General features: G+C 32.6%; 2 protein-coding genes across 2 annotated transcripts; both read left to right on the top strand.

Moving 5' to 3' along the window:
• Positions 1-44,134: 44,134 nt before the first annotated feature.
• LOC120070575 (plasma membrane fusion protein) lies at positions 44,135-48,101 on the top strand. Its single transcript, XM_039022368.2, has 9 exons — positions 44,135-44,439; positions 44,531-44,715; positions 45,284-45,465; positions 45,573-45,857; positions 45,947-46,005; positions 46,108-46,144; positions 46,261-46,332; positions 46,481-46,808; positions 47,471-48,101. Exons 1-9 carry the CDS (start codon positions 44,253-44,255, stop codon positions 47,822-47,824), a joined length of 1,689 nt encoding a protein of 562 aa, XP_038878296.1. The 5' UTR covers positions 44,135-44,252; the 3' UTR covers positions 47,825-48,101.
• A 3,324-nt stretch (positions 48,102-51,425) lies between these two features.
• LOC150037724 (uncharacterized) lies at positions 51,426-52,162 on the top strand. Its single transcript, XM_090310756.1, has one exon. It carries the CDS (start codon positions 51,540-51,542, stop codon positions 51,876-51,878), a length of 339 nt encoding a protein of 112 aa, XP_090166882.1. The 5' UTR covers positions 51,426-51,539; the 3' UTR covers positions 51,879-52,162.
• The last annotated feature ends 12,432 nt before the right edge of the window (positions 52,163-64,594 follow it).

Genomic DNA, 64,594 nt, shown 5'->3' on the forward strand with positions numbered 1-64,594 from the left:
TACAAGAGCCTTCTCGACTATACTCTTGCCTTAAAACGGGATGATGGGATCTGGTGAATGACTAATTTGGAGAGGAATAGGTTAAGATTTGAGAGCGAATTAGGCTCAAGAATTTTCTCAAAAAATCTCATAAATGTCCACTTTGTCAAGAAGAAAAATATATCATAGAACTCTTCTATTTATAGGTCATTTCATGCATGACATGCAATTTTGAGTTTAATGAGAATTTGACACTCAATAAACCACTAACTCAAAGTGAGATTAAGTGGGGCAAGTGTCTTCAAATTGAAGGCAACACTTAATATAATAGTTGGAACTTCTCACTCAAAATTGTTGGAACTTTCCACTAACTTGGTCAAAGGTCAAAATTTTGACTTAAAAAGTCCAAAGTCAACAATTTCACTTGTTAACTCTCAAGGTCTAAAATCAACATTTTGACTTCTTATTGCATATTTGACTTAGTCAACAATTTAGACTTTAGATGCAATTTTGACCAATTTTTTTTAATTTCAAAATTAATTCTAATAAATAATTTTAAAATTAAATTAATATTAATTAGTTAATTAATTATTTTAATTTAATATTAAATCCAACACTAATCCCATTCAATGCAAATGATATTTAAATCTTATTTAAAAACTCCTATTCTCTCTCTCTCTTTATATTTAATTCACAAATAAACATTAGGCTAAAATATATCGAATATATTTAACGCTTTGCTCCAAAAACTGAATTTGAACACTTCAAATTCATTTGTCACACTGTTCTAAACTTTAGTCCGATATAAGTTAGTAGGGGGATCTCATGAACCTACAGATCATGGGCTCCAACGATCCGAGATTAACCAGCTAAACTCTTTAACCCAATTAACCAACATTCTTTAACTACTGGGTCATTCCACTAAGGCCTAGTAGTTGCACTCCCCTCACTATAAATATATTTCTGTCCATTTTAACCATAATTAGTAAGTCGATCCTTTACAAGTTGTTTGTATTTAAAGCTAGGTCAAAATTACCATTTTACCCTTATAAACACATCTTACTCCTTAAGCTCCCACTGATCCTCCATTTGAACAATTGGTTTATAGTCCAACTTATAAACTATGACCCTCTCAATCATGGGAGGGCGGGACCCATTTTTCAAGGCCAGGAATCAGTGCTTAAGATAACAACCTATCTGCTAACCCTAAGTCGGGTAGGAGTGAATTCCATCTTGCATAACTATGTCCCCAACTATCTATTCGGTCTTAACCCTAAAATGGGATGCTTATTGAGCAGTGTTGTTGATTACTCTCATCTATGTAGATCAAAGGATAATCCCTAATAAATATGAGTTTATAGTTAGCTCAGGATTAAGATCGAGTTACCCCAGGTCATTCAATTTGAAATAGTCAGTTTTAACAGTAAATGGTCATTATAAAGAAAAAGGACTATTTCGAGGTCTTGTCTTATGCAAACTCATTGCATAGGATGCCCCCACTCACATGTCTCAACATGATTGATTTTGGGATCACATCATTTATATCAGTATACAAAATGGGCTGCATCCACTAGTATCACCAGGATGAGGTACCCAATCTCATCCATATACTTATAGACCATTTTGACGATATATTAAAACTTGATCCTCTTTTATGTCACCATATAAAGTTAAAGTATTCATATTATAGCCATGGGTTCGTTTATTGGATTTTTATAACAGAATGCAATATCAATAATAATTTATTGAATAAAATACTCAAAAATACTTTTATTGATAAATAGAAAATGTTAACAATATTTACAAATTGCGAGTTTTGGACATTCCCAACGGTTTACACGTGCTTTCAAACATTGGTGAAAACCTTTTCGTCTAAACCCGTTTTCTAAAACCTTTTCTGAAGAACGGGGGTGGAGGTTGTTTAAAACGCCCATTGTGCCATCGGCTATTTGGATTTGGATTGACTGCCTTGTTCGAAGGCGAGAACAAGTGTCGCACAATTGCCTCGAGACCCTTACGAAGGTACAATTATGACAATTGGTATCAGAGCCAAGTCGGCTCATGGAATTGAGAAGTTGTGATCATGTCTGCTACAAAGAAGTTGGGCAATAACCATGTTGACCGATTGGTCGAGATAGAAGAGTAAATGTTCTATCTAATAGAAGTCCTAGAGCATATTTGGTTCCTAGAAACTCGGTTACAAGAAATCGCTAACAAGGCCGATGAAATTAACGTAGTGGCTGGCCGTTTAGACGAGATGCTCGTCAGGGAATTGTTGATAAGGGTGTAGACCTTAAAGGTAAAAGCTACAAGAAGTGGGCCTCTTGAGCATGGGATGGTTCATCGGGCTCTGTTGTCCCTGTAGAAGAACGTGTCAAAGAACTAGACAACTCGTAGAGAGTGATAATTCAGATGGTGATTGAATTTTTCGAGGACTTTCGAGCCACCATTGATGTCATCCGAGCAGAGATTATGGACATTAGTGCAAGATTTAACCTCACCATGAGAGCGGTGGGAAATCCAGCCCCAGTCGAGGGTGCAGTCCAATTCAACAGGGTAAAAGTACCCTAGCCTAAGCCCTTCTTTGGGGCTCGTAATGCGAAAGCGTTAGAAAATTTTATCTTTGACATGGAGCAGTATTTCAGAGCTACGAACACAGCGACCGAAGAGTCGAAGATCATCCTCGTGACAGTGCATCTAGCAAAGGATGCCAAGTTATGGTGGAGGTCTCATTTCATGGACTTCCAAGAGGGTCGGTGCACCATCGACACGTGGCAAAGATTGAAACAAGAGTTGCATTCTCAGTTCTTCCCCGAGAATGTTGAGATTTTGGCAAGATGTAAATTACGAGAATTGAAATATACTGGCAACATTAGGGACTATGTGAAACAATTTGCGGGTTGATGTTGGATATAAGAGATATGTCCAAAAAAGACAAAGTTTTCTGTTTTATTGAAGGTCTAAAACCGTGGGCAGGTCGAATGGTTGTTTAACTTAATTGATGAATTTTAAGATAGGAGGAAACACTTGAGATCCTCTAACAAAGGGAGAAAGAGCAACGGTTCGAACGCATCGAGGAATAGTGGGGGAGATAGAGACAATAGTGGGGATGGGAAACCACTTTAGTAGATGACAGAAAATACGTGGCGGGGGCAAAATTAGCAGAATTTCTACCTATCCCTATCCTGTTATATATGGAAGGGCTAGCACAAGGCGAGCGAATGATGAAACGAGTAGCCTTTAACGCCTTCCAAGACTCATTAGCCTCGGACTGGAAAGGAAAACTTGTTAAGGTAAAGAACGAGAATGTGCAAGCTGAAGAAGATGGAACCCCACTAGTTAAGGCCCTAAGATTTTTAGCTGCCCTCCAGAAAAATGTGGGAGCAACAAAGGAACCCTAAAAGGGCGGACTGATGTATGTTGATGCTTAGGTCAATCATAGTACCATGGTCGACTTAGAACCCACCCATAAATTTATGTCCGAAACAGAAGCCAGATAGTTGAATCTTCGTTGGGAAAGAGACACAGGTAAAATGAAATCAATGAACTCTGCGGCCTTACTTATTACAGGAATGGTAAAGAGAGCAATCGTAAAGCTGGGGGATTGGAGTGGCCCTGCCTATTTCGTGATCGTCAAAATGGATGACTTTGACGTAGTGTTGGGGATGGAATTCTTGCTTAATCACCAGGTAATACCGATACCCCTCGCCAAGTGTCTAGTGATTACAGGGTCTATATCCACTGTGTTGGGAATGTCCTAAACTCGCAGTTCGTAAATAATTTTAACATATTTTATTTATCAATAAAAGTATTATTGAGTATTTTATTCAATAAATTGTTGTAGATATTGATATAAATGATGTGATCCAGAAATCATTCATGTGGAGACATGTGAGTGGAGGCATCCTGTACAATGACTTTGCATAAGACCGAACCTCGAAATAGTCACTTTTCTTTATAACAATCATTTACTGTTAAAACTGACTATTTCAAATTCAATGACCTAAGGTAACTCGATCTTAATCCTGAGCTAACTATGAACTCCTATTTATTTGAGATTGTCCTTTGATCTGCATAGATGAGAGTAGTCCTACAGTATTGCTCAATAAGCCTCCCATTTTTAGGATAAGACTAGATAGATAGTTGGGGACATAGCTTTGTAAGAAGAAATTCACTCTTACCCGACTTAGGGTTAGCAGATAGGTTGTTCTTTTAAGCACTAATGCCTAGTATTGGATAACAGGGCTCTGCCCACTCATGATTGAGAGCATTATGATTTATAAGTTGGACTATAAATCAATTGTTCAATGGATGATCAGTGGGAGTGTAACATCCCGAGTTTTTCATTATTCAAATTCTGTATTTTCGTAAAATTCGAGGACAATTTTGTTAATTTCAAAGTTCAGTTTTGTTTAAAGGGGAAATTTTGATTTATGTCACATTAATTTAATTTTAAGTTAAGGTCGAGAATTTAAATTTATATTGGGGAAATTAATTTGATTTTGATTTTGAAATTTGAAGAGAAAAGGGGGAAGAGTTTTAAGAATATATATATATATTAGATATATTTGTGTAATGAGCGAAAGGTTAAAATAAAAGTGAAATAGAATATAATGGAATAAAATAAAAGAAAATTTTATTATATTATATTTCTTTTATTAAAATAACATTTTTCCTTTAAAAAAAATTTTTTAAAAAAAACTCTATTTTCTCTCCCTTCTTCTTCTTCTTCTCCCCTCCCCCCCCCCCCCCCCCCCCCCCCCCCCCCGAGCGTGAAGAAATTCTTTGTGTGCCCTAGCAGCCACCGACCATCTTCTCTCCAGTCGACATCGTGCGTCCGATCGAGTCGCCACCAGTTCGTCGATCATTCGTTCATGGGTCGTCGTTCGCGTAAGCCAGCTCGATCTCGTCAGCAAGCAGCGACCGTCCAGATCTCCTCCGTCGCGCACCTCTCCGCACGTCGATCCCGCTCTCCGGATCCATGCATCTGTCGCCCCTCTGTCCGAAACCCAGCCTCGTTCGCCGCTTCAGTCGCCGTTTCACGTTCTCTCCAGCTGCAGACTCGCACGACTAGAAACCCAGCTTCATTCGCCACTCGTCCAGCCCACTGTCTGAGCCCAGCCGCCGATCTCCACTGGTCACTGCCTTCCTTCACTGTCGTTCGTCGGATTTCGGCGAATGTTGGTAAGTTTTTGGTGAGATCAGTTGAGTTTTGAAGGTTTTGGGTTGCCCATTAAATTGTGGATTTTCCTTTTTGTTGATACCTATTATATTTGGGATTTAGATCCAAGACTGGAGTACTTCAGAGTGCACAACGTGTTGCCCAGTGGATTCAAGTTCGTTCGGCAAGTAGTTTGGTAAGCGTTATGATCCTTGTTGTTGGTTGTTGGGCACCCATTGATTATTGGACTAAAGAATGGTTTAATTTTAAGTATTCTTGAAGGTTCCAAGTCGTCATCCATTTAGTTTTAAAATCTACTAAGAGGAGATTTTGGAGTCGAAATCTTGCGAGTGTTTGTTGATCAAGTTTCGTTTGGGTAAGTTAATTGGTGATCATTGGATTCAATTTGTATGTTTGGGTCCTGGTTCCAAGACTAAAATTTAGTATTATGTATGTATTAAGGGACTCAATTCAGGACTTATTTGGTTGGAGATCATTAGCTTGGATTAATATCTAAATTTGACTTCGAGGTAAGTAATCTTACCACTGGAACTGCCTACGAGCCAGGCTTTAGTTGTATGCTAGCATGGTGAGTGTATGTTATGGTAAATTATTAGCATGTTGATTGATAGTATGACCTGAATCAAAGTATGTTTTGGTACGAGTTCTGAATTGTTTAAATACACACCCAAGCACTTGATCGTTAGTATGTGATGGTATGTGTTTTCATATGTCGACGTCTGATCTGCTGGTGTTGAGGCATACTTGTATGTTGTAGAATTATGATGTAAGGTTTACATGAATGTTGTATAATATGTTGTTGAGGATTATGCGTATGTGATTGAGCCATGGTACCAAGGATTTCATGTATGTTTTAGAATTGTACGGTGTTGATTCTTTGAACATTGAGACTATGTAAATATCCTCATTGATTAGTTAGATGCTCACCAGTTTTGTGTTTCCTTCGGGATTCACCAGTTTGTGTTTCCTTCGGGATTCACCAGTTTTGTGTTTCCTTTGGGATTCACCAGTTTGTGTTTCCTTCGGGATTTACCAGATTTTGTGTTTCCTCTCGGGATTCACCAGTTTTGTGGGCATACTTAACTACAATAGGATAGGACTCAGTCTCTTGTCTGTTTCATATGTTTATGTGCCATATGCGGGTATCTAGAGGACATAGATGCCTTGCCTGACCCCAGTGGTGGGGCTACTTACTGAGTATTTCATACTCATTCTTTCTTATGTTGATGTTTCAAGAAAAGAAAGATGTACCGACGATGGCGCAGCGGAATTCGTGATCGTGTCACTGGGATTAGACCTTTTTGCTTCCGCGTCTTGAAATCTGTTATTTGGTTTTACTGTTTAAAATTTATTACTAAGGATTATTTCTTTTATATGCCTTTGATTAGCCTTGAAGAATTTTGGGTACCCTATTAACTGTTTTAACAATTGCATTTAATAAATGTCTTTTGAACTTCTCTTATTTAATTAACATTTATTTCAAATAATTGAGCGTCGTTTTAAATTATGTGCATGCATTTATTTTAGTAACGGCCTTACCTAAGTCCTAGGGGGTCGGGTCATTACAGGGAGCTTAAGGAGCAAGTATTTACAGAGGTAAAACGTTAATTTTGACCTAGCTGTAAGTACGAACGACCTGTGAAGGATCGACTTACCGATTATGATTAGAATGGACAAAAATATATCTACAGTAAAGAGACTGCAACTATTGAGCTATAGTGGAATGTCTTGGTAGTTAACGAACAATGATTAATTCGATTTAAAGAGTTTAACCAATTAATTGCAAATCGTTGGAGTTCATGATCTGTAGGTCCATAAGGTCCCTCTACTAGTTCGTAAATTGGATTAGTAAATTAAGTAAATTTGATAAGATTCGGAATTTTCGTTTAGAATTTAAATGTTCAAATTCGATTAGGGTTTCTATTAATTGTATTTGATACAATTGAAACGTTTAATTTTATCAAAATTAAACAAAATTGAAGAGTTCAGAATATTTAAATATTGATTCAAATATTAGATGAGGTGTAATATTATATTTAATATTTGACATTAAATTTAATTAATTGAATGAGTTTAATTAATTATTCAATTTTAAATTTAAATTTTGAAATTGTTCAAAATTAGAATTTTGATTAATTAAATTTGAATTTATTGAAATTCAAAATTACAAATTAAAATTAAAATTGATTTTTTTAAAAATCATATTTTAATTAAATTAAAGTAATCAAAATGCATAAAATTAAAATTGGTTTTAAATTTGAAAGACTAGATTTTCCCACTCAAATTTCCACTTTATGCCACTTCAATTTCAATCAAAATTGAAGTGGCATCAGGCATGTTAAGTTAATTGCAAGAAATTTATATATATATATATATATTGAAGTTTTGAATTTCAATTCATTTCTTCATGCAAACTTATCAGCTCCAGAAATTCTGCAGAAAATCTTCCATTCAAACCTTCTTCAATCTTATAAAAAACCAGTTCAATTCAATGTTTCCACCACACAATCCTTGTAAGAGAATAGTATAAAAGATATTTCTGGTCTACTTGAAGATTGAAGCATCAATCCATGGAATTCAATTGGAATTAAAGAGTGTTCATCAAAGCTATTGTGTTCAACAAACCCTCTTGTGAAATTGTTTTTCAAAAGCATGTTTTAAACTTAAATTAAGTGTAATTAGAGTGCTTATTGATTCTGATTTTTTCTATTGCATGTTAGTTTACTCTATCAATTGGTATCAGAGCATGATTTAATCACTCAATTATCGTTAATTTGAGTTTGGTGGGTGTTTTTCTTAAGTTGTATGAAAATGGTGAACTTATATCGTTTTTCTGAGTTTTGGCATTGAAATCTCCTGAATTATGTTGTAATTCTTGTAATTGGCTCTTGATTGATGGGTCTTAATGTATGGTTAAGTGTCTGTAATTTGATTGGAGTCGTTAGAGTTGAAATTAGGATGTAATTGAAGAAAGGAGTGAAGAAGGTCGAGCTACAGAAATTGGATCCTCAGCCACTGCCAAATACTCGAAGCTCGATGGCATATTCGATGGCTTACTCAATGGTATTTTGTGAAATATTCGATGTTCGATGGCATACTCGATGCCTTACTCGATGGTATTTTGTGAAATACTCGATGCACGATGCCTTAACTCGATGGTCGATGGAGTTTACTCGATGGTATTTTGTGAAATACTCAATGGTTGATGATGCTTGATGTCATACTCGATGCATAATGCCATACTCAATGGTAATCGATTACTCGAATACTCAATGCATGATGCCTTACTTGATGGTCAATGGCATTTACTCGATGTTCGATAATGTTTGATGTCATACTTGAAGCACGTTGGCATACTTGATGCTCATACTCGATGCACATTGGCATACTCAATGTTTGATGGTACTCGATGGTTTTTTGCTCGGTTCAGCCCATTTTTTACCATTGGAGGTCCGATTCGAGAGGTTCGGGTCTGGTTCAAGGTAGTTTGAGCAATCCAGAAGTGTTATGGAGCCAATTTTGGTTATTATTTTAATAATTAGTTTTTTATTTTGTTTGCTTGAGAATGCCAAAACTAAAACCATATCAGTTTGTGTTTAATTATTTATGCATGTGATATATGTTATAATCAAATAAATCTTGTATGTGCATATAGTATGTCATGTAGATTTAAAATCCCACCATAGGAAGCATATTACATGCATTGAAAGTGTGTTATAAGATGTTATAATATATAGTATGCATGTTTAGGGTTTCATTGTTTTAATATAAGTATTATATTAAATCATGAGATATCTGATGTACTTTATGGATGCAAAAGCATGTCTAACGTTTTATAAGTTGTTATAAAATTGAATTAAACATTAAGATCCATAACAAAGATAAACAGCATGCTCATTTAGGTTAATAACCTGTTTTAATAGCTAAAATATGTCGTTATCTTATAAAATTTGGTTACAAACTCAATCGGTTCATAAACCTGTCTAAGGCTGGGGGTATTTGAGTTGACGATTTACATAACACCTCCTACCTGGGGATTATGACTGAAATGATGAGCATTGTTAACCGATTTTATGAGCTTGCGTGAGTGGTGTGAGGTTTAAAATTAGTTTAAACACCTAGACATCATAGGTTGAAGTCCAAATATAAACATTATACTTGGATAAATTTATATAGACTTAGGTTGTTTAAAATTAGCCGTAATAAACCTATGTAAAAGAATACCCAAACATTTAGAACATATCGGTGGGAGATTAACAATATATTCGATATATTGTTTTTAGTTCTCACGTCATCAAGAGTTCACACCGTGAGATTCACGCTCAGTTTCATGTCGTTTTTACTGCGACTGCTCTATTCAGAAAGTGTTTGCATGGGTCAATAACAAGGTGAATGAGAGAAGTAGTTCATAGTAAGTGGGTGAAGGAAATGTGTCAATATATCCTACGGTCTCCTCCATTAGTTTAAATCGTGAGATTCCTATGTTGCGCTTACTCTCATTTTTAGGCGACACTAGCTAGTCGTTAACCGCGACGATCCCTTCATAGGATTCGAAACAACCCAAGCTTCAGAAATGAATAGGGTCTTATAGTTCCGTCTTGAACATTATCTTCTAACTTGGGGTCATGATCATACTGTTCTATAAGATCTGAAAATGGCGGGCCACACTTATAAAATTATTAAGTGTTAGTAAGTTCTTGACCGAAAACGGTAGCTAAATGACTGTCGGAATATGAGTTATTCTAGAGATAGTATTTAGTCAAGAATGACTTGCTTTAGTGAAGGAATAGTTGACTGTCTTAGGTAACACTTATTCTGACTCACTATAGTATCGTTGCAAATAAATAAAGAAATATGGGTATTTTATTATTTCTTTTTTTTACTAAAATTGGATTTAGATGCATAAGTTTAATAGAATTTGTTTAAATTTTTCAGCAATGTAATTCGATAATACAACTTCTTGCTTCTAATAAATTTAATGGAGAGGGTTACTCTAACTGGAAGTCAAACATAAGCACAATATTAGTAGTTGATGACCTGAGGTTTGTTTTAATGGAGGAATGTCCTCCTATTCCTAGTTCAAACGCTAACCGAAACGTTCAGGATTCCTATAATAGGTGGGTAAGGGCTAATGAAAAGGCAAAGGTCTATATCTTGGCGAGCATATCTAATGTGTTCAGCAAGAAACATGAAGCCATGCCCACAGCTCGTGAGATCATGGCGTCGTTACAGGAAATGTTCAAGAAACTATTATCTTCCGTACGACACGAGGCTATTGTTGCGAATTTCCTAGAACTCGCAATTCGTGTTAAACATTCTATTTTATCAATAACAATGACTTGTTGATTTTGCATCTTATTATGAAAATCCAATAAACGCATCCTTGGTTATAGTCTGAATGCTATAACTTTATGTAGTGACATAAACAGGATTAAGTTGACAGTATATAGCTTAAATGGTCTAATAAGTATATGGATGAAATTGGATATCTCATCCTAGAAACACTATTGGATGTGGCCCACTCTGTAATTGTTACAAGAAGTTGTAAGGTGCTACAAATGATGTAATCCACAAATCGTTAATGTTGAGACATGAGAGTGGGGACATCCTATGCAATGAGTTTGCATATAGACTGGACCACGAAAAATAGTCATTTTTTTTATAACGACCGTTTACGGTTAAAACTGACTATTTCATTTACTATATAACCTAGGTTAATCAATGTTAATCCTGAGCTAGCTATAAACTTCTGTTTGTTTAGGATTATCCTTTGATCTGCAAACGGTGAGAGTAGTCCAATAACACTGCTCAATAAGTTTACCATTTTGGGAATAAAACCGGATGAATAGCTGAGGACGTAGCCTTGTAAGATGGAATTCACTCCTACCCTATTTAAGGTTAGAAGATAGGTTGTTCTCTTAAGTACTGACTCCAGGTCTTGAACAAACGGGACCCCGCCTTCTCATGATAGAGAAAGGATTTGATTCATAGAGATTATGAATCAGAATTGTTCATTAGAGGATCAATAGAACTTAAGGAACAAGATGTAGTCACAAGGGTAAAATGGTATTTTTGACCTAGCTATAATTACGAACAACCTATGAAGGATCAACTTACTGATTATGGTTATTAAGTGGACATAATATATCTACAGTGAGGGGATTTCAATTATGGGTTATAGTGGAATGTCCCATTAGTTAACGAATGGGGGTTAGATCGGACTAATGAGTTTAGCCGATCAATCTCGAGTCGTTGGAGCCCATGATCTGTAGGTCCGCGAGGTCCCCCTACTAGCTCGTAAATGGATGAGCTTTAGGTTAGCTTGAGAAATTAATTTAAAACGTTCAAATTAAACAGAACAAGAGAATATATATTTAAATATGATTTAAATATATGAAGATGATTATTGTACAAAAATTAATTTAATATTTGATATTAAATCAATTAATATTTTAAATTAATTTATGAAATTAATTTAAGAAAATCATTTTTATGTTTTAAAAAGAAAAAATGGAAAATCGTTTTGCATGGTTGCACAAAATGGAAAATGAATTTTCTCCATTACTTTCATTTTCATGCTCACCAAAAGCCATTATCCTCTCTACTTTGATTCTCCAAACATGAGCTGCAAGTCATACACTCCATCTCTTTGCATGTTCATCTACTATATATAAAGAAGATTGGAGTCATTGGAGATGGATGGAATGTAGAATTTTGAGAAAAAATTTTATGTGAAGAAGAAACTGTCTTCTTCAATCGGCTGTTGTGAGCTCCTCTTGCTTCTTCACATCTTTAAGTTGTTCTTGAGTCCCACAACTCTTCCTAAAGCTCCAAGAGCATAGTAGGGAAGTCTTTGAAGTGGTTCTCGGTGATATCAAGTGAAGACAGCAGCTGTACAAATGTTTTCTTGGATAGTTAATCAAAGGTATGTTCTGAAAACCCACTTTTTAGAAGAGCATGCTTTAGTTTTTGCCAAAATTAGTGAATTAGAATGCTTATGGATCCTTGATAATTCCACTGCATGTTATTTAACTCTTTCAGTTGGTATCAGAGCATCTTTTAAGCTTTCAATTCGGTCTAATTTTGGCAAGGTGGGTGTTTTTTCATGAGATATATGAAACTGATGCATTGCTATGGTTTTCTGAGATTTGGCTTCTTAATTCTCTTTAATTTCTCAATTAAGTTTATAATTGGCTCTTGTTTGATGAGAATTTATGTGTTAGCAAGAGTCTGTAATTTATTTGGAGTCATTAGAGTTGAAATTAAGATGTAATTGAAGAAACAAGCGAATGAGGTCGAGCTCCTGTTCCAGATCTTTCAGCTTCTGCTTAAATTTGTTGTTGAGGTCCAGTTGCTAAACGATCATTTAGCTCCATACATTACACGATGAGAAGAAAAGCTAGACGATCGTTTAGTAATATGCGCTGGTCGTTGTGATGTTGAACACTAAATGATCGTGTACCTGCGGGAGCTAAGCGATGCATTCATTTGCTATACGATATCATTACGCGATCGTTTAGTTTTGTTGTGGGAACTAGACGATACGTTGTTTTTGCTAAACGATGGCGCTATATGATTGTTTAGCAACGATGCATGCTAAACGATGCGATGAAGTGCTACGCGATAGCATTGAACGATCGTTTGGTCGTGGAGCTAAGCTATCGTGTATATAAATGCTATGCAACGTGATGATGTTCTATATGATAGAGCTATACAATCGTTTAGCTGCGCTGGATACTAAACGATGACTTGAATGCGCTAGGCGATGGTGTTATGCAATCGCTTAGTACTAAGCGATTGCACTGTGATGGAACTCAACGATCGTTTAGTCCTATGCGATAGAGCTAAACGATCGTTTAACTTTCAGTAAACACTTTGCGATCGTGTACTTCCTCTCAACCCAAGGCGATGACACTAGACGATTACCTTCAGGCATTACACGATTGGCCTTAGTAGCACATTGAGGTTGGACTGAGAGCAACCAGTTTGACCCGTTTACTCAAGGTCCAGTTCAGCCTCAAATGGTTTTGGTTGGTCCAGTTCAAGTTGTTTTGGGTTCGATTTAGAGCGGTTCGAGCAGTTTAAAGACGGTTATGAAGTTATTTGTAATAGTTAGCTATTTGTTTGCTTGTTTATACCAAAACAAAAAACCATAACAGTTAGTATTTAATTGTTTATGCATAAGATGTATATAATAATTAAATAAATTCATGTATATGCATACAATATGTCATGTAGATTTAAAAGCCCACCGTAGAAAGCATGTTACATGTATTGACAGTATGTTATCATCGTTATAATATATAGTATGCATGTTAGGATTATGTTTAATATAATAGTTATATTAGATACCTTTGTTGAATGTTGTGGATGTTAAGCATGTCTAAATTTTGTACGTTGTTATAAAATTGGTTAGACGTTTAAAATCCATAACAAAGAACAGTTGCATGCTCACTTAGGTTAACAACTAATTTTAAATGTTAAAATAGATTGTTGCCTTATAAAATACGGTTACAAACTGATAACGGTTCATAAACCTGTCTAAGGCTGGGGGTACTTAAGTTGACGGTTTACGGAACACCTCCTACCTGGGGATTATGACCGAACTATTGAGAGTTGTTAACTAATTTTATGAGCTTGCATGAGCGATGTGAGGTAATAAAATGGTTTACACCTAGACATTGTAGGTTAAATCCAAGTAGAAGAGTTATATTTAGATAAACCACTTAGATTTAGGTTGTATGAAATTAGTCGTCATGCCTAAGTAAATTACCCAAACATATAGAATACTTCAGTGGGAGATTAACAATATATATGGTATATAGTTATTAGCTCTCAGTTCTCAAGAGTTTACACCATGAGATCCATGCTTGGCTTCTTGTCAATTTTACCTCGATTGCTCCATACGGAAAGTGTTTGCATGGGTCAATAATAAGGTGAATAAAGGAAGTGGTTCATAGTAAGTGGGTGAAGGAAATGTGTCAACATTGTCCTACGGTCTCCTCCATTAGTTTGAACCGTGAGATTTCTATGTTGCGCCTACATTCGTTTTTATGCGGCACTAGCTAGTCGTTGACCGCGGCGATCTCTACGGAGGGTTGTAACATAGGATTCGGAACAACCCAGGCTTCAGTAAAATGAATAGGGTCTTACAGTTTCGTCTTGGATATTGTCTTCTCTCTCGAAGGCATATTCATATTGTCCTATAAGATTTGAAAATGGCGGGTCACACTTACAAGAATTACTAAGTGTTAGTAAAGATCTTGACCGAAAATGATAACAAAAAAAACTATTAGGATATGAGTTATTCTAGATAATAGTATTTAGTCAAGAACTGTCATGCTTTTGTGAAGGAATTCTTGACTGCCCCACGGTAGCACTTGTTCTAAATCACATAAGTATCATTGCAAATAAATAAAGATTTATTGGGTACTTTATTACTTTTGCTAAAATTGATTTAGATGCATATTTAATAGAATTTATTTAAAATGTTTCAGCAATGTCGAACTCGATTATACAAGTACTTGCTTCTGACAAATTTAACAGAGAGGGTTACGCGAATTGGAAATCAAATATCAATATAATATTAGTAGTAGATGATTTGAGGTTTATGTTAACGGAGGAGCATCCTCCAGTTCCCAGTTCAACGGCAACCCGAAATGTTAGGGATGTTTATGATAGGTGGGTAAAGGCGAACGAAAATTCCCGGGCCTATATCTTGGCGAGTATATCTGATGTACTCAACAAGAAACATGAGGTCATGCCCACAGCTCATGAGATCATGGCATCATTATAGGAGATGTTCGGGCAACCGTCATCGTCTATTAGACATAAAGCCATCAAATATGTGTATGTGACACGTATGAAGGATGGGACCAACATGTTGTTCTTGACATGATGGTCCATTTTAACATCGCAGAGGCTCACGGGGCTATGATAGACAAAACAAGTCAAGTGAGCATGATACTGGAATCTCTTCCTGAGAGCTATCTACCGTTCAGTGTAAATGCTGTCATGAACAAAATCACTTATAACTTAACGACATTGTTGAATGAATTGCAAACTTATCAATCAATGATGAAACTCAGGGAAAAGAAATAAATGTTATTTCTAAACCGAAAATTTTTTACAAAGAGTCTATGTCTGGTACGAAACCCGTTGATGATAAGAAAGTTGGTCCTTCTTCTTCTTCTAAAGATAAAACCATACAGATGAAAAGAAAGGAAAAGGGAAAAAGAAAACTGCTGCGAAGAAAAACAAAAACAAAACTCCCAAGGGAAAATGTTTCCATTGTGGAGAGGTTGGGCATTGGAAGCGTAATTGCCCAAAATATTTGGCTGAAAAGAAAGCATAAAAGAATAAATAAGGTAAATATGATTTACTAGTTGTTGAAACGTGTATAGTGAAAAATTCTCACCTTACCTATATATTAGATTCAGGCGCCGCTAATCATGTTTGCACTTTTCTACAGGAAACTAGTTCTTGGAGAAGACTTTCTGAATATGATATGACTTTCAAGATGGGCATAGATGGAGTCATTTCAGCTTAAGCAGTTGGAGATGTGAAGTTGTTTTTTGGAGATTCTTTTATCTTACTCAAGAATGTGTTCTTTGTACCTAAGATGAAAAGAAATGTGATCTCCATTTCTTGTCTTTTAGAGAATATGTACAGTGTATCTTTTGAATATAATGAAGTGTTTGTTTATTTAAGAGGTGTTCATATTTGTTCTACTAGACTTGCAAATAACTTATACATATCACAACCAACGGAAGCAAAATCTATTTTAAATATAGAGATGTTTAAAACGGCTGAAACTCATAATAAAAAGCGGAAAATTTCTCCTAATGCCTATCTTTGGCACCTCAGGCTTGGTCACATTAATCTCAACAGGATTGAGAGATTGGTAAAAAAAGGGTCATCTAAATCAGTTAGAAGACAGTTTCTTACCTCCATGTGAATCAGTCTTGAGGGAAAAATGACGAAAAGACTTTTTTCTGACAAAGGTCTTCATGCCAAAGAACCTCTTGAACTTATACATTCAGACCTTTGTGGTCCGATGAATGTTAAAGCTCAAGGAGTATATAAGTACTTCATTAGTTTTATTGATGATTACTCTCGATATTGCTGTATTTACTTAATCAATCACAAGTCTGAAACTCTTGAAAAGTTCAAAGAATTTAAGGCTGAGACTAAAAAAACAGTTAAGTAAAAGAATTAAAACACTATTTGTAATTCCAAAACTATCTAGTAGATCATGGAATTCAATCCCAACTCACAGCACCTAGAACACCACAACAAAACGGTGTTGCAGAAAGGAGAAATCAAACCTTGTTGGACATGGTTCAGTCTATGATGAGTTATGCTCACTTACCTTAATCCTTTTAGGGATATGCAGTACAGACTGCAGTTTATATTCTGAACATTGTTCCATCCAAAAGTGTTTTAAAAACACCATAACAATTGTGGAAAGGACACAAAGCAAGTTTACATCATTTCTGTATCTGGGGTTGTCCAGCACACATGTTGGTACAGAATCCTAAAAAATTGGAAACACGTTCGAAATTATGCCTATTTGTAGGATATCCCATGAAACAAAAGGAGGATACTTTTATGATCCCCAAGAAGATAAAGTGTTTGTATCGACAAATGCAACTTTCTTGGAAGAGGATCATATTAAAAATCATCTAGCTCGCAGTAAACTAATATTGCAAGAACTGTCTAAAGAGTTATTGATCAAGCTGGTCCATCAACAATGGTTGTTGTCTTGTCAAGTCCATCCCAAGAGTTGGGAACGCCTCGTCATAGTGGAAGGGTTATTCAACAACCTGAACGCTACATGAGTTTAACAGAAACTCAAAACAGCATACAAGATGATGGTTTAAAGGATCCATTAACCTTTAAAAAGGCAATGGAAGATGTTGACAGGGAATAATGGATAAAAGCCATGGACGATGAAATGGAGTCTATGTACTTCAACTCAGTCTGGGAACTTGTAGATCAACCAAAAGGTGTTACACCTATAGGTTGTAAGTGGATCTACAAGAGAAATGAGACCAAACTGGCAAGGTACAAACCTATAAAGCCAGGCTCGTGGCAAAGGATTTTACCCAAAGAGAAGGAGTTGATTATGAAGAAACTTTTTCTCCTGTTGCCATGATTAAATCAATAAGAATGCTTCTTGCCATTACCACATATTATGATTATAAAATATGGCAAATGGATGTCAAGACAACTTTTCTGAATGGAGTCTCAACCAGAAGGGTTCGTCGAAACAGGACAAGTACAGAAAGTTTGTAAGCTTAATCGATCCATTTATGGATTGAAATAAGCGTCCAGATCCTGGAATATAAGATTTGACACTGCGATTAAATCTTATGGCTTTGAACAGAACGTTGACAAATCTTGTGTATACAAGAAGATAGTGAACAAAACTGTAGCAATCTTAGTTCTGTACGTTGATGATATCTTGCTCATTGGGAATGAGATAAGCTTTCTAGCTGACATAAAGAGATGGTTAGCATCACAATTTCAAATGAAAGATTTGGGTGATTCTCAATATGTTCTAGGAATATAGATCTTTCGAGACCGAAAGAATAGAACATTAGCACTGTCTCAGGCATCTTATATTGACAAGTTGTTATCAAGGTATAATACGCAAAATTCCAAGAAATGTTTATTACCTTTCAGGCATGGAATTCATTTTTTGAAGGAACAATGTCCTAAGACACTTCAAGAGGTTGAGGAGATGAATAGAATTCCATATGCTTCTACAGTTAGGAGTTTGATGTACGTTATGTTGTGTACACGTCCCGACATATGTTTTGCAGTTGAAATCGTCAGTATATTCCAATCTAATCCTGGACACGATTATTGGACCGCTGTCAAAAATATCTTCAAGTATCTTAGAAGAACGAGGAACTATATGCTTGGGTATGGACTTAAGGATTTGATCCTTATGAGATACACTGATTCTAATTTTTAGACTGACGTAGATTCTAGAAAATCTACTTCAGGATCAATTTTCACTTTTAACGGAGGAGCTATATTTTGGAGAAGCATCAAGCAAAGTTATATCGCTGATCCATTCACCAAGGCCCTCTCGGCTAAAATTTTCAAGGGCCACCTAGTTTGACTAGGACTCTGAGGAGTGTAATCTAGGGCAAGCCGGAGAATGTCTATGGTATTGTAGATGCCCTAGTTTATTGTATTTTCCCCATTATGTATCTCAACATTATATTGTATATATTTGTTCTCACTGAAGTTTTAGTCCAAGTGAGAGATTGTTAGCAATGTCTTAGAACTTGCAGTTCGTGTTAAACATTCTATTTTATCAATAACGATGACTTGTTGATTTTGCATCTTATTATAAAAATCCAATAAACGCATCATTGGCTATAGTCTGAATGCTGTAACTTTATGTAGTGATATAAACAAGATCAAGTTGATAGTATATAGCCTAAATGGTCTAATAATTATATGGATGAAATTGGGTATCTCATTCTGGTAACACTATTGGATGCGGCCCATTTTGTAGTTATTACAAGAAGTTATAAGGTGCTACAAACAATGTGATCCATAAATCGTTCATGTTAAAACTGGACCACGAAAATAGTCACTTTTCTTTATAACGACCGTTTACTGTTAAAACTGACTATTTCATTTATTATATAACCTAGGTTAACTCGATCTTAATTCTGAGCTAGCTATGAACTTCTGTTTGTTCGGGATTATCCGTTGATCTGCAAACGGTGAGAGTAGTCCAACAGCACTGCTCAATAACCTTACCATTTTGGGGATAAGTTTGGATGAATAGCTGGGGACATAGCCTTGCAAGTTGGAATTCACTCCTACCCTATTTAGGATTAGCAGATAGGTTATTCTCTTACGTACTGACTCCAGGTCTTAAACAAACAGGGCCCTGCCTTCTCATGATAAAGAAATGATTTGATTCATAGAGATTATGAATCAGAATTGTTCATTAGAAGATCAGTAGGAACTTAAGGAACAAAATGTAGTCATAGGGGTAAAACGGTATTTTTGACCTAGCTGTGATTACGAACAACCTGTGAAGGATCGACTTACTGATTATGGTTATTAAGTGGACATAATATATCTACAATGAGGGGAGTTCAACTATGGGCTATAGTGGAATGTCCCATTAGTTAACGAATGGGGGTTAGATCGGACTAATGAGTTTAGTCGATTAATCTGAATCGTTGGAGCCCATGATTTGTCGGTCCGCAAGGTCCCCCTACTAACTCGTAAATGGATAATCTTTAGGGTAGCTTGAAAAATTAATTTGAAATGTTCAAGTTAAACGAAACAAGAGAATATATATTTAAATATGATTTAAATATATGAAGATGATTATTGTGCACAAATTAATTTAATATTTTATACTAAATTAATCAATATTTTAAATTAATTTATGAAATTAATTTAACAAAATCATTTTTGAATTAAAATGGTTTTAAATCATTTTATGTTTTAAAAAGAAAAAATGGAAAATCGTTTTGCATGGTTGCACAAAATGGAAAATGAATTTTCTCCATTACCTTCATCTTTATGCTCACACAAAAGCCATTATCCTCTCTACTTTGATTCTCCAAGCATGAGCTACAAGTCATACACTCCATCTCTTTGCATGTTCATCTACTATATATAAATAAGATTGGAGTCATTGAAGATGGATGGAATGCAGAATTTTGAGAGAAAATTTTATGTGAAGAAGAAATTGTCTTCTTTAATCGGCTGTTGTGAGCTCCTCTTTCTTCTCCACATCTTTAAGTTGTTCTTGAGTCCCATAACTCTGCTTAAAGCTCCAAGAGCATAGTAGGGAAGGCTTTGAGGTGGTTCACGGTGATATCAAGTGAAGATAGCAATTGTACAAACGTTTTCTTGGATAGTTCATCAAATGTATGTTCTGAAAACCCACTTTTTAGAAGAGCATGCTTTAGTTTTTGTCAAAATTAGTGAATTAGAATTATGGATCCTTGATACTTCCGCTGTATGTTATTTAACTCTTTCAACTATAAAATATGTTTATAACTCTCGCATGAAAGATGGAACCAATGTCAGGGAGCATGTCCTAGACATGATGGTTCACTTTAACATTGCAGAAGCTCACAGGGCTACCACAGATGAAACTAGTCAAGTTAGTATGATTTTGGAATCTCTTCCGAAGAGCTACCTGACCTTCTGTACTAATGTCATAATGAATAAGATTGACAACAATTTGACTACTTTGTTAAATGAACTTCAGACTTACCAATCGATGATGAAATTAAAAGAGAGTGAAGAAAATGTTGTTTCACGTCAGAGAAAATTTTGAAGGGATCATCTTCAGGAACGAAGCCTTCAGATAAAAAGAAGTCTGACCCTTCATCACCTAAAGATAAAAGTGTACAGATGGAGAAAAAGGGGAAAAGGAATAAAAAACCTACTACAAAGAAAAACAAAGCTCCTAAAGGAAATTGTTTCCTTGTGGAGAAGATGTGCATTGGAAAAGAAATTGCCCAAAGTATAATCAAGACAAATCAGATTTATTTGTAGTTGAAACATGTTTAGTGAAAAATTCTCTCTTAACTTGGATATTAGATTCAGGTGTCGCTAACCATGTTTGTACTTTTCTACGGGAAACTAGTTCTTGGAATCAACTCTCAAAACACGATATGACTTTCAAGATGGGAACAAAAGAAGTCATTTCAACTGAAGCAGTGGGAGACATCAAGTTATATTTTGGAGTGTAAACCCCGTACTCCATTTTTCCTACATAAGTGAGTAACAAGTGTGTTAAGTAAAATTATGAAAGGAGGTAAAGAAAGTAGGCAGATGGAGGAAGAAAATTCTAAATGTTGGAAATACTTAGTCAAGGGTGGGTTTTAGATAATATAAAAAGTAAAAATTGGCTAAGTATGGAAGCAAAGTGTAGGCATACGTTGATAGAGAAGTGTGGATGCATGAGGTTGCATGTGTAGCAACCAAGGCTTGTAGAGGGTAAGTGTTGAAGGCAAGGATAAACTATGTGTTGGTACTAAGGATGAACACATGAGTTGAAAGGCATGATGCGTTGATAAGGCTTACGGTAGCCTCAAGTGTATGCGAGTAAAGGCGCTGGACGATCGTGTAGCAGATGATTGGCACTATACAATTGGGTATGCGATCGTCTAGTAAGTGATCGACACTACACGATGAGGTAGGCGATCGTGTAGGCAGGCATTGGGCAATCGTGCAGTAATTACGCGGAGGTAAACGATGCTCGCAGTAGCTAAGCGATAGGCTATGTGCGAGATCAGCGAGACCGCTGAGAGTGAGATTGTTGAATGTGAGATCGTTTGCAAACGATTGAGCTAGACGATAGGCGTTGGGCACTAGACGATACGAAGGATCTCACTAAACGATAGCGCTATATGTTGGACGATAGCATTAAGCGATGGGGCGTTGGCACTGCACGATCGATATCAGCACTAGACGATGAGCTGCACGACGAGCGCTAGACGATAGACGTTGAATGCTAAATGATAGATGTTGAATGCTAGATGATAGACATTGAATGCTAGACGATAGATGTTGAATGCTAGACGATAGACGTTGAATGCTAGACGATAGGCACTGGGCGTTAGACGATGGAGTATGCGATGCACGCTAAATTTATATTATGAGGCGAAGGCCTAACATGGGTTATAAAAGAAGGGAAGGAAAAATAAATTAATTAAAGAAATTCACTAATGGGAATTGGTCGGAAGCACTAAGTGCTGAATGAGGTGGTAGTTTAACCCTTGAAACGGGGAGGCGGAAGGAAGTATAAAAGGGAGAGGAATTCAGAAGCTCAGTTTTGGAAAATGACTTGAGCAAATTAAGTGAGATTGGTGCCATTCGAAAGCTGAGAGAATCTAGTTTTGAAGTTGTTTTGCTGGAGAAAGATCTCACTTGGAGAATAGCAAAAAGTGAAGAATTTGCAGAAGGGGCAGATTCTCGGATTAATTAGGGTCCGAAGTGAATATTGGAAGCTCCAAGCCAAGTTACAAGATGGGGCCAATATTTTAATGTAAGAAAGTTAACTCAATTTTAAACAAGTTTTTAGAAGAAAGTTTCTTAAAAATAATTCTGGATTTTGAATTATGATTTTTGAAGTTGAAACAGGGAATCGGTTCATAAACAGACAGCTGCTTGGGAAGAATAAGCAAGTAGCTCACCATAGTGAACGAGAGCGAGCGAGAGATAAGAAAATGAGCGAGAGTAAGCAAGAGATAAGAAAATAAGCGAGAGCGAGAGTGAATAAAGGAAGAGGAGGATCTCGCTAAGGATGAAATTCTCGCTGGAAAGTCACAAATCTCGCTGGAAGTGGTAAGTCTCGCTGATGAGGATGATCTCGCTTATGATGATCATCTTACTAGTAATGCTATTTTGTTGGTGAAAGTTCCAGTAGTAAGCGAGCTACCTGAAGCATTTTGCTAAGAATTCAAAGGAATCTAACTGGGGATTATGTCCTTTCAGGCCAAGAGGAGCTAAGAGAGGCATATAAACTGTTAGGAACCCCGACAAACAGTGAATGACTCTAAATGCTTTAAGTTTTTTAAGTAAATTGCTAATGCTTATGAAAGTTTAGAAATGCATGTTTACTGAAAGCTATTTATGACAACTATTCTCAAATGGTTACCAAGCAATGCATCTCACATTAATGTTATATTTATGCTATGCTTTTCAATGACCATGAGGATGCATTAGTATGGAATATTTTTGGGCAACTAAGTCATTAAGAGATAAGAATATGCAAGTTAAGTATGAGTAGCTCAGTACTGAAGGACTAGTTGAGAAGGTACTGAAGCTCAGTCTTAGAATTTGAACAGCTCAGTACTGAAGTACACGGAGAGGGTACTAAAGCTTTGTCTTAGGATTTGAATAGCTCGATACTGAAGGACATGGAGAAGGTATCCGAGCAGCTTGATAATGAAGTACACAGAGAAGGTATCTGAGCAGTAGTACCTAAGGTATGACGATACTTAAACTAGAATCACACGAATGAAAGAAAAGTTGTTATTGGTAGTGTCGAGATCACTCCACACTAGCTATGGATTGACGTTGAGGAATTGGGTAAAGGTTCTCTTTCAACTAAAGATGCAAGTTATGATTGTAGGAAGTGAACAAAAAGGTTCCTTCCCAGTTAAGTAGTAATGCAGTAAAGAATGATAAGGAGTGAGCAACAAGGCCACTCTAGACTAATAGACTAAGGCATAGTCTAGCAAAGTAAGTAAAGTGCTATATGATGTTGATGATGACATGAATAATAGTTGTCAGGTTTATGTTTTCAGTTAAAGCTTTCAGTTTTAATGTCAAATTTATGTATGAACGTTATGCTTTAAATGCTAGTCACTCACTGGGTTTCTAACTCATGTTTTCAAATGTTTTCTTTTTAGGTAGCGGTCAGTTCTCAAAATACTTCTCTGTTGTTGCTCTGCCACTTAAAGAGTCAGGTTGAAGGAAGCTTAATTGAAGACCTGTATTAGTTAGTACACATGTGTCTATCAGATAGGGACTAGTATTCTACATGGGGCTCACTACGTTGTAATATTCATGTATAATAGTGCTATGAAACCCTGTAATATAAATGTGTTAAGTTTTGTTCGTATATTGATGGAATGTACGTATTCAGGGTCTGAGCAAATTTAACAGGTTAGATAGACAGTAAGTGCCAGCAAGAGGGTTGGTGACTGCTGCAGTTACCACACCATCTAGGTTAAGAGGGTAATCTGGAGTGGGGTGTGGCATGGAGAGTCTTTTATCTTGTTAAAAAATGTATATTATGTACCAAAGTCAAAAAGAAACTTGATCTCCATATCTTGTCTGTTGGAACATATGTATAAAGTATCTTTTGAAATTAATAAAGTGTTCGCTTTTTCAAGAGGTGTTCATATTTGCTCTGCTAGACTTGAAAAAAACTTGTATGTATTAAAACCAATTGAAGCAAAATCTATTTTAAATATAGAGATGTTTAAAATGGCAAAAACTCAAAAAAAAAAAAAAAAAAAAAATCCTAACGCCTATCTTTAGCACCTTAGGCTTAGTCACATTAATCTCAACAAGATTGAAAGATTAGTTAAAAACGGTCATCTAAATCAGTTAGAAGACAATTCTTTACCTTCTTGTGAATCATGTCTTGAAGGAAAAATGACTAAAAGATCTTTTTCTAGAAAAGGTCTTCGTGCCAAAGAACCCCTCGAACTTATACATCTAAACTTTTATGGTCCAATGAATGTATGAGCACGAGGTGGATATGAATATTTTGTCAGTTTCATTGATGACTATTCTAGATATGACTATATTTATTTAGAAGTCTAAAATTCTCGAAAAGTTCACGGAATTTAAGACTGAAACTGAAAACTTATTAGGTAAAAGAATTAAAACATTTCGATCCGATTGAGATGGTGAGTACATGGATTTGCAATTCCATAACTATTTAGTAGATCATGGAATTCAATCCCAACTCGCAGCACCTGGAACATCACAACAAAATGTTGTTGCAGAAAGGAGAAATCGAACCTTGTTAGAGAAATCGAACCTTTTGGGGGTATGCACTACAGACTACGGTAGATTTTCTGAACATGGTTCCCTCAAAAAGTGTTTAAAAAAAACCGTATGAGTTGTGGAAAGGACATAGAGGTAGTTTACATTACTTCTAAATCTGGGGATGTCCGGCACACGTATTGGTACAAAACCCTAAGAAACTGGAACAACGTTCAAAATTATGCCTCTTTATAGGATACCCTAAGGAAACAAAAGGTAGATTGTTCTATGATCCTCAAAAATATGAAGTATTTGTATCGACAAATACTACATTCTTGGAAGAAGGTCATATTAAAAATCATCAACCTCGCAGTAAACTAATATTAAAAGAAATGACCAAAGACACTACAAACAAAACAACAAAAGTTGTTGATCAAACTGCTCCATCAACAATAGTTGTTGCCCCATCACATCCTTCTCAAGAGTTGAGAATGCCTCGACGTAGTAGGAGGGTTGTTATTCAACCTGAACACTACATGGGTTTAATACAAACTCAAGACATCATACTTGATGATGGTCTAGAGGATCCATTGACCTTTAAACAAGTAATGGAAGATGTTGATAGGGAACAATGGATAAAAGCCATGGATGTAGAAATGGAGTCAATGTACTTCAATTCTGTCTAGAAACTTGTAGATAAACCACATGAGGTTAAACCTATAGGTTGTAAATGGATCTATAAGAGGAAAAGAGATCAAACTAGCAAGATGCAAATATATAAAACCAGACTCGTGGCAAAAGGTTTTACCTAAAGGGAGGGGGTTGATTATGAAGAAACCTCCTCTCATGTTGTTGGCGTAATAATGTAATTTCAGTAACTTTAATGTTTGGAATTTCAGTAATTGTTCTTAGTTGGAGGGCATTTTTGAAATTTCAGTAACTTTAATATTTGGAATTTTAGTAATTGTTCTTAGTTGGAGGGCATTTTTGAAATTTTGGACTTCAAGTGTAAGTGCGGAAATTTAATTGTTGGCGTGAAATTATTCAAATTGGAAATTAATGGCAGGAATTAATTTTTTTTTAAACGAAAAGGAATTCAATAATATAAAACGGAAAGGAATTAAATGTAATTATATTTATTTCCTTTTTTGTTTTATTATTATTATTATTATGGTTTTTTTTTAATAAAAAGTCAAACCCCACCCCCCTTTTCTTCCTCACGTTCGTGAGCCCGTCCAACGCTGCCCAAAGCCACCGCGTCAATTTCTTCTTCATGACCTCCATCCACCACTGCTCAAACGTCGTTCGCTTTTGCTGTCACTGGATCTATCGATTTGAGTAAGATTTCTGCCGTTTGGGTTTGTTTTCGGTGGATTCTTGAACACTCATTTACTTTTGGCATCAATTGGTTGATACCCATTGTGTTTCAATTTTGGATTCAAGTTTGTGAAGGTATTAAGGTGTTGTTCAGTGAAGTTGGAGTTTTTTTTAGCGAGTTTTGGTAAGTTTTATGCTTTGATTACCTCTTGTGGATTAATTTTGATTGTTGAAAAATTTTGGTAAAGTCATTTGGAAGTGATTTTTTGACGAAGCTACATCTGGTAATTTATTTGAGACATTGGTAGTGAAGTATGTATTTGATTCAAGCTTTAATCATGTAAGCCTAATTTCAAATTATGATTAAGGGGTTGATTCAAGAATTTCATTCAAGATGAAGAAGAGTTTGGTTTGCTAATTATTTGGGCTTAAAATTGGAGGTTTGGAAGGTGAATTCGAATTGGACCACACCTTAGGTAAGGTTATCTGAAAATATTTTGTAATATTTGGGTGTTTGGAATTTGGCCTTAACTATTAATTTTAAAGCTTGGTTTATGTTAGGCTTGATTAAGGATTCAAGAATTTCACAAAGATTCAATTGCTTTTTGGTTCGACCTAATATCAAGGTAAGTAATCTTACTACTGGAACTGTCCACGGGCCAGATATTAGATGTATGCTAGCATGTTAAATGAAGGTTATGGCAGAATGACAGCATGAATGATTGATAGTATAACATGATTAAAGTATGTTCTGTTACGAGATCCGAATTATTTATTTATGCATATAGACACTTGAATGCTAGTATGAGATTGTATGTGCTTCTATGGTTGTATTTGATCTGATGATGTTGAGGTATACATGTATGTTGTAGAACCATGATGTTGAGATATATGTGTATGTTGTAGAGCCATGATGTTGAGGTTCATATGTATGTCATAGATTCGTACAGTGATGATTATGATGTTGAGACTGTGCAAATGTCCTTATTGATTAGTTAGATGCCCATTAGATTTTGTGTTTCCTTCAGAATTCACCAGTTTGTGTTTCCTTCGGGATTCACCAGTTTGTGTCTCCTTCGGGATTCACCAGTTTGTGTCTCCTTCGAGATTCATCGGAGGTAGTGGGCATACCTAACTACAGTAGGATAAGACTCAGTCTTCTTCTTGTTTCATGTGCATATGTGTCCCATAAGGATTAGAGCAGTTTATATGTTTCACTAAAGGTGGGTATCTAGAGGACATAGATCCCAGCCTGACCCCAGTAGTGGGGTTATTTACTGAGTATTTTATAATCATTCTTTCTCATATTGTTGTTTCAGGTAAGGGTAGAGATGCACCGGCAATGGACAAGCGGAATTCGTGATCGAGCCACTGGGACTAGTTTTATGCTTCCGCTCATGAGATTTAGATTTCTTTTCATGTTTTTTCTTAACTTTCAGTTTTGATGTTTGAAACCTACTATTAAGAGTCGTTTTCAGACTTATTTATCATCATTTATGATTTATGGGTACCCTATTGTTGTTTTTAATATTTGAATTTAATGAAAGCATTTTGCACTTATCTCATTTATTTAGCATTTATTTCACCATAAAAGAGTGTCGTTTTAAGTTCCATGCATGCATGTATTTAGTAATGGCCTAACTTAAGTCCTAGGGGGTCGGGTCGTTACATCACAATTTCGAATGAAAGATTTAGGAGATGTTCTTGGAATTCAAACTTTTTGAAATCGCAAGAACAGAACTCTAGCACTATCTCATGCATCTTATATTGAAAAAATGTTGTCAATGTATAATATGCAAACTTCCAAAAAGTGTATGTTACCTTTTAGACATGGAATTCATTTGTTGAAGGAACAGTGTCCTAAGACACCTCAAGAAGTTGAGGAAATGAAAAGAATTTCATATGCATCGGCAGTTGGAAGTCTGATGTACGCTATATTGTGTACATGTCTTGACATATGTTTTACAGTTGGAATCGTCAGCAGGTTCTAATCTAACCCTGGACATAATCATTGGACTGCTATAAAAAACATCCTCAAGTATCTCCAGAGAACGAGGGACTATATGCTTGTGTATGAAGCTGAAGGATTTGATCCTTACAAGATACACTGATTTTGATTTTCAGACCGATGTATATTCTAAGAAATATACTTCAGGATCAGTTTTCACTCTTGACGATGGAGTTATAGTATGGAGAAGCATTAAACAAAGTTGTATAGCTGACTCCACGATGGAAGCAGAATACGTAGCTGGGTAGGATTAAATATATGATGAGGTTACCAAATATGCATGTGCCCATTATTCTGTATTGTGACAACAGTAGTACCGTTGCCAATTCCAAGGAACCAAGGAGTCACAAACGTGGAAAACACATCGAAAGAAAGTACCATCTCATCAGATCGTACATCGTGGAGATGTGATGGTCATGCAGATTACCTCAGAAGACAACCTCGTTGATCCTTTTACGAAGGCCCTCTTAGCTAAAGTGTTCGAGGGCCACCTGGTTGGACTAGGACTACGAGCATCATAATCTAGGGCAAGTGGGAGAATGTCAAGAGTATTTTAGATGCCCTAGTTTATTGTATTTTCTCTCTATATTTCTTAACATTGTAAACATTATATATTTATATATTTGTCTCATAAGAGTATTAGTCCAAGTGGGAGATTGTTGGGAATGTCTTAAACTCGTAGTTCGTAAATAATGTATTTATCAATAAAAGTATTATTGAGTATTTTATTCAATAAATTGTTATTGATATTGCATTCTTTTATGAAAATCCAATAAACAAATCCATGGCTATAATATGAATACTTTGACTTTATGTGACAACATAAAAAAGGATCAAGTTTTAGTATATAACCAAAATGGTCTATAAGTATATGGATGAGATTGGGTACCTCATCCTAGTGACACTATTGGATGCGGTCCATTTTGTATACTGATACAAATGATGTGATCCAGAAATCATTCATGTGGAGACATGTGAGTCAAGGCATCCTGTGCAATGAGTTTGCATAAGATCGGACCTTGAAATAGTCACTTTTCTTTATAACAACCGTTTACTGTTAAAATTGACTCTTTCAAATTCAATGACCTAAGGTAACTTGATCTTATTCCTGAGCTAACTATGAACTCCGATTATCCTTTGATCTGCATAGGTGAGAGTAGTCCTACAGTACTGCTAAAAAAGCCTCCCATTTTCGGGATAAGACTGGATAGATAGCTGGGGACATAGTTTTGCAAGGTAGAATTCACTCTTACCCAACTGAGGGTTAGCAGATATGTTCTTAAGCACTGATACCTAGTCTTGAATAATGGGGCCCTACCCTCTCATAATTGAAAGGGTTATGATTTATAAGTTGGACTATAAATCAATTGTTCAATGGATTATCAGTGGGAGCTTAAGGAGGTAGATGTATTTATATGGATAAAATGATAATTTTGACCTAGCTGTAAATACGAACAACCTGTGAAGGATCGACTTACCGATTATGGTTAAAATGAACAAAAATATATCTACAGTGAGGAGAGTGCAACTATTGAGCTATAGTGGAATGTTTTGGTAGTTAACGAATAGTGATTAATTCGGTTTAAAGAGTTTAACTAATTAATTATAAATTGTTGGAACTCATGTTCTATAAGCTCATAAGGTCCCTCTATTAGCTCGTAAATTGGATTAGTAAATTGAGTAAATTTGATAAGATTCGAAATTAGGGTTTCGAATTTGAAATGTTCAAATCGATTAGGGTTTCTATTAATTGTATTCGATACAATTGAAACATTTAATTTTTTCGAAATTAAACAAAATTGAAAAGTTCAAAATATTTAAATATTGATTCAAATATTAGATGAGGTGTAATATTATATTAATATTTGATATTAAATTTAATTAATTATTCAATTTTTTTCAAATTTTATAATTGTTCAAAATTAGAATTTTGATTAATTAAATTAGAATTTATTGAAATTCAAAATTACAAATTTAAAATTAAAATTGATTTTTTAAGTTATACTTTAATTAAACTAAATTAATCAAAATGCATAAAATTAAAATTAGTTTAAAATTTGAGTTGGATTTTTCCACTCAAATTTCCACCTGCCACTTCAATTTCAATGAAAATTGAAGTAGCATTAGGCATATTAAGGTAATTGTATGAAATTCATGTATATATTGAAGTTTTGAACTTCAATTCATTTCTTCATACAAACTTATCAGCTTCAAATATTTTGCAGAAAGTCTTCCATCCAAACCCTCTTCAATCTTATAAAAAACCAGCTCAATTCAGTGTTTCCACCACACAATCCTTGCAAGAGAATAGTAGAGAAGATCTTTATGGTGGCCTACTTGAAGATTGAAGCATCAATTCGTGGAATTCAGCTAGAATTAAAGAGGATTTATCAAAGGTATTGTGTTCAACAAACCCTATTGTAAAATTATTTTTCAAAAGCATGTTTTAAACCCAAATTAAGTGTAATTAAAGTGCTTATTGATTCTGATTTTTTTCACTGCATGTTAGTTTACTCTATCACACCGTTATGCATGTCGGGATCAAACAGCCAAATGGAATAAGGATGATCTCGACTCTCCAGTTGGAGAAGGACTTTACCAACGAGTCAGTCGAAACCAAGGAAGAGAAGGCCCCTCAAGACATTCTATGTGTCTTAGAGAAGTGTCGTGTTGTCGAATCGGACAGTTTACACAAGTCCTTGCCTTCAAAGAGGAGAAGAAGGAAACCTAGACACAGAGAGTTCCTACCTGGGAACAGGGTTTAAGTAAACTTGTGCCTAGGACAGTTTCAAACTCGAGGACAAAGAGAACGTCGCCTCGTGAGCAGCTTTAGAGGACCGGTGGAAGTCATCGAAAGGGATAGAAAAGCCTCGTATCAGGTGTAGTTACCATCGGGGAGATTCATCCCCACATCCATGTAAGTAGACTGAAGCCCTGTCATCCCCGACCATGCCGAGGAGCGATGTAGGGTGGTGACCCGTTCGACTATCAAGGCGAAAAGAATGATAAAGGAAGAAGTCAATGAGAGATTTGCTGAGAGAATCGACAGAATTGAAAGATCAGGACCAAGCTAGGAAGAGTTCCTGGAGAGGTGGAAAAGCCTATAAGACAGAGAAGTTCGTTGGGAGCGCGAAGAAGGCCTCAAGGCAACTGCTCAACAATTTATTGAGTTCGAGCAGAGTTGGTTGACGAAGACGTCAACCAATTGAGTGGAGGAGAATGTCATGGTCATGCTTGTTCAGGGTGTGTTGCCCATGGCCGCATGTCTGCCTCCACCTCTTTTTACTATGCTTTTATTTTATGTATTTCCTTTTACTAGGTAGTTTGCTTTCTATATACTTTTCTTAGTATGCAACCGTTCGCCCATTTCCATATTCAAGGGTGACGGATGTACTTTTGTTCAGAATGCACTATATGGAGATAAGACTAATCATCATATCCTCATACCGATGAGGTGTATGTTATAAAGTCGTGTTGTTGCTTATTACTTTCTAGTTGTATGACTAATGTTCATTGTTTATACATACTTTCAAATGTTTGTGAAAACCTTTTTCTTTAAATTTGTTTTCTAAAACCTTTTCTAAAGAATAGGGGTGGAGATTGTTTGAAATGCCCATTATGCTATCGACTATTTGGATTTAAATTGGCTGACTTATTCGAGGGCGAGAACAAGTGCCGCACAATTTCCTTGAGACCTTTACGAAGATCGATTGTGACACATCGCATGTAATATCAAACTAGTTCTTAAAAAAATGTCAATGTATATAATTTTTATATAAAATATTTATATTTTTCTTTGTTTTTCTCCATAAATCAATTCATTCAAAGAAACCATGCAACAATTACTCATGAGATAATAAGATATCTTATTAAGTCAATTTTATTTATACAATTTAATATATACCTTTTAGTGCAATTACATCTTATATATGTACTTTTATTCAATTCATCTATTTTCTATTTTTTTTTTTTTCATTTCTATCTCTCTTTCTTTATCTTTAAAATTTAATGTCAAATATTTATAGCTTGAACTTAAGAAATTTTTATTCATTCAAATTTTATATTTCTCTGTACAATAATTTATATTATAAAGATTTTCAACCACGTCGAACGTCTTTCATATTCGCTTTTTTAACCATTTGTAATTTTTTGTTTTTTACAACCTTGTGAGGTGGGATAATTGACCCTGTGAGCTCGAGACAAATAGTACAAACTTTATTTTAACCGAGCTATGCTCATTTTGGTGGCTTTTCATATACGTTGTAAATTACCTAGAATAAAAATATGCTAAAATATATGCAGATTCCTGGGCCTTCATTCTGTGTGTTGAAATAGCTGCAAGTGAATTGGGCCCTTAAGCCCATATTCAAGGCCTACACCCAAGCCAGATCCAATTATTATGAAACCAATCTGTCTTTTTCAAAAGTATGAAAAAGAAAAGAAAAAATATGATGTTTCTAAAAATAGGCAAACCTTTATTTTTGGGGTTTGTTTTTCCAATATTTGGTTAACTTTAATCAAGGTAAATCAATATGTTTTGATATATATATATATATATATATTTTTGGTTAACTATGATTGAAATTATTGATTATCATGCATATTAATTAACTATAATTTGATATACATGTGTCTTATTTTAGATATACTTATTTAAAAAATATGCATCATTTTTTTTCGTAATATTTTATTTAAATCATGACAGATTTTTCACTTACGAGGAGATATTAAACTTGTCATTTCAAATTAGGTTTGTGTCCTATAATTTTAAGTGGGAAAGGAGTTTCCTTTTGACTTTAAATGAAAGATGCTATACCCACCCTTTTAATTGTCCATTAAGTAAGTTTGATGGGAAATCAACATCCTAATGCCACTTTAATTCTCCAATATCTTTAACTTTTATTATTATTATTGTACTTATAATTATCCTTTGACAACTTAATAAAATATCTACTATAATATGCCATGAATTTCAAAAGATTATTATTATTAGAAAGATGATATGGATCATAAACAACTTTATAACATCAAAAACTTTAGGTTAAGTTAGAAATTTGGTCATTAAAATTTTACACTTAGTTTCAATTTGATTGTTATTGTTTTTGTTAAGTCTCATGCTCAGTACAAACTGTTTTTTATCCACTCAAAATGACGCATTATCCTTATTTTGCTTATTCAACTTTGAATTGTTCTACATGTATGACAAATGAAAATACATACTAAGTTTGTTACTATATGCTGAGGACACATTGGTTAGATAAGAGAAAGATTATAGGTATATAAGTGAAGACAACGTGTCCAATTGGTATGAAGTTGCCTTTTAACTTAACTAAGAGCAAAATCATGAGATTGTATGCTTAAAGGGGACAATATATTATATCATTATAGAGATATTTAGAGGTTTGTTGTCCAAACACAATATGGTCATCACCATGAATATAACTATATTTATCGTACCATTTTCTATCCTTGAAGTTGAATCGTTCAAATTCTCATTTATACATTTGTTGAATAAAAAAGAGAAGAAATGCAATGTATTCAACATTAGAATGTTATGTTCTTAGGATTAACTTACACTTTTTAGTTTAATAGTTTGAGGTTGAGATTGTAACCTTGACATTAGAGTTGAAATTATAATGTATTAGCTAGCTTTAACTTATTTAAGTTGGCTTACTAGAATTAATGTCTCTATTTCAAACTTTTTTTTTTTTTTTAATTCTAACACAATATTTAGTGTTTAGGATCTCATATTTGAGATGATTCCAATCAAGAATCCCACAAAGACCAAAAACACAACCCACATAAATTTTTGGGTTTTCTTAAAAGGGCTTTAGGGAAGAAGAACTTTTTGCATACCTTTTCTTAAAGCAGAACTGTTGGGATATAAGGAAACAAAAGCAAAAGGATCTCAACTATTTGGAGTGCACATGCAAATGAGAATTGGATCATCTCTTGGAAAAATGAAAAAGTAGACAAAGTATATCATATGTATGTCTCTCTTCTTGAAGAAAAGTAGATAATATTTTAACTAATAAAAAACCCACAATGTTGAGTTAGCACACATTTTCAAGAAAGATACCCAAAATTGACAGATAGGCCAATATGTTCTATTCATTTTATAAATTTGTAGGTTTTCAAAAATAAAAGACACAATAAAAACAATAAAAATATGTTTGGTATACTTCTTTTTCAAAAATTAGTTAGAAATAATTTTCAAAAATGGCCTATTTTAAGAAACATTAAGATGTTGTTTCCATTATTTTTTAATTTTGTTTTCAAAATTTAGAAAACATGAGATCCAATAAATCACACTTCGTTATTAATTATTGAATAAATATCAATTTATACCTTTAAATTTTGGAGATTGTATAAATTTAAACCCTAAATTAATAATTGTATCAATTTAAACACTGAACTTTCATACACTATAAGAATTTTGATCATTCCCGACAAAACTTTTCCCGACGCAAGAAAAAGTTTCAGCATATCTCATTTCCTGATGTTAAAATGGAGAAATCCGATAAAACCAAATCCCGACGGATTGTTAACTAGCATCGGGCTAACCACGGTCTATAAACCAACCGTCAAGCTTCTTCAACTATCCCGATGGTCCTAGGATCGTCGGGAGATGTTTAATTAATAAAAAATTTATGGAAAATTGTCAAGCTTAAAACTGTCGGGATAATATTGAGCTCGCCCAACGGTGCTTGAGCGACCGTTGGGCTTTTGTATTTCGGCTGACGGTAGTCGAGCTACCATTGGGGCGATGGTTATTACAATAAAAAGCTTATGGAAAATTGTGAAGTTGTACCAACGGTGGTGTAAGAAAACCGTCGGGATTTGGTTGAGTTTGCCCGATGGTACACGAACAACCGTTAAGAGTCTGTATTTAGGTTGAGGTGGTTGATCGACCGTCGGGCAATAAGTATTAAAATAAAAAACTTATGAGAGGTTGTGAAGTTATGTCGACGGCAGTGTAAGAACACCATCGAGATAAGTTGTGGTAGCCTGACGGGATGCGTGTGACTGTCGGGATTTCGTAATTAGTCTGACGGTATTCGATTGATCGTTGGGATATGGACATTTATCCTGATGGTTTATGAAACGACCATCGGGATAAGTTCATTAAAAAACTGCGCCCACCGTTTCTTTTTTTCCTTCTTCTTCCATTTTTCTCTTCTCTCCTTCCTTCTTTCTTCTCTGAAACCCATAGTCAACCGATTTCTTCTCCTTTGCTTGTCGTCCACTCGCCATCTGATTTCAATACTATTTTTTTCCCATTTTTTTCTTTTTCGTTTTTCATTTTTCTTAAATCAATTAAGAAAAGTTTATAACGAAATTGGGGATGTGTTTTTTTACTACAAGGATAGTTGGGGGGAGGGGGTGGTTTATGATAAAATTGACCTTGATGAAGAAAATTTTGTTTAAGTAAATGTATATATAAGTTTAAATAAATGTAGATATGTCTTGTTTTGTTTCAATTATTTTAAGTTGGTTTTAAGTTTTATATTAGGTTTGAGATTGAAATATGTAGATACGACTTCGTTGGATTTAAGTTGGGTTTTAAGTTCTATATTAGGTTTGAAGTTAAAGTGGATTTTATTTGTTAATGTTCTTATATTGATTTTAAAGTCGGTATAGGGGTAAATGTAAAATTATGATTAAATTTAAGTTGGGCTTTAAGTTCTATATTAAGTTTGAGATTGAAATATGCAAGTTTGAGTTGGTTTGTTTCAATTCATTAATGTTCTTAGTTGAGTTTTAAATTCTATATTCATTTTGAGATTGGTATATGGTATATTGAGCATTAAACTTATTTAAATTTGTATTTTGTAGGTATTTCGAGATTTATGTTGAAGATGCATCTCCCAACAAGTGTATTTAAGTTGTAGATGTTAATGTTATTTTGAATTTAGGAATTATGGATTAAGGTTTTAGATGCATCTCCGGATAGGTAGTTTGTTATCATGTAATGTTATTTTGGATTAAAGAATTGTGGATGTTATAGTAACTCTTGAGATTCAAACATGTTTTCAATATATTATTTACAATGTAGATATTTACTTGATTTTCGCAATTCTTATTTTAGTTTGGTTGACATTTGTAAGATTCAAACATTTATGACATTTGGAAAAAAAAGTATTTAAAAAAAGAAAAAATAATAATTTCGACGGTTAAATATATAATCCCACGATATAAGGGATCGGGAAAAAGCATTATTTTATGCATTTTCACCTTTTCCCAATGCTAAGAAACTACTCCCCAACGGTCTAAGAGGTCGGGAAAAGCTACTAAATCCCAATGATGAAAACACACCGTCTGCGTAAGGCGCTTATCCCGACGGTCCTAATTTATAAAGACCGTTGGGAGTTAAAACTTCGCTTGACGATGTAAAGACACCATCAGGATAATTGAATATTCCCTGGCGGTGACACTAATTTATCACCGTTGGGAGTTATTCATTTGTCCCGACGGTGTCGTTTCACCATCAGGCAAAGTTTTAACTTCCAACAACCTTTATAAATTAAGACCGTTGGGGTTTGGTCGCTTATCATGACGGTTTTGTTTAGAGTCGGCAGATAAAGTTCCATCCTCCATCCGTCGAGATAACTTTTTTCCCTACGACACGTATTTTATACCGTCGGAAAAGGTTTGGCCGACGGTCTTTTGACTAATTCCGACGGCTTGTACTGTCGGGAAAGGCCCAAATTATTGTGGTGATAAGTGTGTCAATTTAAACTCCAAACTATTAAGTGCATCAATTTAAACAATGAACTTTCATAAATGTATCAATTTAAACCTTCCATTATGTTTTATTTGGATACACTTATAAATGTTCAGGGTTTAAACTGATATATTCATGAAAGCGTAAAGTTTAAATTGATATACTTATGAAAGTTCAAAGTTTTAATTGATACAATTATTAGTTTGGGGTTTAAAATGATACAACTCCCAAAGTTGAGGGTTAAATTGATACAGCTACTAGTTTAGGGTTTACATTATTACAACCTTCAAAGTTCAAGGGTATAAATTGATATTTGCCTTTAATTATTTTAATTTAAAAAAAAATAGATTTTACCAAACACATTAATATTTTCTTGCATTTAAATTTACAACCAAACACGATTTTCAAATTTTGAATTCAAATTAATTTTTGTTTAGATTGGAACTAATCATGTTTTGAGATGTAATAAAAACAATTTATTTTTGTTTTCTATAAATTTCTATATTTTCAAAAACAAATTTTCAAATAAAAGATAAAAAAGGCTTAAATTCTTAAGTCATATTTGGGCCACCCCACTCCCACTCCAAAATCATTAAAAATGATTAAATGTTTGATTAAGGTGAAGATTAGTATATTTAATTGGCCCTTGGTAGGAAAATAATCAGCTTCCAATTTCCACCACAAATTACTAAATATAGAAATAATCTGACCATGAGCATTGGCTTCTAATGTAGGGAGTAGGTTTGTGCCTAATATTTTAAAAATGTATAAAAAATTCTATTTTTTTTCTAACTTAGGTAATAGGAAAATCATTTTTAGATAATTCTTTTCTACTATTCAGTTGATAATTAAAAAAATAATTGATAAATCACATAGTTTGTCTTTATTAGTATTATATTAAAATGTGATTATAGTTGATAATTATTCTTTGGACATATATATTCTCTAATCATATAATTTTAAGATTCCAACTATAGTTTACACAATTACACATGATTCATTCTATTGTTTTTATTTTATTAACATTAAAATGAATCAAACAAAATTAAAAATGCTTTAAAATCCCTATTCTAATGTATTCATGTTTTGACCAAGATTTTAAAATTAACTTTTAGAAAAAACATAAAATAGTTTTTCAATGAAGTTTTAAATTTTAAAACATATGCTAAAATATTCATTTAAAAAATAAAATTTTTGTTTTAGACAACATACTTTTATTCAAACATTTAAAAATAGAAACATTTGGGTTTTCGATCTCTTAATTGATGGTATATATCTTATCCAGTTAATTAATTATTCTCAAATTTGGCCAAACTCGAAAGGTTTATTATAATGATCATTTATATCAATGTAATATCAAATTACTCGACAACCCGAACAATCCGGACTATCCAACCTAAAATATAAAGGCTGGGTTGAGTTAAACTTTTTCTATTTTTGTTGAATTGGGTTGGGTCGCGAGTTGCCTTAAAAAAAATTTGGGTTGACCTAACCCAACCCGAATTTTATATATGTTAATAAAATATACACACACAAGTATATATATTTCTATTTGTTTAAAGTTTGATTACTTTATAAATTTAAAAAAATTTTCTTTTAAAATTATTATGATATATCTCTTTATTTAAAGTTTGTAATAAATATTATAGATATTTAGTATTTAACATTTGAATTTTAAGAAATTTTAGTTATTAGACATATGGTTGTAGATAAATTTACATATTTTTAATTAAAAAGAAAAAAAATTATAACACGACAACCTAACCCAAATTTAAGAGTTTGATTGAAGATTTTATTTGAGTCTTTTGGATTGTCAACCCAACCAATCCGAATTTTTAGGTTGGTCCATCCAAAAAAATACTGTCAGCCCAACCCAACCAATGTATACCCCTATTGATTGCCTTATTTACGTTGACGAACACATCCAAATTAAAGTCTATAGCTATTATTTTCAATTTTGACTTACACATAAATGTAATAGACATTTTTCTTTGAGTTTTATTACAAGGATGATTGTCTAAAACTTCTATTGGAATCTTCTTTTAGTTGAAAAAATGGTTGGTATTGTTTTAATTGATGGAAATGATCAAATTGAATTTCAAACATTCCTATCTTTAAGAGATAAAAAGAAAGCCAAAATATTTACAATATTAAATTGGATGTAACAAGTAATCAACCAACAATGGTGACTTGGCTTGAAAATAGATTTTAATTTATCAATGCATTAGTAATATATTAAAAGTTAGAAATTTAAAATTTTAACCTCTCATAATTAACTTTTAACACCCATTAGCTAAGCTTTAGGTCTTTGATCTCCATATGTGTTATACTTTTAATTATTCCATTTTATAAGTAATATAATATTTATTAAATCTATTTAATAATTATTAAACCCTTCATTATGTATTTAGTTAGTTTGTATCAATATAACTCACTCACACATTAATGTTTGAATATCATAGTTAAACTACGTATTAGCTAATAATTATATGGTTCAACATGTCAATAGTTGACATTATGAGTGTTCGTGGGTTGAAGCAATTTTCGGACTTAGTTCTAATATTCGGATCGTGTGTTTTTTCAACCCAAATAACCCTTATTAATAATGAACCCAACTCAACCCAATTATAAACTATTTAGGTTGGGTTGGTTCGGATTGCTCAAATTCTTTATTTCAATTTCATTGTAAAAATAAGTAACATGTTAATATGAAAATTTTTATTTAATTACTTTCATGTATTGAATTAAGATTAACAACTCAATTTGAATTTGTATTATGAAAATCAAAGTACTAAAAGATTATTTTAAAGAGTTGTCGGAGAATAAATTGTCTAAAAGAATCATGACATTAAATCAAATTAAAATCAATATATACGGTATTGTAAGTAAATAATAATAATAATAATAATAATAAATTTAGGTTAGTTCGGGTTGGTTTTGGTTATTTTAGGTGATTCATGAACTAATTTAACCCATAAAATTTTCATTTATTTAAACTCAGGGTTGATCGAGTTTTTTTGTTCATTGATTTTAAACACCCTAGTTGACATAAACAACATACAAATTTGAGCACAACTCCATGGATGGTACATTATTATCATTTCAAACGTCTATCCAGTTCAATTCTAACTCATAATAATTGTCGAACTAGAAAAAATCAATTTATACACCACATGTTTTATAAAAATTATTTAATGTGGTTATCTCATAATAACGGTGGAAGATAAATTTGATGTAAACTTAATGATAAAGTACTATAATGTAACGATTTTATAATCAAAATAATTTTTAAATTATGTGCCTTGTTCATCCTAACATCTTTGATGCCCAAAACTATTCCCTTTATATTATATATTATTTAAAATATATATATAATATATATATATATATAATATATATATAATATATATATATATATATATATATATATATATATATATATATATAAAAGATTATATATCATAATGAATGGAATTATTATTTGATTTTAAAAGTTATTATGTCCCAAATGGCTATTCGCCAAAGAATGGAAATGCTTTACGTGCACGTTGACAGCTAATGCTTTTACCAACTTTCATTTTATCGCAATTATATAATTAATTATTCAATACTTAAAAATTAATTTTATTTTTCTAAATATATATATATTGCTATAGAGGGCAATATAATAATTTCAACATAAATTTAATATTGCTAAACTCCATATGTGTGTTGTGCAAAGCGTATCAAATTTCTATTTCTTTTTAATCAATCCACGTAATGATATATTTTTATTGTATATAAAAGCTTTCACGTTGCCATAATTAATAAATAATAAATCATGCTACACGGATTTTTTTTAGTATTTTATAAAAAAAAATGATGTATTTTGTTTATGCCTCTTTAGTTTCTACACCTTTTAAGGTTCTAATTTTGTTTATATTTTTTAATTCATGTCACTAATTACTAAATAATAAAAATTAGTTAAAGGATATTTTTAGTCTCTATAATTTAATGAAAGATTCATAACTACTATGACGATTTATCAAATCATGTTAACTAAGTTCTAATCTTTTCAAATCATAGGGACTAAATTTATAATTTAACCTTAAATATTTTGATCTATGACAATATGATGGCAATTTATTTAACCATGGTTGGGTTGGATTTGAGATTTTATTCAAGTCTTTCGGGTAGCTAACTCGATCAACTCAAAATTTTAGGTTGGTTCAGAAAATCTCACAAATCCAAATTTTTCAAAAAAATTGACATCATAGAGCCGATTTGTCATCGTTTATAAAATGCTAATTGACATTTAAAATTAAAATTGTTGTAATGTCAACCTGTGTACACTCCTACATTGATTTGTATATAAATTGAAAATTTAGAAGTTATAAAAATTAACTATGGCATAAAAATTTTATACGAGTCTAAAAGGAGTGACAAAATTTAATAACTATAATTGAGGAAATAAAACTAAAAATTTACCAGTTATAATCGAACATGTTGGGTTAATTGCAATTTAATACATAAACTAATTCAACAAATAATTTGAGTATAGTTTAATTGATTAGATATAAAAACCTTTCATTAATGAACAAAAGTAGGGATTAGAATATATGACATTTAAGGTAGATTGTTAATACTTTATAATGGGTTGATGTTAAAATGGAATATGAAGTCACTATCTTCCTATGAATGGTTGACTTGAAAATGAGCTAATTTTTTTTTAATGCAAGGATACAAATAAGTTGAATTAAAAGCATTCATAATTGATTCAAGCAAAGTTTAATTGAAAAAAAAAAATACATGTGATATTTCCAAAGATGAAGGTTGCATCAAAAGTATTTATAGTTTGGCTTTGTCGACACAAATCAAGGTTGTTTAATAAATTTGTAATTTAACTCAAACTATATGGAGATGCATATGCAATGAATTATAAGAACTATTGAGTCATCAAATTTTCTTTTATGTAGTACAAAAATGATAAGAAATAAGAATGAAGGAGGGAAAGACAACTTTAAAAATGAAATAGCATGTATACTCACTTTAGAAGACATTAAATTTTTTAACATTTTTCAAATTATCTCCTACAGTTATGTTTTCTAATTTCGACAGTTACGAGAGTAGAAAATTCAATTGTGAGTTCAAAGAATGTGGTTGAAGATTTGTTTGAAATCGTTCATCGTTTCGGAGATGTTAAATTTATTTATGTAAGTGTGACTGTAATTTTTCGTCCAATTCCTAACTTGTGCCGTTGTTTTTGGTATTTATCTCAAGTCTCATCCTTTGTAGAGAGATTTAGTGAGATTTCAATTATTTTGATTAGGTATCATATTTTCTTAACCAGGACCTTAATTATATATAATTTTACTCAACGAAATTCTCTTTTCAAGAGCTAAAAAAAATATAATGTAAACTTGTATTTTCGATCTCCTCAACATACGTATTGTAAGAAAAGAAATGGTAGAAATTTGAATTAAAAACCGTCATAGAAGAGGAGGGAAGGAAGTCGGTGGGCGGAAGGACGCGTTGAGGAGGCATAGGCCATAACAAAACACACACGGTTTAAACGCCGGGCGGGGCGGGTTGGGTTTTACACGGAACGGAACGGAACGGTCAATTGTTTCTGGGACCCACCACCAGATTGCTTTCTTATTATATAATTAATCAAATTTTGACACGTGTATATTCTTTCCCTGCTGGAAGATAGTGAGGGGTCGGAAACTCGAATTTTGTCATTTTCAAGTTTGTCAACAAATACTCCTTTTTACCATTCTCTCCTTTGAGAGACGAATCACAAATTTCTCGATTGATAATATATATTTATATATTAGTTGAGTTATTTATATTTTAGATAATATGATTTTGTATTATAATCATTTCGGTCTCAGTTGCGATTTTTTTTAAAAAAATTTAAGTATATAAACACTATTTTGTTTTTATGTTTTGTTTTTTTTTTTTTTTTTTTTGTTAAATTGTGTTTTTCTTCTCGTAATTTATTATTCGTGGTTTTCATATTTTCTATGTAGACATTTGAATTTTTAGATAATTTTCAAAAACAAAAATAAGTTTTTGAAAACTATTTTCTTTTAGTTTTCATAATTTAGCTTTGATTTTGAAAATGCTCTTAAAATATGGATAACAAAATATCCAAAATAACATGTGGAAGATGTGTCTATATGCTTAGTTTTCAAAAACAGAAAACCAAAAATTAAGACCCCGTTTGGTAACCATTTCATTTTTTGTTTTTGATTTTTGACAATTGAGCCTATTTTCTTCCATGCTTACAGTGGTTTATATATTTTTTAAGTACAATGGTTGAATTCTTAGCTAAATTTAAAAAACAAAGTGGTTACCATTTTTTGTTTTTGATTTTTGACAATTGAGCCTATTTTCTTCCATGCTTACAGTGGTTTATATATTTTTTAAGTACAATGGTTGAATTCTTAGCTAAATTTAAAAAACAAAGTAAGTTTGTAAATGCTATTTTTTAGGTTTCAAAATTTAGCTTGTTTTTAAACCATTGGTAAAAAGTAGATAACAAATGAATAAATTTAGAGGTGGAAGTAGTGTCTATATGCTTCATTTTCAAGAACAAAAAAAAAAAAAAAAATTACCAAACTAAGCTCAAAAGATTTCCAAATGAGACCTAGAAAATAGTCCTAAAAAACATGTGTTTTTTCTACTGAAAATTGGTTAAGAATTCAAATGTTTACCTGAAAAATATGAAAATTATGGATAAGAATTTGTAAGAAAACAAGCACAATTTTCAAAAATAAAAAATTCTAAATCAAATGGTTATCAAATAAACCACACTTTGTATTTTGTGTTTTTTAAAATATATGTTTATGTTTTTCCTAATTTTTTCTTGTTATGATTTTCACTTTTGTAGAAGAAACCTTTAAACTCTTAATCAAATTCTAAAATATATGTTTGCTTTTCCCTCAATTTTCTTGCTATAATTTTCACTTTTGTAAAAGAAATCTTTAAACTCTTGATCAAAATCTAAGAACAAAAACATTTTTTTTTCTGCTTTCAAACTTAGTTTTTTTTTTAAAAAAAATAAAAACAAAAACATTACTATAAAATGGACAACATAAAATAAAAATAGAGTGAAATATAGTTAATAAACTTAATTTTTTGAAAATCAAATAGTATCAAATAAACTTTAAATTTAACTAAATGTTGTATTTATTCATTTGAACATAGCTAGATAGATAAAAACACCAATATCATTGTTAAAATCATTAACTCAATCGTTTAAATATTAGGTTTAATAAATTCATAAATTTTGTCCAAAAAAAATCCCTAAAAATTTTAAAAATATTAAATGCCACTGAATTTGTAATATTCTGTCTAACACATTACAAAACTTAAAAAATAAAAAATAAAAAATAAATCCAATACCTTATTTCATGATCCAATTTTTTTGAAAATTGTTTTTCCAAAGGAATGAAGAAGACGCGGCATGTTGGTTGGAAGCGAGGGTATTTTGGGGATAAAAGGAGAATTTTCAAAAATAGAATAGTCTACCCTGTATTTCTTTTCCCTAACACATGAGCGTGAAACGCCACAGATCTCTCTGTTTACAGAACCCTGTAACTCTCAAACCAAAACTCAATCACACACTCTCTGCTATTATGCAGTTCTTCACTTTCCCTTTTCTGTTTTCCCTTTGCCTTCTCCTTCATTCTTCTTCTTCCGCCGCCAATTCTTCCGACCTCCACTCTCTACGCTTCCATGGTACTCCTCTGTTTTCCTCTGTTTTACGTTTTTCTACTTCTTTACTGCCTTTGTACTCTCTAATTTCTTTTCTTTGCTGGGATCGGAGCAGTTGGGCAAGGAGAGTTCGTTAGTGCGGTGGAACTGTGGAAGGCCACAGCGAGGAATCTGGCGGAATCCACCGTCGATAATTCGTCTCTGATTTTGGCTGAGACTAGAACGCAGAGGAAAGACCCACTTAACAATTTTCAGCGATATACTGGGGGTTGGAATATTAAAAATAAACATTACTGGGCTGTGAGTTTCTTTCTAATCTAAGCTTTGTTTTAATGTGTGTGATGTTCGTTCTGTACGTTGTGAATAACTGCTACCAACTGATTTTTTTTTTCTTTTTCCTTTTTGGGTTTAATTTAAACTGGGTTTTGAATTTAACAAGTTATTTGCTTATTTCAACTTGCTCTGTTCTTGTTAGATATCGGTTTTATTTTATTTATCATTTCGTTGTTTGTTTCATTTTAGGGTTTTTCCCCCCTTCCTGAATTGCTGATGTCATGGATTCAAATCCAATATAGTTTGCCTTGGTGGGTCATTAAGAAAGATTTAGAATGTATTGAATCAGAGAAGAGAGAAGGGAAAAGGAGACTTTGATTTTATTAAATCCGTCAAATCTGTGAGTGGGTCACTGATTGATAATAATAATTTTATTTGAAGACTTTGCTGTGGTTGTTTCTGTGGATTTTTTTTTATTAAATTAAGGAGTCGATTATCTTTGTTAAGTTTGAAGACTTTGTTTCTTTACTTTATTTTGTGTACTAATTTGTTCTTGGGTTCTTACTTTTGTTCTCATCATTGTCTTGTTCTGCAGTCTGTTGCCTTTACAGCAGCTCCATTCTTCGTCATTGCTGGGATTTGGTTCATTGTCTTTGGATTGAGTTTGATGCTCATTTGCCTATGCTATTGCTGTTGTCGAAGGGAGCCTTACGGCTATTCTCGATTGGCTTATGCTCTTTCTCTCATTTTCCTTATCCTCTTTACAATTGCGGCAATGTAAGATCTTGCTCTATTTATCTCTATTCCGCTCGGGCCCTTCTCTATATGATTCAGTATTTGGAAACTTTCTCTTCAAATTTTGACTTTTGGTCTTCACTTTTCAGTGTTGGGTGCATTGTTTTGTACACGGGTCAGGGGAATTTTCACAGCATCACAACAAGGACACTGGACTATGTAGTGGGTCAAGCTGATGAAACTGTTGTTAATCTTCGTAATGTTTCGGATTACCTTAGTGCAGCTAAGAAGATAGGAGTTGCATCAGCATTTCTTTCTGGTGATGTTCAAAGAAAAATCGATGACATTGATAGAAAACTTAACTCTTCTGCTACAACTCTTTCTGAGAAGACGGGAGAAAATTCAAAGAATATCCAATATGTACTTGATCATATGTAAGTTGGATCCCTTTTAGTTAATATCCAATGGTGCGTGCTTATTTGGACATTAATGGTTTCATCTTCCTATTTTGCTTGGACTACAGAAGGCTTGCTCTTATAATTCTAGCTGCTATTATGCTCCTTCTGGCATTTCTTGGATTCTGTAAGTGTTTTATATTTCTCAATACTTGAAGATACAGATGAAGCTTTAATCAAATCCTATAGAGCTCATTGTTTCGATGTTTGTTCCTGTAATTTGTTGCAGTGTTTTCCATCCTTGGGATGCAGTCTCTTGTATACTCGTAAGTTTATATCTAAATTTATACTGATGATTTCAAATTGGTTATGATGTTGAAGCATGTATTCTTCTGCACATAAGATTCATTGTCATAAACACTTGGTTCTCTGATGACTGCAGCTTGGTGATCATTGGTTGGATTCTTGTTGCTGGCACATTCATTTTGTGTGGCGTTTTTCTTCTTCTTCATAAGTAAGCTTGTTTCTTTGTGAGGAATATACTGTTTCTTATGTTCCCTCAATTTGCATCACAATATTTCTCTCTGAAAAGTTACACATTGTATCTAGTTTTAAGACACTGCAATGCAAGAATGCTAACTTCTTTTCTCAATACACATTAGTGTTGTAGCAGATACATGTGTGTCAATGAATGAATGGGTTCAAAACCCAACTGCCCATACAGCTCTGGATGATATCCTACCATGTGTGGACAATGCCACAGCCCAAGAAACTCTCACACAATCAAAGAATGTGGCATTTCAACTTGTTAATGTGGTCAACAATGTCATCACTGGAATTGCAAATGCTAACTTCCCACCAAATGTTGGACCACCCTTTTATTTTAATCAATCTGGTCCAGCAATGCCGACCCTCTGCAACCCGTTTCATTCAAATCTCACCGATCGATTATGTGCATCGGGTGAAGTAGAACTGGGGAATGCTACCGAGGTAAGAAAATTAAAAGAAACTTTTTATTGTCCAAGTCCTCATTTTGGATGAAGCCAATTACTTCTCATAGATTGGTCTGTCATACCCACCTTAAAGTTTGTTCTGATCTATATAGTTTTTGTTGGAAAGTCTTGAATCTGTCATTTTGAATGACTAAGTATGGGGTCCAATGTGATATTTAAATCCTCTAACTTGCACAAGTGTCATATATAAACACTTAAACCCTGTTGGAGCCTTTAAAATCTGTATTATCTGATATTCCTCTCTTAATAAATCACTTTCTCACTTTGTTCATGGACATAGCTAACACACTATTAGCACACCACGTAAATCTTTGTGTCAATCTTTATTGTTTATGTATTCTCGCTTTTATCTATTTGTTGATTTCATAATAGCTTTCATGGTTTGTTTTTCACATATCTTTATGCAAGTCAGCAAAGTGGTTCCGTAACTGTTAGGGGGAGGAACCTTTTAACATGTTTTTCCATTGGGCATGGGAAGTTCTTAAGCATCTTGAACTCTTTTTTTCCTCGTACAAAAACTTGCGCTCCCCCTTTTCAGATGCACCCTCGAACAATCTCTGTAGTCTGAATCATATAAACTTCTTATATTGTATGTAAAGGAGGAACATCAAATAACATTTCATAATTCATTTCATGCAGGTTTGGAAGAACTATGTTTGTGAAGCTTCAGCTTCTGGTATTTGTACAACTCCTGGCCGGCTGACCCCAACTTACTACAGTCAAATGGCGGCTGCTGTAAATGTAAGCTTTGGTTTGTACAAGTATGGTCCATACTTGGTTAGTTTGGAAGATTGCTCTTTTGTGCGGCAAACATTCACAGACATACAAAACAACTATTGTCCTGATTTACGTCGATATACACAATGGATCTATATTGGATTGGTTCTCGTGTCTGCTGCCGTGATGCTGTCGTTAATTTTTTGGGTTATCTATGCCAGAGAACGACGACATCGTGTATATACAAAGAGTCATACAGGAAATCACGCACGGTGATGATAAAGAAAACGGTTATAAGAATCGTACATCCATGTATGCTTGTTGTAGGTACATCTTTTACTGAGTTATCTCTCGCACATATTTGAACATTACATTAGATTACTGAGTTACATTAGGTACATCTTTTACTGAGTTATCTCTCACACATTTGAACATTACATTAGATTAGAGCTTATTTAGAATATGGTTATTCTTCAAACTTATATCTGAATAGTGTTGATGTGATGCTTTGTGTAGATATACCTAAAGTGGATTTTTTTTGGTATTGGCCTCACTTTGACTGGTTCATGTGTTTGTCCTTTGATTTGTTTTCCATGAAATTCATTCTTTAACAAGTCCCTGAACTCCAGAGTCTTTATAAGAATGTTTAATTCATCCATAAACTTTTCATCTTGTGTTTGGTAAATCTTCAAACTATTTCAATTATTTTTTTTTAAAAAATGAAATCATGGACCTATTAGGTTGAAAAGTGAGTTTAAATTCTAATTAGACCAAAATAACTTACATGGAATAGATAAATTAATTCTTTAGGTTTCATTTGGTAACCATATGGTTTTTGCAAATTAAGTCTATCAGGATCATTTTTATCCATTTTATTTCTATATTTTGTTGTTTACCTTTTAGAATTGTTTTCATAATTAAAGGAAAATTTTGAAAATTAAGATTCCGTTTGATAAATATTTCATTTTTTTTTTTTGCTTTTAGTTTTTGAAAATTAAGTCTATTTTTTTTTTTTTCTGAATTTCATACATTTCTTAAGTGAGAGTTGAATTCTTAGTCAAATTCTAAAAACAATAAAAAAAATTTAAAAGTTATTTTGTTAGGTCTTATTTGGTAACAACTTTGTTTTTTGTTTTCAGTTTTTTGAAAATTAAGTCTATTTTCTCATATTTTCTTATAATAGTTCACATGTTTCTTAAGCACAAGAGTTAAATTTTTAGTCAAAATCCATAAAATTTTAAAAGTTACTTTTTTTAGTTTCAAAATTTGACTTACTTTTTTAAATCATAGGTAAAAAGGTATAATTTTCAAAAAAAAAATCATAGGTATATTTTTTGAAATCATTGTAAATGTGAAAATCTTGATTAAGAAATCGGAAAAAAATAAACCCAAATTTAAGAAATTAAAATTAAACCTAAAATATTACCAAACCAGTCTAAACAGCTACCAATTGAGGCTTAAAATTTTTAAATAAGGCAAAATTCTATGATGGGCTTATTTGATCTTTTCGAAGGTTATGAGCCAAATAGTTGCGAACTTAAACTTCATAGATTTATTAATCAGACATTTTTTAAAAAAAATTTGGAGACCAAATACAAAGGACCATTCATGTTATAATTTAACCTATATATTTTGCATTAAAAATAATAGAAAAACTACTTTTTTTTAGTCTCTAAATATTTAACAATAGGTGCATTTGCTCCCTAACGTTTCAAATTAGCCAGTTTAGTCTTTGAGTTTTTAAGTATAGGTAAGGTCCCTCAATTAATAAATCTATTAAATTTAGACACAAAATAAATTAAAAACATGATGTGGCAAGATTACTTAGAAAAAATATTATTTAAATCTTAAACTTTCATGATCAATTTATACATCGAATTTTCATGAGTTGATCCAACTAAAACATAATGAAGGGTTTAAATTGATACAGTTTAAATTGACACACTTATGAAAGTTCAGAATTTAAATTGATACAACATGCTAAATCAGGGTTTAAATTGATATTTGTCCTAATAAAAAAGAAATGTTTTGGAAGAGTCACCTCACAATTATTTAAATAAAATCAAAGAACATATTAAAGGTCCCACAAACAAACCGACATTGTTTTTAGCAAACTAAAAAATTGGAATATTATTTGAATTATTGTCTATTTGTACGAAGGAGGAGAGTGTGGGACTAGAAGTCTTCTATTTGATCCCACTTGGCCCTCCAAATATCATTTTTGAGGATTACAATCTTATCAATCATTAAAGTTTGATTAATCCCTTAATTATAATCTCTTCCCCACTAAGCAAACACCCACACTATAAGTTTTGGGATTATAAGTTAGATTTTCCACTTTTTTCATTTAATCTTCTTCCAAAGCATTGGACCACAATCCTATATTGGAGCCTCCATTCATTCGTTTATTTCCTTGTTTTACAAGTAAAATCTTAACTTTATCATTAACTTTACCCATATCCCTCATTATTCCTCCATAAACTTGATTGTTGAGGCCAATATTTGAACAGAAAAAATACATGTGATGTTTACGTGACAACAACAGTAAATTTATGATTTGAAGGAAAGAGACTTATAAAACAAAGAAAAAGGATTCTACTACCTAAGGATTAGGATGTGATATATTTCATATTAGGATTGTATCAAATTGAATCAATGGTTCATTGGTACTGGACTTATTTGAAGTTAGACTACATTTACCAATTTATAATGAAAATTGGTGCTATTGTAATGGAATTCCATTGATAGATAACAATAACAACAAAAGTAAACTTGACAAATTCAAACTTCTTATACTATTACAGCAAAAGTAACAATAATGGTAACGATAACGATATCAGCTAGTGGATTCCACGTAATTTAAAAATGCAATCGGATTGATCAGTCCCATGCCTTAATTGGATTGCGTTTTGTTGGGAAAAACCTCCTAATTCTACCGCAGGAATAAGCAGAACACAAGAAAAAGTTTACATGGAAAACTCCTAAATTGGAGAAAAACCACAACCCACAAGTGAAAATTTGTTAAAATCACACAACAATTCTCTCTCCCAATCCCAATTACAAGAGCACTCTCTCAAAACTTTATACTACTCACACTTTTCCCACTCTCAAACCAGAGAATACATAAAGGTAATTTAACAAGAGTAAGCACACTAGAGTGTTTTTTAATTGGAACAATTGAAAACCGACGTCATAGATTCCTTTTATAATGCTTATAGCTCATAACTTTTCTAAACCTTTTCCATCTGGAACAATTGTACTTCTAATATTTTATTAAAAAAACTCAATATGTTCTTCGATTACAGACTTGGAAGTGGGTCTCACATCTCGTTATGATTATGAAACACATGTAAACAACAACAAACTCAATCAACTAGGCCCATTTCTTAGACTACCATTGATTTATTATGTTTTTGCAAATAAACATGACTATCATTAATTCTTTTAAATACTTTATCTCAAAAAGTTCAATTAATCTAAAATACTTGTGTCTAGATTCAAATCCATCTATCTTACATTGGGATTCCGATATTAAGTTAAATGTATCATAGTTGTATGTAAACTAACCATAAAAGTTGAATCTACATAATTTGAAGGGACGTTATAATTTTTAGTTGACATTTTCAAAGTGAAGAAGAAAAACAAAAAATCTCTTAATTCCCAAATTTTCGGAGAGTTAAAATTAAATTACATCCAACCATTACTCAAACTAACAATTAAATTTGCATTTCCCATTTCCATAATTTCCATAATTTCCATAATTTCCATAATTCATATTCCAACGAACCAAACGAATTGCAGTTAAAATTTTCAAAGAAATTCGAAGGACAATAAAGTAATTTAGAAAATTCAAACTCAATATAAAAATAGGGTTAAAGAAAATTAAAAAAAGGAAGAACCTTAAACTCAATTCATCAATCTTCTTCCACAAGTTTTTCCTCACAAAAATCACTCCCAAATTACCACAAACTCTCTTCAACTTTTCCATTCAATGGCCTCAAAATCTGGATCCTCTACTCCCAAATTGCAAAGCATTGGCGGTTCACGGAAGTGTCTCTGTTCTCCGACTACCCATCCCGGTTCTTTCCGATGTAGTTTTCACCGGAACCGCCGCAAGGTCTCCTCCGCTAGGGCATCTTCATCCATTTCCGCCATTACCACTTCGCAATTGGAGTTTGCGATGTTCGCAAAGGCGAATGCCTTGAGAGCGTTTCTTTTGCAGATCATCAAGCCGTCGAGTAACGATCTTCAACGGCGGAGGAATTTTCATCCTAGACCTTCCAGGTTTTGTTTGATGAACAATCATGGAACTGGATTGGCTGTTTCTTGAAAATCGGTTTTAGTTTCTTAGTCGTAGTAGATCTGGAATGTTCGTTTTGTTCATGATTTCGATTCTATGTCTTCGCTGAATTTCTTCCAGATGAGTTTGTAGATATATAGCATTTGTGTACAGATTCGAGATGTCGTTGATTGGATCTTGATTGATGATTCGACAAGTCATTCTTGAAATAGAATTACGTTCTTTTTGTATCTTTTTTCCTCTGTTTCTTCTACTCTCATTCTTGGAACTGGAAAATGCAAGCAAGGTCGCAATAAACGGAAGATAATTCATTACATCTTGAAGTTGATGTGTTAATTTCCTTATCAAGAACCGGCTTAACTATGTTCATAGGAATTTATTCCAATTTTATTTTTCGGGAATCTTTCTCTGTTTTTTAGAGAGATTTTGGAGTACTGTTGCATCTTCAACGGAATCATATACTATAATTTGATATTGTTGAACATTATTAAAATTTACTTGACTTAAGCCTCAAGCAAGATTTGTTAGTAATGTAAAGATCTTGCTGTTGCCTAATGATGTGGGGAAATTGATTAGAATGATTTATTATTGCTCACAAGTTCAGTGTTTTATTGGTTGTTTATCAAGTTATGAAGTTGTGCCAAATTTGTATTTCTAGTCATCATTCTTTTATGGCAAGATTTTGATTGGGTTTCTAAGTTTAATTTTGCATGGAATTAAAAATTAAAGCCTTAATAATATATAGTATACACACATTCAATTTTATTATCTATATGTTTAGAGAGTTTTAAATTGAAAGTTTAGAAGATATATACTTGACACAAACTCAGAACTTGTACGGAGAATCAAATATATCAACCAAGCATTGGACTTGTGACTCGAAGTGGATGATACATGACCTAAACACATCTACATAAGGATTGACTTAATATTTCAAATATATGAACAAATTTTTTTACTCGATTAAAGATAAAAATGTTTCTTTAAAAAATTATTATTGGAGGAATTTAAACCTAGAATGGTAATTAGCCAGAGAAAGAATGAGATGCCCTCTTCATTTTTATTGATTTGTCTTTACCAAAATAAAAAATAAGAATAAAATGTGAGATGAGGCTCATTCTAGGGAATCTCATTCCTCATTCTTGCAAATAGGTGATGAAGCCCACACCATTTTTTTACCTTACTTTACACTATTTGTCATTTTGTCACTCCTTTAACTTTCTTCATATATATTTTTTTATTATTTTTTATTTCTATATTTTTTTCATATCCTCTCTCTCTTTTTAGTAATTTTCATTGTATAGTGAAAATCAAGTCTCACATTATTTAGAAGTAAAAGATTCATAATAAATAAGAGATGATGCATTTTGTGACTAATGCACGAATTTATATTCTCAATACATTTTGTGACTAAATTTTATCAAATCTAATAATGCATTAGTTAATAACATATGATTCATAAAATTGTATCGGTTCAAATCCTACCATTTTGTGAGTCTATCAATTTATCTTCTCAATACATTCCATTTGGATGAACACCGTATGAGTCTTAAAATTTTGTCAAATCTAATAGTTCAATTGATTAATTTGATATTTGAAAAAATCTATCAATGTAAGAACTAATGCACGAATGATTTTTGAATGTAATACTAATAATGAATGAAATTGATTATTTCAAATATTCAATTTTTTAAAAAACTTAATTATTAATTAAAAAATATATATTTCATTTTGTTTATGACAAATTTTTTAGTGATGATAAAGACATATAACATTTTCTAGAACACTATTATTTATGTATAAATACGTAGAGGTGTTAAAAAAATGTAAAAAAAAAAAACTTTAATCTTAATTGTAATTGGGTTTGTATTCGATGGAATTTGAGGAAGCATAGAGCAAAGGAAAAAATCAATGGGCCATGTGTCCAATTTGCTTTATTAATGAGTTATTCATTTAAGGTGGATAGTTAAAAACAAATGATTGAAAAGGCATATAAGAGAAATAGCAAATTTTAAAGTTTTATTTAAAAAAATGACAAAAAAATTTCAAAATTATAAAAATAGTAAAACAAATTTAAATAATAGAAAATACTAATTAATAAATGACCTAACTATCCCAAAGACTAATAAATTGAGTACAAATAGACAATGCTTCAAAAACAACTCGAAAATTACAAATAAAGTCTATCTAAACATTCTAAGTGGAAGAAAATTACAATCTCAACCAAAAGCTAAAAATATAAATAGCATGGTCAAAATCTTAGAAATGGTTCCAAAATCCAAAAACAAACAATTTGGTCCTCACTAACAACCAATTCGCAGTTGCTTCTTTATTGGACGAACATGATGGTGTGCTTGTGGTACAATGGTCACAGGTGGTGGCATGCAGTTGCTTAGAGAAATAGTCGGTGATGAGAAAAAGAAGACTTGACAGTCATACAAGTCAAAATATAGCAGAGAGGGTGGTGGTGAGAGAAGAAAGAATGAGAGGTTCGAAAGTAGATAGCCCAAGATGCCATTGTGGCGAGAAGAGTATACTAGCATAAATTTTAAAAGAGAGATTGTGGAGATGTTATGACTACAGGCTTGCTACAAATGTGAAATACGAAAAATAGAAAGAAAATGGTGGGATGTGAGGGAGGTAAAGTAGAATTTGGGTTTTTTACAAAATATATATATATATATATATTTATTTATTTATTTATTTATTTATAGTATGTAGCGAGGAGAGTGCTTAGATTTTTTATTTTTCACAAAAGAATTATAAATATATTGGAACTTTGGAAATGAGGGTTTAGGGGTTTTTTTCAATGAAACAATGTAAAACAAATCTTATCAAAATAACAAATATATAAATATATTTTATTTACCATTGACATATTGTTATATCATTAGATTACATTTTAAAAAGTATAAACTATATAAATAGTAATAATATAAACAAAAAAATATATATGAATATGATAACAAAATTTATAAAATAAAAAAGAATAACATAAAATATAATTTGATACCAAAAATAGATTCAAATAAATATTGTTGGAAGAAAGAGAATCTCTAATTTAAATCAAGAAATATTAAAAATGATAGTTAAAATCACATAACTTCATATTACAATTAAACTGAATGTGTAAATATAGATTAGTTAATCTCATAATTCTATTACAATTACACTGCATGTGTAATGTATATCAATTAATTTTCAGAGCCCCTCGAAGGCAAAATGGAAATACGTTTAACTTCATATTACATTTTGAATATGATAGAAATATGTTTAAACTAATGAAAAAAATGTAGATAAAACTAAATCTGGTAGCGAAAAGCTAAACTAATTGAAAAAGAGTTAGATAAACCAAATTTGATAATAATGTGCTCATAAGGTTTGAGAGAAGAATATGTTTATACTGAATTATTGTACAAATATATTGTATTTGCAAGATTCACAAATACATTAGAGAGTAGTCAACCATCACAAAAATCATGACTCTGATTCTCCAACGTCCACTGTAGGTGCCATAGTTCTAATTTATTGTAGTGTCTAACTCTAATTCTCTCTGATGAAGAAGATTTCATCTTCTTTTATTGAAAAATGAAGAAAGCTGATTATAATAATGAAGCAGAAGAAGATTGAATCTTCATACAAGAACATATGAAGAGGAAAATAAATGGATCGATGGATAGAATCACTTAATAAAATCAAAAGATGAGGATAAAAAAAAATTGAAATTAAGAAGAATTTTTTTTTACTTATGTGTTGTTAATAAATGCATGATTTTTAGATAATGAAATGTAAAATAAATAAAAATATATTTCAAAATGTTAACAAATGCATAATGATGTTATAATATAATATGAGATAAAATGAGATAAAAATATACACTAAAATCTATTAAAAAAAAGATGGAAAAAGTTGAATCTAATAACAATATGAATAAACAAATGAAAAAAGGAATAAATATGATAAGAAGGTAAACAAATGAATAGAAAAAAGATGAAAACAGATAAATGTATAAACAAATGAAAAAAGATTTAGATAAAACTGAATTTTGTGGCAATTAATTAAAGAAATTGAAACATAGTTAGATAAAATCAAATATGTAGAGAAAATATAGATACCAAACAAATATTTAGAGAGAAAAATCAGAAAGAATTATATAATGGAAATTTGATAACCCACAATTTTACAATCTAGGGTTTTATTTACTTTGTTTTATTATTATTATTATTATTGAAACAGTACGTTTGAAATCTAATAACTCAACAATTACACTGTATCCATAAATATATCCTTACTTCAACTCAAACAATTAGTATTTATAAGAACACGAACCACAAAACCAGTGATTCCATTAAAGACAAAACAGGAATTTAAAAAATATCTCACATGTGATCTACACGTGATTTGGCCAAAATCTTATTATTTTCTAATTTTGATATTTTTTCAAACGAAATCTAAATCGTGCCTACATATTCCAATTATCCTGATTGAAATGGGTGTTATTTAAAAAAACAGTGAAAGGAGTAAAAGCAAATTCAATAGGTCGAGGGTTGTCCATGTGGTAGAGCATATCATGATTTAGTTTTTATAAAAGACCAAAATGAGTAAGGACAACAAAACTGTCCTATTTTTACAAATAATTTTCAGTTTACTTATTGTTTTCAAATATTTTGCAAACTACTATAGTTTTATATTTAATCCCAATTATTTCCATTGGTATAAGATTTTTTTTTTTGTTGTACTTCTTTAGCTAGCAAGATTGGAATTTGAAATTTGAAATAGATATGAAATTTAAAATAATTACTATTTGATGACATCTTTTATAATCGTATTGTATACAAATTCATTTTCATTTTCATTTAGTAAACACCCTCTAAATAAATAAATACCGTAATTACAATACCTTTGCAAAAATAAATAAATAAATAAATAACGGAGTTCAATTAGAGAAATAAATAGAAGTAAAATGAAAATGAAAATAGGAAATTTTTGCCCTAGCTAGAGGTAAGAAAAAGTAACACCCCTATAAGTTTCGTACAAAACAAGTCTTAGCTCCCACAAAAATCTCGTGTTTTGAAAATATTTGATGACATTTTTGTTGTCGTTTTCCCTTTTTCTTGTCATTGATAATCAAAAAGTTCCTTTGAACCATACTTTATTAACAAATTTCAACCAGCATTAGTATGGTTGCCCCCACAAAATATACAAATTAACCCAATAATGAAGAAGAAGAATATTCTTATAGTGACAAAGATGTTTTAGAAACTCCTTTTTTGGCATACTAAGATGGACTTGACTTATTCCAACATGGCCTTAAATGAGAGCATCAAATACCCAATCAATCAAAGTAGTTGATTCAAAGTAAAATAAGTGGTCAAACTTTTATTTATTTATTTATTTTTGTCTTGAGAGAGAGTTGATGGAAGAATTCCTTGTGTTCACATCACTTATTTCTTATTTAATGGCCAGAAAGAAAAACACAATGTAGAACTTAGGGTTTCAATTATGAATAAGATTGCCTCCAATTTTGATCACTAATTTTTTCTTCATTTTTGAAAAACAAATTGTCAATTAATAAGACATTTCCAACTTCCAAGGCCTTTCTCATAAGGACAACATTTTCAATTTCACCCCCTCAACTTTTTTAAGAGTCCACTCCTAGTCTACTACACTACAAATTTTGGGTTTATTTAATAACCACCTTTGAAAAAAAAAAAAAATAGGTTATTTGAAAAACAAATTTAAAATAGAACAATGAATGCATGCAACTTAATTCCATGCTTCCCATTTTTATACAAAAAGGAAAATTAAAAAAAAAAAAAAACATTTTTTTTGGAAAAATACAAAAATTGCCACGTAATAGTTTCTTATTGGGCAGCTCCCTAGACTGTACATTGATGAGTGTAGCCTAATTAACACCCAAGCATTTTCCTTTAAAATATTTGTTGAAGGGTAATGCTTAGATGTAACCTAGACTATACATATTTCATACAATCCCGGATTTATTATCTAGCAAAATAATAATAATTTAATTTAAAAAGCTAAAATGTTTTGGCACATGACAATTTTTAATTGGGTGAATAAGTTGCACAAAGGTAGGTGTAATTGAATATGTTCAATAGACAAATTAACTTCAGAATTTAATATGAAACATATGATTTCATGATTTTGTAAGGAATCCAAAAAGTAATGAGAATGGATGTTTTTAGAGAAAATTATATGTAAGAAAGAAAACCATGTGATTGTGAATTGAATTATATATTGTAGAATAAGAAAGGAAAAGAGATGGAATTAGAAACTTCAAAGTTTGAGAAAAATCAATAGCATGTGATTCCCTAAAGTCATATTTTTTTAAACATAATTAAGTCTTCTAAATGGTATTAATATATGATTATAATTAATTAGAACTACAGCAAAAGCATAGCACAAAAGTAGACCCCATTACTTATAGTTTTTTAATATTTCTTAAAATTATTTCAATACTTATGTGATTGTTAATTTTCTTTTTCTTTTTCATACATTGATAAATAAAAAGCTAATGTAATATTTATTTGTTCATTTATTTAACAAGTATTATGTTGATTGGGTAAATATTTGAAGCTTCGTGTAGTAAGATAGGTGTAGAAATTTAAAATAAAATGATCGACGAAAAATTAATTAAAATGACAAAAACAACATTCGGTCTAACAAAAAAATTAAATAAAATGGAAAATATATAGACTAAATCGACACTGGAGATTCTTCTCACGTGAGTGCCCAATTGAACAACAACACATACATGTGTTGAAAGGCCCATTATACCCACTCTTTTCACTTTTGCAAGTCATTAGAAGTTGTCTCATATATATACCCTCTAGCCACTCCTTAATTCTCCAATGTGGGATAAGTGAAAAGTTCAAGTCCCATGTACTTTTGTAGGCCTTGGGCCTAAGGTGAATGTGGGCCATTCCCAACAATCTACCACGAATGACCTTATAGGTACCAAAAAAATGATAGAAAGAAGGAATGACAGTAAACTTAAGCATCGATATGTTGCAATTTGGTTTGATGCATAGTGAATTAGGGCAACAACTGCATTCACAAAAGTAAGTTACCTCTTGAACTTTTGTAAATTCGTGTTGAGATCCCTACAACACGTTTCAATCCTTTTGATTTCTCTCTTGATTCTGTTGGGAATGTCCTAGAACTCGCAGTTCATAAATTTTGTGTTAAACATTCTATTTATCAATAAAATATTATTGAGTATCTTATTCGATAAAGTTGTTAATATTGCATTCTATTATAAAAATCAAATAAACATATCCATGGCTATAGTATGAATACTTTTAACTTTATGTAGCGACATAAATAGGATCAAGTTAATAGTATATAGCCTAAATGGTCTATAAGTATATGGATGAAATTGGGTATCCCATTCTGGTAACCATATTGGATGCGACCCATTTTTGTATGGTAATACAAATGATGTGATCTATAGATCATTCATGTAGAGACATGCAAGTGAAGGCATTCTATGCAATGAGTTCGCATAAAGACTGGATCTCGAAATAGTCACTTTTCTTTATAATGACAGTTTACTGTTAAAACTGACTATTTCATACTAAAGTAACCTAGGATAACTCGATTTTAATCCTGAGCTAGCTATGAACTCATGTTTATTCGAGATTATCCTTTGATCTGCATGGGTAAGAGTAGTCCAACAACACTGCTCAATAAGCCTTCCATTTTGGGGATGAGACCGGATAGATAACTAGGGACATAGTCTTGTGAGATGGAATTCACTCCCACCCGTCTTAGGGTTAGTAGATAGGTTGTTCTCTTAAGTGCTGATCCTGATCTTGAACAAACGAAGCACGAGAGGGACATGATTCATAAGTGGTATTATGAATCAGTTGTTCATTAGAGGGTCAGTGGGAGCTTAAAGAACATGATGTAGTTATAGGGTAAAATGGTAATTTTGACTCACCTGTAAATACGAACGACCTGTGAAGGATCGACTTATTGATTATGGTTCACATGGATAGAAATACATCTACAGTGAGGAGAGTGCAACCATCGAGCTATAGTGGTGTGCCTTGATAGTTAACGAAAAGTAATTAATTCGGTTTAAAGAGTTTAACCAATTGATTAGATCCACTAGGTCCATCTACTAGCTCATAATTGAAATAAAAAATTGAGTATTGATTGGATGAATTTTGAATTTAGGGTTATGAATTTGAAATGTTCAAATTTGGTTTTAGAGTTTTCAATAGATTGTATAAGATGCAATTAAAACATTTAATTTAGTCAAAATTAAAACGAGACTGGAGAATCAATTAATATATAAATTATGATTTAAATATTAATTATATGACATTGAATCATATTGATGGAATTGGTGTTTTATTAATTTAATATTAAGATATTCAATGAATAATTTTTTAATTAAAATTGAAATTAATTTTATTTAAATTAACTACTTTAAATTAATTTTATAAAACAAATTTTTAAATAAAATAGTTTGTTTAAATAAAATTTAATTTTTTTTAGAAAAAGATATTTGAGTTAGTGGTTTTTTCCCAAAAATTGGAAAAATCCACTAACCATTTGGTGTTTTATCATCAAATTCCATCATTAGATCTTTAATCAATTCTAAGCAAGAGCTACCCTACATGCAACCATATTCTAATGCATGAAATCAGTCTATAAAATGAAACCTCATGCATGGAATTGAAAAAGAAGGCTGAGAATTTTATCTAGGTTGCTACAAAATTGAAAACCCGACTACACCCTCTCAAGTTCATCCTCAATTCAGTTTAATTTGAGTGTTTCCACCACACATTCCTTCTTGAGCATAGTGGGGAAGATCTTGTTGGTGGTCTATCTGAAGAATCAAGCTCAAACTTGTGGACATTCTGCTGAATTTGTGGAAGAGATCTTCAAATGTAATGTTTGGTTCAAACCCCCTTATGAAAACCTCATGAACATGTATAGAATTCAAATTAAATGTGGTTAGAGTGCTTAATGATTCAGAATTCTTCCGTTGTATGTTATATTACTCCTTCAGATTCCACGTTAAATCATGCATCAAATGCTATTTGGCTATTCACATAAAGCCTTGGCTCGTCGTGAAAGCTCTAGAAAAAGACCCTTAAACTCTTTCATGGAAGGCAACCTACATCTTCACTTTCACGTTAGATGCTTCATCAAGTCTATCAAAATGGATCACTCAAAATAAAGGGCTATGGTTCACATTAAGGGTTTGAGTCCCATACTAGTTGAAGATTCTAGGATTACTCTCCTTGTTAGGCTTTTGTGATGGAACGAACACATGCGCAGCGGAAGAAAAATGGATCTACTCTAATTAGATTAATTATAAAGATAAGCATGCAATAGAAACAAATAGAAGGGGAAAAGAATAAAACCTTTATAGATTTTGAATCTTCTCCAAATTAGCTCCAATCTTCTCACGAACAGTTCGTAGACCACAACGAGAGTCTTCCCGACTATTCTCCAGCCTTAGAACGGGATTGTGGGATCCGATAGTGACTAATTTGGAGAGAAAAAAGCTAAAATTTTGAGGAAAAAATGGATGAGATTATCACATTATCTCATCAATTTACACTAAGGCTAAGAGTTTTAAAAATTCATTAACACTCCATTTAAGACCATTATATGAAAAACATGCAACTTTGAGTTTGATGAGAATTTGACACTAAAAATTCCATAAAACTCAAAGTGAGGTTTTGTCACACCCCCTCCCAGATTACCCTTTTATTTTGGAAGATGATATGACCATGGTAGCTACTAGCCCCACTGCTAGCTCTCACCACCCAAGGCTTCTAATCTAGATAACCAACCTATTCATTTAATTAGTAATATACGCAAACAGCTAACCTACCCCTTAAGTTCTTACGAATATTACATAATTACAAGCATACAACTAAGATGTCACTTTTATAGAAAAATATTCACAGGTGGCCCAAACATTTCTACAGAAACCCTAGTCCCTCACAAAACATGTGTACATAAACGGATTATCATCCTAAGTATTTTAATAAGCCGAGTCTTTCGGTGGCAAGCAACAGTAGGATCAACCTCGAGGAAACTGACTGCTACTGTTCGTTAGGCTCTTATTGGTTTATACGCTTCTCTTAGCTCTTCTTGGCCTCAATTCCTAGTGAGATTTCCCCCTAGAGCGAGATCCTCCTTACAAAATCAGCGAGATTTTCTTTATAAACGAGATCCTCATGCCCAAATCTTGCTATAATTCTCCCTGATAAACTGCTTGCTTGTTTCTCACAAGCAGCTGTCTACTTATGCACCAAATCCCTATTATAACTTAAAATTCCAGCCCAGAACTCCTTATAGCTTGGCCTGGAACTTCCAAACTTCACCTCGGGCCCTGATTAATCCGTGGTTCTGCCTCTTCTGAAAATTCTCCACTTTTGTTCTTCTCCTCTTGCAATCTTTATCCAGCAAAACAACCTTGAAAACTAGATTCTCCCAGCTTTCAAATGGCACCGAATTCGTTTAATATACTCTTGTCAATTGCCAAAACCATGTTATTGAAGTTTCAATTCCCTTTTTAATCTTCCTGTCACTTCCTGAGTTCAAAGAATTAACTGCCATGTCACTCCACACTTAGTGCCTCCAGCAGTCTAATGATTGAGTTTCTTCATTTGATATTCTTTTCCTTCCTTCATAATTCCTATAAACAACATGAATTTCTATTTAATAAATATGTAATATAACATTCCTTTGGCTAAACATGCATATCTAGGGAACCTAAGTTCGGGGGTTTACAGGTTTAGTGGGACATGTATCTTCAAATGAAGACAACACTCAGCTATGCGAGATTTGCATTTTTCACTCACAAATGTTGGATCTTTCCACTGGTCAAAGTTTCATTTTCAAAGTCCAAAGTCAACAAATTTGACTTTTTGACTTTCAAAAGTCAAAAGTTGACAATTTGATTTCCATTGCATTTGAATGTAGTCAACAATTTGACTTTTAATGCAATTTTGACCAATTTTATTTAATTTAAAAAATTAATTATAATAATCAATTTTAAAATTAAATTAATATTAAATAAATAATTAACCAATTTAATTAATTTAATTTAATATTAAATCCAACAAAAATCCCAATGAATATGAATCCCTATTCATAATCTTGATATTTAAATCTTATTGAAATACCTTCTATCTTCTCTAACTTTATGTTTAATTCACAATTAAACATTAGGTTAAATATATAAGATATATTTAACGCTTTGCACCAAAAATCAAATTTGAACACTTCAAATTCGTTCCTCACATTGTTCTAAGGGTTAGTCTGATATGAGTTAGTAAGGGGACCTCAGGGACCTACAGATCATGGGCTCCAACGATCCGTGATTAACTGGTAAACTCTTTAACCTAATTAACCATCATTCGTTAACTATCGAGTCACTCCACTAAAGTCTAGTAGTTGTATCCCCCTCACTGTAGATATATTATGTCCACTTGATTTAACCATGATTAGTAAGTTAATCCTTAACAGTTTGTTCGTAATATTATGTCCGATCTTATGCAAACTCATTGCATATGATGCCCCCGCTCCTCATATCAATACATGAACGAATTAGGATCACTTTGTTTGTATCACTTTACAACAAATTGTAACAACTACAGAGTGGGCCGTATCCAATAGTGCTACCAGAATAAGGTACCCAGCCTTACTCATATACATAGACCATTTTGGCTATCTACTGAATTTGATCCGCTCTTATGTCTACACATAAAGTTCATGTATTCAAATAATAGCCATGGATCTTTAGTTTATTGGATTTAGACTTTAGAAGTGCAATTCACATATTCAATAACATTTTTATTGAATAAACGTCAATAACATCTTTATTGATAATAGAAGATGTTTAACATTACAAACTGTGAGTTTTAGGACATACAACCCATCAAACTCCCATTTGGATTAAAACTCCAATGGATGATATACAAAGTTGAGTAATGAGAGAATAAATACAATAAATTAGGGTATCAGATACCCAGTACTTCTCCCATTTTCCCTAGTTCTATTTATTTCGCTGTTCTTGTCTCACTAGGTGACCCTCAAACACTTTAGCCAAGAGGGCCTTTGTAAATGGATCAGCCAAGTTTTCTTCAGAGGCAATATGTGGGACAATGGCGTCTCCTCGTTGTACATACTCAGCTTCTATGGTGGAGTCAGCAATACAACTTTGCTTGATTCTCCACCACACTATATTTCCCCCGTTCGGAGTGAATATTGAACCTGGAGTAGATTTCCTAGAATCGATATCGGTCTAAAAGTCAGAATCAGTGTATCCAGTAAGAATCAGATCCTTACCATCAAACACGAGCATATAGTCCCTCGATCTTCAAAGATACTTGAGGATGTTTTTAACGACAATGATCATATCTAGGATTGGACTAATATCTGCTAACAATTCCAACTGCATAACATATGTCGGAACGAGTACAAAACATGGCATACATTAGTTACTGCTGATGCATATGAAATTCGTTTCATAACCTCAACCTCTTGAAGTGTCTTAGGACACTGTTCCTTAGACAAATAAATTCCATGCCTGTGAGGTAACATACCTTTCTTGGAATTTTACATTTTATATCGAGATAACATCTTGTCTATATAAGATGCCTGAGACAAGGTTATCATTTTATTCTTACGGTTTTGAACAATTCAGATCCCAAGAACATACTGTGCTTTTGCCAAATCCTTTATTTGAAATT

Source organism: Benincasa hispida, chromosome 2, assembly GCF_027475165.1.
Source record: "Benincasa hispida cultivar pf3 chromosome 2, pf3_genome.v1.1, whole genome shotgun sequence".
Classification (NCBI taxonomy): Eukaryota; Viridiplantae; Streptophyta; class Magnoliopsida; order Cucurbitales; family Cucurbitaceae; genus Benincasa; species Benincasa hispida.

Coding starts and splice junctions, on each gene's coding strand:
- LOC150037724 (XM_090310756.1), top strand. CDS start 51,540: ATGGCCTCAAAATCTGGATCCTCTACTCCCAAATTGCAAAGCATTGGC.
- LOC120070575 (XM_039022368.2), top strand. CDS start 44,253: ATGAGCGTGAAACGCCACAGATCTCTCTGTTTACAGAACCCTGTAACT. Junction 44,440..44,530: donor CCACTCTCTACGCTTCCATG/GTACTCCTCTGT, acceptor GGATCGGAGCAG/TTGGGCAAGGAGAGTTCGTT. Junction 46,006..46,107: donor TCTGGCATTTCTTGGATTCT/GTAAGTGTTTTA, acceptor AATTTGTTGCAG/TGTTTTCCATCCTTGGGATG.